Genomic DNA, 72,089 nt, shown 5'->3' with positions numbered 1-72,089 from the left:
TCCAATCGGCTTCTGGGATTTGACTTTCGAGTAAAATACGCAAGGATGGTATTTCTAGCTCGACTGTTTGTACAGCTTCCATACCGTAGGACAAATAGAAAGAGGTGGCCCCAGTGGGCGTCCTAACAGATGTACGGTATCCCCATAAAGCAAAAGGTATCTTGCTTGGCCAATCTCGACAGTTGTCAATCATTTTCTTGAGAATTGTGACAACGTTTTTGTTTGCCGCCTCTACCGCGCCATTAGTTTGTGGTCTATATGGCGAGGAGTGTTAATGTTTGATTTTGTACTTGGCTAGCAATTGCTCAGTCTCAGCTTGGAAATTTGATCCATTGTCACTGATGATCTCATGTGGGCAACCGTATCGACAGATGATGTTGGTTTGTATGAACTTTGCCACGTTCTTGGCTGTAAGACTGGTGTAGGAAGCCGCTTCTACCCACTTGGTGAAATAATCGATTGCTACTAGGATGAAACAGTGACCTCCTGTTCCGGCTGGAGTGATCTTGCCGATGATGTAAATTCCCCAAGCATAAAATGGCCAGGGAGATGTCATGGTGTAAAGCAATGAAGGAGGGACATGTTGCACATTCCCGAAGATTTGGCAATTGTGGCAATGTCTTACATATTTGATGCAATCGGATTCCATTGTGGTCCAATAATACCCCAAACGTGTGATTTTCTTTGCCATCATGGGTCCACTCATGTGAGGGCCCCATTCTCCATCAAGGACTTCTTCTATCACTTTTCGTGCCTGTGAATGATCAAGACAGCGTAGGATTACAACAAGAGGCGTTCTTTTGTATAATTCTCCTTGCATGAGGACGTATTGGGAAGCTAGTAAGCGTATAGCACGTTGTCCCCTTTTGTCCATACCTGGTGGATAGGTGCCATTGAGTTTGAAGTTTAGGATCGCTTGGAACCAAGGTTCCTCTGTGATTTCCTCTTCATCGGTTATTTGGTGCACATAAGCTGGCTCTGACCGTCGTTCGATGCATAAAGGCATTTCTACCATGCTATCCGGCATATTAATCAAAGATGCAAGTTTTGCAAGAGCATCTGCAAATTGATTCCCCTCTCGAGGTAGGTGTAGGTAGGTTACTTGATCGAAGAATTGGGCAATTTGGTCTATTCTGGCTTGATAAGGTGCTAAGCTTTCACTTCGGATTTTCCAAGATCCCGTAATTTGGTTGATGATCAAAGATGAATCCCCATGCACTCGAATATTCTTAATGCCTAAACCTACTGCTGCTTGTAATCCAATGAGACAAGCCTCGTATTCTGCAGCGTTATTTGTCACCTCGAAGTCGAGTTTGACAGAGATTGGTGTATGCTCGCCTTCAGGAGAAATGAGCAACACTCTTATTCCAAATCCACTTAAATTCGATGCTCCATCAAAATAAAGGTCCCATGAGTCTACATCGGTTTGGAGTATTTCCTCATCCGGAAACGACCAGGTGTCTATCGTTTGTGTATCATTAATGGGATTTTCTGCGAAGAATTCGACAACAGCGCGCCCCTTTATAACTTTCAGAGGTACATACTTGAGATCGAACTCTGAGAGCGTTAAAGTCCATCTTGCTAAGCGTCCATTGAGAACGGGTTTCTCGAATAGGTATTTGACAGGATCCATTTTGGAGTATATTTTGACAGAGTAGCTAAGCATGTAATGGCGTAGCTTCTTCGTTGCCCACACGAGAGCGAGGCATGTCTTCACGAGTGGTGTGTATTTGCACTCGTACTCCAAGAACTTCTTACTAAGGTAGTAGGATAGCTCTTTCTTCTTTTTTTACGGTTTGAGCTAGCATGGCGCCCATGGCCATTTCAGTTACCGTGAGATATAAACCAAGAGGTTGATCTCGTTGAGGTGGCATGACCACTGGTGGTTTGGCTAGTATTTCCTTGATTCGGTTGAAAGCCTTCTGACAGTCATCATCGCACATGGTGTGATCTGTTTTCTTTAACTTCTTGAAGATAGGTTCGCAGATCATGGTGAGTTTCGATATGAATTGACTTATGTATTGCACCTTGCCTAGGAATCCTCTAACTTCTTTCTCCGTTTGAGGTTGCGGCATTTCGATTAGAGCTTTGATCTTAGAAGGGTCTATTTCTATTCCTCGTTGGCTAACAACGTATCCCAGGAGTTTACCAGATGTTACTCCAAATGCGCATTTCTGAGGATTGAGCCTCATGTTGTACTTCTGTAGCCTTGAGAAGAATTTGCGAAGGGTCTCAATGTGCCCCTCTCTATCCTTGGACTTGACAATCATGTCATCTACGTATACCTCAACTTCTTTATGCATCATGTCATGTAAGAGCATAGTTGCGGTGCTTTGGTATGTAGCTCCGGCATTGATTAGCCCAAATGGCATAACCGTGTAGCAATAGGTTCCCCATTGAGTGACGAAGGCGGTCTTATGCATATCTTCTACGGCCATCTTGATCTGGTTATATCCTGCGTATCCATCCATGAAGGATAGTAATGCGTGATCTGCTGTATTGTCCACCAATATGTCGATATGTGGTAGAGGAAAGTCATACTTAGGACTCGCTTTGTTTAAGTCTCTAAAATCAACACAAACACGGATTCTCCCATCCTTTTTGGGTACGGGTACAATGTTAGCTACCCAGTCTGAGTACTCGGAAAATTTGATGAACCCGGCTTTGAACTGTTTATCGACTTCTTCTTTGATCTTGAGAGCCCATTCTGTCCTCATTCGACGAAGCTTCTGTTTCACGGGTTTGAAACCCGCTTTGATTGGGATTATATGCTCTGCGATGTCCCTGTCGATCCCTGGCACGTCTTTGTAGGACCAAGCAAAAACGTCTTTGAACTCGTGTAGGAGGTCTATAAAACGGGCCCTTTCGGTAGAGCTCAAGGTCGTCCCTATCCTAAGTTCTTGGGGTTCTAGTTCGGTTCCTACGTTGATGGGTTCAGTGTTTTCTATTACTGGTCCCCCTTCCCCCTCTTGTAGTATTTCTTTGGCTATGTAGGGAGGTATCTCGATCGAGTCTGGGTTTGGGTCATCCTCATTATCATCGTAAACAGAATTGCATTCACAGAATAACACGAAGAGTAAGCAGAACCTGATTTATTCATATTAAAGTTTGAGAAAAGTTGAAACAAAGAAGCCATCTGATCTGTAGTCAGTGGCGGTAAAGGGACAGTCGTTGGGACATTTCCTAAACTACTGTTACTATTTGATACTAAGCTAGGAGAAACAAGGGGAGTGGGAATGACGACAGGAGGAGACTCTCTAGGAACTTCTCTAGAGTCCGACTCTGACTCCGACTCTGACTCTGACTCAAATTCATTGTCTTCTGGTTCTCCTTTGAACATCTCTCCTTCTCCAGTGGTGAGCTTGAAGAGTCTTCCTTGATTGTTTGTCCACTTGATCGACTTTCTCCATCCTTTCTGCTGATTGGTGTTGGTTTCTGTGATTAACGCGATAGGTTTGAAGTGATCGTCTTGAAGTATCATGGTAATGATCTCATCCTGTGCGGCTCTAACAAATCGATCTTCTCCAAATAGTAGACTAACAGCTGGTTTGTCTAAGCAAGGTGCTTGACGAGTCTTGACGGTAGGAACCGTTTCTGGAAGAATGAAGTAGCAATCGTGAAAGATATCGATTCCGGCTAGCTTCCTTTCAAGATAGTGCCAAGGTTCGGGAAATTCGTGAAAGATATCTTGAATTCCTTCCCTAACGAAGTATCCATTTAGGGTAGGGAGGTAGGGTCGGATTTGGATTCCCACATTCTTACGGTTTTGAACTTGAGCGAGCATCTCAAGAACTTCCTCTTTAGTGGGTTTGTATCCTAGTCCAAGTGGTATTCTTTGTGAGTTGCCTTCTTTGTAAGGTGCAAAGGTATTTCTTCGGATAGGATTCAAAGGCATTCCTTGGAAGTATCCCTGGAATTTGAGTATGTGGTTGACCACCAAATTGGAGTAGGGATTGAAGTATAAAGGTGCCAACTCGCTTTCTATGACGTATATGCTATGGAAGCCCCCAAGTTCATGCACTGGATATGCGAGTACTTGGTTACTTGACTTCTTTTCTATTACTGCCTTGATGGGTGATGAGGTGATTGTCACCACTTTACCATCTAGTGGGATCTTGATCTTCTGGTGGAGGGTGGATGTTACCGCTTTGGAAGCGTGAATCCAAGGTCTTCCCAGAAGTATGTCAAAGGATGCTTCAATGTCTACTATTTGGAAGTTAACCTTTCGCTCAATCGGCCCTGTGGCTATGGTTAGGTGAACAAGTCCTACTACCTTTCGTCGTGTACCATCATATGTGCGAACACCTTGGTTGGTAGGGGTCCAATCCGACTCTTTCATGCCCAATTTGTATGCCGTTTTCAAGGGTATGACATTGACTGTGGAGCCATCATCTACCAAAGTCATTGGCACATTCTTCTTTAAGCAAATGACAGTGATATAAAGAGCGAAGTTGTGATTAGCGCCAAAGGGTGGCAAATCTTCATCCGAGAAAGTAATAGGATTACTTAGCTTTGGTGATTCTTAGAAGACCAAGTTGACTACGTCATCGGGTGTGGAGTTATGTGCCACATTTAGTTTGGCCAAGGCTTGCAGTAAAGCTTGGCGATGTGGGAATGACCTTGCCACTAGTTGCCAGACTGAAAGATCAGCCTTTGTCTTCTGTAGTTGCCTTAGTAAATGGTCGGTAGAGTCATCTTCATTATCATTTGGTGTGACCACATTGGTTGGACCATTCACTATGGGACCATTTTGAGAAGTGTTTTGGTATGGGCGTCCCGAACGAGTAAGGTGGTCTACATCTTGATCTTCACAATTTTGGACTATTTGCTCACTGATTTTGACTAAGTAGTGTTCGGTGAGATACTCATCTTCATCATCATCGGCCCATATTCCATTGACAGTATCAAGTTCCCTCATTCTTATGATTTCGGCCTCCAATTGGATAATTTGGTCGACTAGTTCATCAACCATGGCTACTACTTGCATCGTAGTGTTTTGAGAGAAGACTAGTGGTGCACGTTCTTTAGGTGTTGCGTTGGGATCACGTAGGGTTGCCACTGCACTCTCTAGTTCCATGACTTGCCTATTCACACTTTTTGCCCATGCAATGAAATCGGTGACGGTTAGAAAAATGGTAGAGTAGTTCCATTCATTCTCTATCGCATGAATTTCATCTTCGACTGGAGAAATGAGGTGTGAACAATCTATGGTAGATTCTTCACTTGTAATCACTAGAATTCCAAGAGGATTCTGGGTGCTGTTAGGCATACCTCCAGGTGGTATTGCTAGGCGACCGTCTTCAATCATGTCTTGAAGTACATTTTCAAGTTTGTAGCATTTCTCTGTATCATGTCCCTTACCTCTATGGCATTCGTAGTACGAATTCTCATCCCAGAACTTGGATTTCTTTTCTGGTTCGGGTGTAGGGCCTATGGGTTGAAGTTTACCCAGTTTCATCAACCTTTTTAGAGCATTGGAATATGTGTCCCCAATATTTGTGAATTTCCTTGGTGGGGTACTCTTCTTAGATGGCTCGAGATGGTTAACTTCAGCAGTTTTGCTAGTAGAGCCGTAAGAACGACTTGTTGAGCCTTGATATCCACGACCTACCGTTTTGGACAAGAGCCCTTTACGGATGTCATCTTCGATCCTTGTTCCTAGTATGGTTAAGTCTTTGAAGGTCTTAATGTTTTGGTACCTCAAATGACTTGCATAGATGGGCTGTAGGTTGTCCACGAATTTCTCCATGAGGGTAGCTTCATCTGGACGTTCAACAAGTTGAGTACTAGTCTTCCTCCACCTACTTAGGAAGTCGGTGAAACCTTCTTTGTCATTTTGGGTAAGAACCTCTAAAGTGCGCATGTTGACTTGGATTTCAGCATTATCCGCATATTGCTTGGTGAACTCAATTGCAGCATCGTCCCAAGTAGCAATTTTCTTGTGCTCTAGAGAATAGAACCATTGTCTTTGGATGGTGTCAAGAGATAAAGGAAAGATCCTTAATAACATCTCGGGTTTAATGCCCTTGATAGACATGTAATCCTTGAAAGCACGGATATGGTTAAAGGGTTTTCATGCCCCTTAAATTTAGGGATATCCGTCATGCTGAAGTTGGTTGGCAACTTGGAACTCACGGCTTCATATTTGCGATTATTTTCCCTATAAATGTCATCCCTTTTGAGATACATCAATTGTTCCTCCAAGTATTGGAGTCGTTTCTCAGCTGTACTCATACCTATGGGAGGGTTTTCGTCCCCGAAGTTATTCACAAATTCATCAGACACTTCACTTTCTCGAGCAGGCATCCTCGTTTCCACGGCATATATTCGGCCCTCGATTGTGTCAAGGCGATCATACACTTGGTCTTGAGTGACTTGGAGACGAGCTAGTGCGGCTAGGATTTGATCATTACCATTCTGGGGTTGGTTGTGGCTCACGTCGCTTGTTTCAGGCATCTTGGAAACTGGATAAGAGATCGATGACGAATCAAAACACGATCGACCATTCTAGCACACTTACTCGAAAAAAGAAATGTTTGGACTCGTGAAGTGGGAGTGTGCCACTTGTGTCAAGTGGGTCTTGAGAAAAAGACAAAGTTTGAAAATGTTGGTCCTAGTCAACTTTAGTGTAGTTATAGGAGTGGACTCGAAGTGAGATTTTGAAATGGGTTTTGAGGCCCGAATTTTGACTCGATAATTGGACAGAGTTTCGACTGGTTTTGCGCTAATATTAGGCCTATGTTTCGAAAATTTTTACATTTTAAAAGGGATTTTGATTTTACAAAAATCGTCATGGTTTTGTTTAGAAATGGTGATCACATATGGTACAAACATTATACAAGCATTATAACGGGATGTTGAGTGCATTTAGAAGGGTTTTTGTTTTAAAGGGTGGGTTGCTATACCGAACAATCAAACCCGAGGTCTGTGGAGAGGCTCGTAACAAACAAGAGTAAAGCCGATTCCTAGTCCATTTCCTTAAGTAGTGAAAGTCCTTGATACAAACAAGAGTAAGTACCATGGTATGGATGACGTCAATCGCTATCCATCCTTAGGCCCAAATAAGAATTAGGACCGTTTAGACGGGACGATTGGTCGAACGGGTTGGGTTGGGCCTAGGAAGGCCGAATGAAACGATCTAGGAAGACCGAGTTATGAAAACCGACAATTGTCTTGTACAAACTATTCCCTAACCTTGTTCAAGTTTTTCACCCTTTTGGCTACACGTAAGTGTATTATCCCCAGCGGAGTCGCCAAACTGTGGACGCGGGCCCATGGGGGCGAAAAGCGAAGCAAGCTTTTCCTCTTTGTTTGTTTTGCATTTGTGGAGTCGCCACCAATTTATTGTGGAAAATTGGAAACCGTTCGAATACCTCGTGTCATGTCAAGACACAAAGTAATGACATGAACACTAAGCACTCGTTACCCTTAACATTCTATGTATAGAATGACTCTCGTGGATGCCAATGAATACGGATGTTCACAGATATCTGGAGTAAGGGGTGAGGGTACGTATTAGGAAGCTCTTTTGATCGAACACCTAATCCCGCCCGCCTCGATAGCGGCCTCTACTAATGATTAGGGAAATTGTCTATACTCGATATGTTGACGGTTTATATGCATGCAATGCAACATCCAATAAATTGATCCTAGCATGTGAGAATTAACTAAGTCGGTTAACACGTAATTTAACATGCAATAATGTCGAATCGAGATTTAGATTAATTACATGTGCTAGCATACAAGCAATACGATAAAAGAAATACAATAAAAAAAACAATAAAGAAAATTACAATAATTACATCGGATTTAATTGATTTATGTCGAAAATACATTTAAAACGGACGGTTTTAAAAAAGAAAGAATAAATAAATAAATAAATAAATAAATAAATAAATAAATTATGGATGATAATACGGTTAATAGTTAATTAAATACATAATTAATAAACTAGGTCAAGGCAGAAACGGGAGTTCAGGGACAGAAATCAACCGAGAACAGGCGCAACAGAGCTGCGTCCCTTGGAAAGAGCGCGCGATCGCGCGCGCGCCTGTTCGGGTTGAGTTCTGGCTGTGATGCCGGAACCGCATCTCGTTAATGTTCATTGGTGAATTTAATGGTCGATTAATGGTATTTGACTGGGATGAAAGTGATTAACATATTATTTACATGTGAATGAGGTCATAAAAACGATAAAACATGAATGAAACTGATTAGAACGAATATTTACAAGATTTATAAGATTATTTACAAATTAACAAACTAATAAAATTAATTAGGTTAAACAAGTTATTAATGATGAATTAATGACAGTGACGGTAAATAATAGATACAAATATATCAAAGATGAATTCCAGAGATCCAATATGGGTAAATCGAATCTCTAAAACCAGAATTGATTTTAATGACGAAAACCCGCAAATATGAATTATAGGGGATTTAAGTCCGGATTTAAAAGATGAATTAATTATGAAGAATTATTAATAAATTACAGGTTAAAATTATCATATTCAAATTATCGAGTTAATGAAGAATTGAAAACGAAACAAAAAGAAACAAACGGACGAACAAAAGACGAAGGAAGACGAAAGGAAGCAGGAACTGCGGCAGCCTCACGAAGAGGCGCAGCAGGTGCTGCGTCCTTTCTCGACGGTTGTCTTTTGATAATCCGTAAAAAGGGTTTTTAAACAAGGTTTTACAAATCGGTTTTAAGAATACTTTCGACATAAATCTTACAATATTAATTACGATAATAAAGAACAATAAACAAAAGAACGATTTACACACTTAGACTTACATGTTTGACGAAACGAGATGAACTAAGTTAACGTTTAGTGATGCTCGACTCGAATGTACGACGAAAGTGCCCTCTAGGAGGAAAACGAATAAGATTGATTAATGTTGATTGATGTGGAGTTGGTAAAATTGGTAGGTCATGCAAAACGAGGCTGGTACTCAGAAAGATCTGAGCTTACGTGGTCGAAAGTTCAAGCACGTAGACTCCAAAAAGTAAGAACGTGGTCTAGAATGCAAAGGGAGAAGAGAAGGGCAGACACTCGTGTGAGAAATATGTGAGACTGAAGGTCTCTATTTATACTAATCACACGAAAGAACTAGGGTAAGCTCACTATGGGGTAAGCTCTCGGCCCAGGCTCCATCCCCTTGGGCATGAAGCCCGAAAAGTAGGAGTACACCCACGCCTGCAAAGTAAGACAATCGATGACGATCTTTCACGATTCGATTCAAAAGAAGAAGCAATGATTTTCATGATACAAAATGAAGGTTCATACCTCCAACAACAGTCCATGGCCGACAGTAGCAGGAGAAGTACTCTTCTCCAGCAGCTCAGGACGAACCATGGCCCTCATGTAGCGCGTGACGACCGCAAAGCCAGGAGTGACCCAGTCCCAATGACCTTGGTCACTCAGGTCAGAAAGGAAGGGATGAAGCTTCGTCGACAGCCTCTCCCCCCTTGTCTCCAAGGTAGAGTGAAGACAAGAACCACCAGAGCCACAGACGAGCCCTCTGCTCTGCAGTACAAGGAGGAGGAGCCACCTCCCTCCCATCCATCGTCACCAACGCCGGGGTCTTACCCGCAAAATAATCCCTGTCGTAAGAGCTCGGCACTAACCCGGGAACTGTAGCAGCACTTGCCACCAAGTTCCAGCAGATCAGCCTCCTGGCCTCGGCCGAGTCCACCCTCATGGCCGTCGACGGCCACACCACAGCCTCCTCTCCACACGGCAGACCAGAAATCATGCCGTAGTCCTCCAACGTGACCCCGACCTTACCAAAAGGCATATGAAAGGTCGAGGTCGTGTCCCAGTACCGATCAAGGAAGGCTCGAATCAGGAAAAGGTTAGCCCGAAGCTTTCTTTCCTTGATCTACCTCCACACTCCCACCAAGGCTCCGAAAGCTCCTAGCTCGATGATGGCCTGCTCCTCCTCCGACAGTCTCCCGTAGGCCTCTATCATCGTCGTGTAGCCATAAAAGGACCTCAAGTTCCCAGCCTCCTGTATCGATTCGACGCAAAGCTATCTTTAGCTCAAAGTGAAGGAGAAATGAAACGGCAAACAAATAAAGAAAGATGATGAGAGAATGACAAGCTCGAGACTTGCCAAACTCTTCACCGTCCTGTAAGACAGGTGACTCTCCGCTGCCCAGATGAGATGGTGACCATCCCATTTCTCAGCCCACTCAGGTGCCCTCGCTAGCTGGCGACCGCCTCGTCCGACGTTAGCCCGCCTCGGGGCCTCCTCCTCAGCAACCTGCTCAGCAAACGCCTCCTCTAACACCTCCTCAAAAGTCGGATAAGGGTCGAAGTCAGTGTCCACGTCCATGGGAGCTCTCCCCGACGTAGAAGCCATGTCACCTGCAAAATTAGAGCAAATTAGGTCGCGTCAAGTGACGACGAGCCTCGGTGAAAGTGAATTCCGAGCCTTTCAAGCTCCGAATATGGCCTTTTCCCGCCATCTTTGGCCATTTCTTTCGAAACCCGATCGCTCATGTGGTAAAATGGGTCAAGTCAAGTCTAAGTTCGAGCCTAGTAATGGGTTTGAGTCGAAATTTCGGCAGCATTTCGTTATAACGGTGATTATGCCGTAGAAAAGTGTCTTGAAAAAGCCATCACAAATCAAAAATCCGAGATGGTAGGAAGTTTAACCAACACACAAGGATCCCAAATACCAAGTTTCAACACAAATGGGCAATCCTAAGGCCATTTTCAAAACAATTTACAAAACAAGTGAGAAACCGTCTCAATTCTACTCAAATGCTCAATACTCAATGAAAATTCGAAAATAATACATGGTTGTGTTCCTTACACTACCTATTATCCATTTATAATATCAATTTCACAAGACAAATTCATTTGGTGGAAAAGCCCCAAATTTTCGAATAAATTGGGTTGAAAACCCTAATTTTTTCGATCCAGATTAAGCAAAATGCGGATGTTTAAGCAAGAATAAGACACATACCTCGATTATTCATGATTAATGCAAGATATTGATCAAGTTTTAACGGAAAATCGTTGGAATTTGGGAGAGTTTTAAGAGAATTTGTGTTTTGTTATAATGAATAAACACGGGTTCTGTCGAGTTTTTACTCAGACAGGGACGAACCCAGGAAAGGACGCAGCAGGTGCTGCGCCACTTTCAAGAGTCGCAGCTCTTGCTGCGCCTCTTCCTCGGCTTCCCTCCAATTCAATTTTCAAAAGTTCGTTACAAGTTCGTTATTCGTGGGCCCATCTTTGGTGCGCCTCTTCTCCAACACCATATATCGTATATTTGGTCCGTTTGATATTTATTCTTTGTCCGGACCCGTATTTTCGAGCAGACTGTGAATTATCGCAGTACTTTATCAAGACTTCGCTTGCAACGACGAGCGGGTTTTCTCTGACGGTGTTTCGACACGCCTCAATCATTCCCCCAGCGAGAGTTCATGACAGCCGATTGTACTTCTCAAGATATGGAGTTCATTTGAGACCGACGCAAGAAGATTCCTCCAGCAGTTTCTACCGACGTCCTGCTGCTTTCGATATTATATTATACTTTGTTCTCATGCCAACTATCTCGTAGGTTCCCAGACTACCCATGTTCCTACACTTAGCCTTCACCAATAGGATCACACTCCTTGAAATCGCCTTTTGCGGGTTCATACGCCCAAAACCATGTTTACCCTTAGGCTGCCTTCTCGCCGATGTTTTCCTTTAGGGTCCCACACCCTTAGCACAACCTTTACATATCCTTTAGGTCTTAACCTTAGCTCCTACGCACCTCTGGAAGCAGCTCGAGAAAGAAGTCACAGGTATGGTCTCTTCTTATGGCTCGCGAACTTCCTTACGTAGTCTAATGGACTTTAAACGACCCTCCCCGATAGTCGACAGACTGTAAAATGTTCCCGACGACAGGTCTTTGGCTCAGACCCCTTGAGCCGCCTCACGTCGCCATAGTCGTCAGGTTGTAATCTTCGATTGACCTGATGGCTATACTTTTACTTTTGCCTTGTCCAAGCCTCAGTCAAAGTGGGGGCTCTTTAGATACCTCATTTCTGCACCTCCCGCAAACCACCCGGTGATGATTGGGCCGCATGTTTGGTACACGGAACAATTTATGACAGTTCGTAAGTTTATCGTCAAGTGATAGCTCAAATACTTGTGTCTACCCCTTGGTCGTCATCTACGCGCCATTACGGTCGTTTTGACAGTAATTAGAGTTCATTTGGAGTCCTGGTCAAAAACCGTCTTCATTTTTTAATAAACCGTTTAAAATGCCGAGTCAGAATGTTCTGGAATATAATATTCCGGATATTTCTATTCCATAATTTTAATCTTTTCATCTTTTGGCAAAATATATCCCGAAATCATATTTTAAACAATAAGGAAGTTGAGATCTACCGCAATTCCATAACAGAAATGTGGAAAATCTTTCTTCCGCGGGAGGAAACCTCTTGGGAAAGGACGCAGCACCTGCTGCGCCTCTTCCAAGGGCCGCAGTGGTTCCTGCGCCTCTTCCCCAGCCCTTTTCTGCGTATTTTCAAATCTTTTCGAGATTTATTTCCAAATTTTTACCGTAATCCTAATTCCTCCGTCTGATTAGTATAAATAGGGACCTTCGTTCCTCATATTTCTCACGCGAGTATCCGCCCTTCTCTTCTCCCTTTGCATTCTAAGACCGCGCTCTTTGCATATTGACGTCTACGTGCTTGAACTTTCGACCACGTAAGCTCGGATCCTTCTGAGTACCAGTCTCGTTTTGCATGGCTGACCAATTTGACCAACTCCACTCAATTAATCAAAATAATTTAATTTAATTACTCTTAGGAGGGCACTTTCATCATACATTCGAGTCGAGCAATCACTAATCGTTAACTTAGTTAATCTCGTTTCGTCAATCATGTAAGTCTGAGGGTGTAAATCCCATGTTTTATTATTGTACTTTTTATTGTATAAATTATTGTAAGGTTTACGTCGAAAATATGTTTAAAACCGATTTATAAAACCTTTATCAAACCTATTTTCACGAACTAACAGAGGACAGACGTCGAGAAGAAACGCAGCAACTACTGTGCCTCTTCGAAGAGTCGCAGCATCTGCTGCGCCTCTTCCTGAGGCTGCCGCAGTTTCTGCCTTTCTTCTTCTTCCTTTGTTCTTTGTTGATTCGTCTCTTTTATTTCGTCTTTCCTTATGTTCTTCATATTTTCTTCACAATTATAATACATAATTCATAACTATTTATCACCCCTTTAATTTCCGACTTAAATCCCAAGTAATCAATATTTGCGGGTTTTCGTAATTAAAATCAAAACCGGATTTTAGAGATTCGATTTGTTCATATCAAGTCTCTGGAATTCGCCTTTTGTATATCTTTCATCTGTTTGTCCCCATCCTCATCAATAGTTTAACATAGCAAACCTAATTAATTTGTATTAATAAACCTAATTTGTGATTAGTCTATAATTCACTTTAATTCGTTCTAATTAATTTAAGTTCGTTCTTTATCGCTTTTATGACCAATTCACATGTAACTAATCCGTTAAATCACTTCTACTTGAGTCGAACATTAATAATCGATCATTAGATTCACCAACGAACATTAACAATATGCTGTTCCGGCTTCACAGCCAGAACTCACCTCAGGAACAGACGCAGTGACCACTGCACCTCTTCCAAGGGACGCAGCACTGCTGCGCCTGTTCCGGGGTGATTTCTGTCTTTGGACTTCCGTTTCTGCTTTGACCTAGTTTGTTAGCTTATGTATTAATCGACTATTAATCGTAATATCACCACTTCCGTTTTCTAACCTTAATTATTTTCCTTTTCTTTTCTAAAATTATCCGTTTTAAACGTATTTTCGACGTAAATCATTAAATCAATGTAATTATTGTAATTTTTTATTATTTTTATTTTATTTATTGTACTGTTTATTATCGTTTGTCTGCTTTCACATGTAATCAACCTTAAATCCTTACTTTGACCCAAATGTATGCTAAATTACATGTTCACCGACTTAGTTAATTCTCACATGTTAGGTTTAAAACGATGGATGTTGCATTGCATGCATATAATCGACAACATATCAAGTATAGATGATTTCCCTAATCATTAGTAGAGGCCGCTATCGAGGCGGGCGGGATTAGGTGTTCGATCAAAAGAGCTTCCTAATACGTACCCTCACCCCTTACTCCAGATCTCTGTGAACATCCGTGTTCATTGGCATCCGCGAGAGTCATTCTAGACATAGAATGCTAAGGGTAACGATTTCTTAGTTTCTATGTCATTACTTTGTGTCTTGACATGACGCGAAGTATTCGAACGGTTCCAATTTCCCATAAAAATTGGTGGCGACTCCACAAATGCAAACGCTTGTTCCCAAGCGCCCCTGTGGGCCCATGTCCACAACTACCCACAGGCTTTAACTTTATAACTTTTCGTAAAACAAAACATACTCATACCTTACAAATCCTATTTCCATGTTACTAATACAATAATATTACAAATCCACTTCGTCACCTAAACATATTCTTAATCACAAAATTCATATTCTTATGCAATTGACACTCCATCTTTTCCAATCATTCTTCCCATTTCAACCACATTCTTCATCCAATAAGTGCATATGATACAACAATAGACAAGTATATGAATTTATTATATAACTTTACGCAAACAAAATTATGCATAATCATATCACATCCCCTAATCACATGTTACTAGTATAGCCACATTGTAAATCATCCATCCTGCAACATCATTATTCATCATATATTGTCATATAGGAACTACTTCTTTTTTCTACCATATCATTCATCATTCTCCTATACTTTTCCAACAATTCCAAACAACATTGTAAACCAACTATCATGCAACATGTTTATTCACAACACTTTGTCATTTACCATATTCCCCATTCCACCACAATCATTTTCCAACATTTCTATACAACACATCATCCAACATACGCAATAGAACATTAGTAAACACATAGTGATCTCATGACACCCCATAGTGACCGGTTTAAAGTTGTAGGGCAAGTTCGCGACTTTAGGACGTCTCCCAAGTCTTTGCATTAGCTCCTACAACTCCTACCCGGATTCATTTTATTTTGACTCCCTAAGTTCATTGGGTTCATTAGTTACAGGTTCCAAAATCGCCGCTCTGATACCACTTTGTGACACCCCTATACTCCAAGTGCCTTACCAGGACCACTTAAGGCATGGGAATGCTACCATCTCGGTTACCCGGGATAATGTATATCAAATAGACAATAAAGAAACATACTTTAATAAATAAGTTTAAGTGATTACATAATAAAACCAACTGTAAAGAAAAGTACAACTGAAGTAACAAAAGTATAAAAATAACACAGCGGAAGACTACTATCGGACTCATGACAACTCCATCCCCAGCTAATCCCCCGCGCATCCATAATATACCTGCTAGACAACTGCTCACCACCCTCGAATGGATTACCACAGTTTTTAAAACATTTAAACGGAGTCAGTACTGATTACACAAAATAAACAGCTGCAATAAAATAATACCACAACCAATTCAATCAACCCAAACTCCATCACATCACCACACACCTGACTACACACTAAAGTGTGTAGCCCTGCCATATTACCCATCACAACAGGTAATCCTCGCTGCCAGTGGGGGGCCGCAGCCGTTCCCACCTAAGCCCCGCTCATCTCATCCGAGCGATAAACCCATGTTCATTAATGTGCACATCCCCTCTGTGGCAGGTTCCACAGAGGAAGAATCAAGGACGTGAAGCCACTCCCGCAAGTGACTCCACTCAGCCGAGGGAGCACCTCGAGAACCACAGACAAAAAATCACAGACAATCACAATATACAACACAATCACCAATTATCAATTCCAATACGATACAAACCAACAACAATTATCAACCATCAACAACATTATGTAATCAATACTGAGTAGGGAAACCCTACCTGGAAAGCAATCACCAAGATCGTCACAATCAGTTAAGCATAATCGTTCTTCAACGAAATCACCTCCTATAAACCCACAATCATACAATTACAATCTAACATCAACAATACTCCCCAAAACCCCCAAATTACCCAAATCACCTCCTATAAACACACAATCATACAATTACAATCTAACATCAACAATACTCCCCAAAACCCCCAAATTACCCGATTAGGGTTTCAACTAAAATCAATGAAACGATATAAAAACTATACTAGGATCTTACCCACAATGCGACGGTCTCAACGGCATAAAGAACTCAACGATCCGACGACTCTAGCCCTTAGGATTTGATAGAAATGTGAGAAAAGAGAGCTACATAACCTTGTTTTCTCTTTTGTGAAACTTATAATGAGGTAAGAGTGAAAAAGAAATGGCGAAATATTTTTTTATAACCTTCTCGCGTTGCTATCAAAACCTAGCAAATAACCCTTAAAAACACACTTACTTGATCGAGTAAGTGACTTACTCGATCGAGTAAGTGACTAACGCGATCGAGTAAGTGACTTACGCGATCGAGTGCCCCTTACTCGATCGAGTGTCACAAGTACTCGATCGAGTGTCACACGTACTCGATCGAGTACCCATCAGGTCAGCTACTGTTTTGCGTAAAAACATACTTACTCGACAGAGTAAGCCCCACTCGATAGAGTAACCATAGACATAGAAAACCGTAGTATTACAGTCTTCCCTCCTTAAAAAGAACTTGGTCCCCGAAGTTCAACCCATACTCAAAACAAACATACCAACTCGATTAAGACACAACAACGCAACTAAGAACTCAAAACAAAACCCCAACCTATAAAACATGGACTCTTAACACCAACTCCACCAACTATGCCTACCTCCACAACACGGCTCACGATATCATATCAACTACATTATAGTCTCTCTCGACACTAACTCCATACACTACCAACTACCATCCACAAACATTGCTAGCTCCGAAACACATTATTCACTAGAAAATCCAATATCAAGACACTCATAAACATCAAACGGAATGTTGCAGTTGTAATTAGATTAGGAGGTTTACATGTGAGAATTGTTTAATAGCAATATAGTTGTAATTGTTTAGTTCAGTGCACGCATCTAAATTAATTAATCCGGTTAAATTCAGATATCCATATATTCATATTAATATATTCATATTATTGATTTTAATAACCATAATATTCATAATAATAACAATAATGAGGATGATTAATTAATAATAAATTAATGATGATGATGATGATAATAATAATAATAATAATAATAATAATAATAATAATAATAATAATAATAATAATAATAATAATAATAATAATAATAATAATGATAATAATAATAATGATAATAATAATAATAATAATGATAATAATAATAATAATGATAATAATAATAATAATAAGAAGAAGAAGAAGAAGAAGAAGAAGAAGAAGAAGAAGAAGAAGAAGAAGAAGAAGAAGAATAAATAATAAAAGTAGTAATAATAATAATAATAATAATAATAATAATAATAATAATAATAATAATAATAAAATAATAAAAATAATATTAATAATAATGTTAATAAAAACTATTAAGTTTAAGATTTGCAAAATTGAAATTGGCTAAATTTAGTGGAGCCGAATCGAAATGAATCGATAATCGAATGGAGTGAGCTAAGCGAATCGAATCGAAATGAATCGAAATGAAATTTGAATGGAGCCGATGAAATGAATCGAATCGAATAGAATCGAAATTTGAATCAATAGAGTGAAGTGAACTAAATTGAATAAGTGAATCGAATCGAATCGAAGAATCGAATCGAATCGAATCAAGTGAAAGTGAAAATAAGCCAGAAAGAACAGGGCCTTAGTATTATATTTCATTTTAATTATAATTATTTTTTTGTTGCGTACACAAAGTTGTTTGGATGGGGAGATTTAGTAGCATAAGAATACAAACTTCTATTAGGAGTGTGTGTTTTTTTTTTTTTTAATATTAAGTAGTTTTTGAAATTTGGAGTCAATAAAATGCTCAAATGTCTTTCACAATAGTTGGACTCTCTATATAATCGTTCGAAAAAAGGTTCCTTTAATAATATAGATAGATATTGATTGATTATTCCTCTTCGGTGATTGGGACACTAAAGTTGTGGGTCATACATAAGGGTATTTTGGAAATATAACATCTATACAATATAATTAAAAGGCTAATGTGACATGGCAAATTAAATGTGACAAGTGATGCGTGTCCTAAATATGTTGTTTTACGCCCTATTTTACACGCATTTCAGAGCTCATTTAAGTAGTTATTGCTACTATTCTCCCCATTTTGTCTACTTTCGTATTTTTATGTAATATTGCAGATTTATGCGGAAAAGAGTAGAAATCGAGCCAAATCCGTCCCTAAGTACTCAGCATTGCATTTGACATGGAGTAGTGACTCGAGGAATGAGCTTGGTGCGCGTTTCAAGGCCTAAAGATAACAAAAGCATGGGTGCGTACGAGTTTAACAAGCAAAGAAGCACTTCACGATATTGCAGCCTGCTTCAGATGGCTATATCTCGAGTTCTAGACCTTATAATCGAGTGATTCTAATTGGAGGTGAAAGCTTATCCTCTTAGCTTTCCAACGGCGCGAGAATCGCTTTATTCCGATAAGTAACGAAGAAATGGCAGCTGTTTTAAGATTGGTGCGCGCTGCAGAATTCGTCAGAATGCAATTTCAGATAAAGACACCCTTGGTCGATCGACTGACCTACATGGTCGATCGACCAGAGCACGACATACAGCAGCTCCTGTACAGCGCAAGTTGGTCTATCGACTGATGATTATGGTCGATCGACTGAACGACGTGTCTGACGCAAAATAAAAGATCGAGGAAACGCAAGCCCATTGTGTTTAGGTTTTGATAATAAGTGTTACGTATATTTCCTATATAACGTAACCTAGAACTTCAGATTAATCATCGAGTTTTTACCTCGTTTTACATTGATTGATTTTATCAAATAATTAGGGTTTGGGAAACTATTTTCGCATTGGATTTTCGTTGTGCTTTGGTCATTCCGTTATCATTCATCTTCGCGGTATTTTTCCTCTGCTTATTTTCGTTTCATTACTTTATCGCTCATAGTATAGATTTGTTAGTTAGTTTCCCGAAGCCATATTTATCGCTTTATGCTAGCCTTTTGTTTCATTAATCTAAGCATGAATTCAGTAGTTAATTTCATTAATCTTATTGTCGTTATTGTTCTTAGTATGAGTAGCTAATTTAATTGTGCTAGGATGTAGGGGAATTATAGTATAGGCGGCGTAGAATAATATGGACTGAAATCGCATGTCAGTCGATCGATCGCCATACCTGGTCGATCGGCCCGACCACGTGAGGTTTGACCTTCGTTTTAATTGTTTTAACTCTTTATTCGACGAATCGAGTGCACACGACTAGTTGAATGTTTAGGATATGACTGACCCGTTAGATCGAGAGATAGGGACAGTTGTTAGATCACCAATTAAAATGACTAAACTATGCTGAGATCGAAAGATAGGTAAAGTTTAGATTATAAGTCACTTTTTAGGACGAAAGTTAGTATTAGTGATATTAGGGACTTATAGCGAGATCGAAAGATGCTATCTGTTAAGAGTGGACCGAGAGGACCTCTTGTTTTCCCGCCTCATGTGTTTGATTTAGACCTATTTAGTATGCTGCCGCCGAAGCTATAACGAACCGACCATCCTAGTACCCTTCTTTTATCTGTTTTATCCGTTTATTTAGTTTATTGTCTTTTATTACTCTTAGCTATAGACCAAATCAACTCAACCCCCACATTCGTTACCTTATACTAGAATTGGACAACTATTAATTATATTCGCCTCCTTGTGGTTCGACCCTGTTACCACTAGCCTAGGTTAGTTTTAATAGGAAATATAAATTTTATTTTTGGTACTCACAACGACGGGTATCAAATTTTGGCGCCGTTGCCGGGGAGGCAATTGTTCTAATTTTTAGTTGTTTTATTTTAGTCTGTTTTTCGCCTCAAGGGAAGACTGAGTACCTTGAGGTAGTTCTCATCTTCTTCTTTAGTATTGTTTATTTGCAGTACTTCAGGAGAGTCCACTCATGTTCCATCCATGGGAGCAGCAGGTGGAGATTTGTGGGAGATGTGGCGCTAAGGGGCATGATTCTTTTATGTGCCGAGCAGATATGGACCAAGTCATGCTTACTGGCACTATAAACAAGGTCATTATACGCCACCACATCCGTACTATCAGCAAGGCTTCCAAGAGCCTTCATATTCCTTTGCACCACCTCAGCAAGACTCTCTTCCTTCTGAAGAGAGTGCGGAATTGAAGTCTATGGTGGAGATGCTTAAACTCCAAATGCAAGAAATGGCTGAACAGAGAGAAACTTCTTTCAAAAGACTTGAGCTTCTCTTGGCTCAAGTAGCTGCCGAGCAAAATGATGATATGTATAACTCGGAGGATGATGATTTGGAGGACGATGAAGCATCAATTGAAAACTTCAATGCTGTGCCACATGAAGAATTCGACCAAGCAGATTTGTGTGGTCGAACGAATGACATTGCAGAAGGAAGCGCGGTCAATCAACTGGAACCAGTGGTCGATCGACCAGTTATGCTCGAGGAGGAAACTACTCGATCGAGTAGTGACGCTGTTCGATTGATACCTGCAGCCTTGGGAATTGTTAAATCGTCACCAACGCCTATTCCGGATGACGATGAGAAGGTAAATGAAGACCACTCCTATTCGATTAGAGGTAATTCCACTCCTTTAGTCGATTATGTATACCTTCTTACTCCTTCTGTTGAACCATTTGCTGCTGTAGAATTGATGCCTCCGCCCTAGTTTGGGAACAAATTGGAGGAACATCGCTTTGTTTCTCTTTCTACAGGTCTTGGCAAGTTCAAAGACCCCGGAGGTGAGTTGGGTGTTCCTAGCTTGAAGTCTGGCACTGCCCGGATATATGATCCAGGAGGAGGTCCTGAAGAGGATAGGCCGTCTAAGAAGAAGCTGTGCGTTGAGGTGAAAGATTGGGATCCGGATGCTGCGAAACGTTGTTGTTCTTCCATTGCCATGTTGTGGAGGCCGGGAGTAGATTTGTGATTCTTGAAGCCACTGCGTTTCATCGAAGCCTAGTAGTGGGACGTGATTTGTGCTTTTTGATGATCGAAAAGTGGGTCGAGTGGGACCGTCTAATCTAGCGCTACGGGAGGCAACCAGGAGTTTGAAACATTTCGTTTAATTTGGTTTTGGAACTTTTAGCTTTATTTGTTTTTGTGTGCTCTAATAATTAGCTACACTTTAGACTTTACTTTGGGTTTTGCGCAATTTTGGGCGCGTATTATTGTGCATTTGCAGGGTTTTAGAGCTCACTAGCTCAAGTTATTGAGCAAATACGAAGAAATAAGGAGTACAGCAGTATTTTCAGTCGATCGACTGGCTTCATTGGTCGATCGACTGAGTTGCACTTTCCAGGAGCTTATGTTCCTGTTCATCTGGTCGATCGACTGCCTGCTATGGTCGATCGACCGCCATGGATCTTCAGACTGTTCACGACCTCTCCCCTGCTGTGTTTGGTCGATTTGCGGACTTAAGGCAGTTTTCTACTCCACTTACCTTCCGTCCAATTATTTATTTCTTCTGTTTTCTCAATTATGCACATTTTTACCGCTTCAAAATTTTTTTTTTTCTCAGTCTTATGCGTGGTATTTTCTGTCTTTCAGGTACTTCTTGGTAGCACTGCTAGCTACTGAAACCTCCTAGCTCACGCTGGTTTGGGGAGGTTTCCTTTGCTGCGCTTAAAGTCTTGTGAGTTTCCAAGTCTTTACTTCATGTCTTCTTTCATTTTACGCAAATTCCCACTTCTCTTTTCTTTCATTACATGATTTTGCACAATGGGGACATTGTGCGATTTGGTTTGGGGAAGGGTTTTGCGTCGCATATCATTTGCTTGCATTCACGTTTACATTTTGTTTTGCATTGTTTATTTCTTTATATATTTACAAAAATCCAAAAAAATTGAAAAATTTCAAAAAAATGCACGTTTATTTTAGCATATAGGTTGAGTCGGAACGGTAGTATTTCAATGATGACATTGCATTTGCCCCTGTTTTATGCCTGAGCTTTGCTAATTGACATGTTATTAGTAGAATCGTATTTGCATATCTACGAGTTTTCGTTAAATATCTTTCTTGAGCTTGAGACTTGACTTAAAAATTTGGCAAGCTACATCATATTTCTGAGATTTAGAGCCTATAACCTGGTGTCATCCATGACCAGTTTATCTAGGATTGTGAGTAGTTACTCCTTATGAGACATGTCACATAAATGTGCATAAATATGAACTTGATCCGCTTAATACTGTATGCATTCGATGGCTCGTGGTTAGTTGACACATGTGGTAGAGGTCTCCCTTTTCTTATTTTACCCATAAGCTCCACACTGCCAAAAATATCCTTTTTGTCCTATTTACTACATCCTACATTTAGCTTTGCCTTGTCAAGCTAGTAGTTTAGTTTTTGGGATTGTTACTCGTTTTTGGTGGCATATGCTCTGTTGAGGTGATGTTTGTAAAATGAAAAAAGAGAGAAAGAAATGAAAAGAAAAAGAAAGAAAGAAACAAAAGAAGAAAAATATTTCGAAAAAGAAAAAGAAGAGAGTTTAGATCTTTGAGAAGCGATCGATCGATCGCCATTTCTAGTCGATCGACTGAAGGTCCGTGAAGAAAAGAAATCAATTCGCATAATTCAATCCTTTATCTTATGGCGATTTTTGCTCCCATGTTCCATTTATATCTTATGGGGAGTTGGTTGATTACTACTATTTTGGAGATTGTGAGTTTTGTGCTTGCTATAGCATCGTTTCTGTTGATTATGAGCAAGAAGTTGGATGTTGCCATTTGGTTCCGTTTTGGTACTAGCTTGATCACCTGTACCTCCACTTTACCAAAAAACGTTTTGCCTCTTCTTACCCATACCTCACATTTCCATATTCATACCTCGGCATGTGTCATGGTCATTTGTTGGTTGGAATGCATATGTACGGTCATAGAGATTGTTTTCATATTATATTGCAGGCATGTTCTTATAGGTCGCAGTTAGGTGAGAGTCTTTACAAAAATAAATTCTTTCTATCCTCTTATATATTCACCTGTGCTTATGTGTGATATGAGCGACCCGTGAGAGTCCAAATTGATAAGTCTCTATAGTTGATGGTTCAGCAGTTTTCAACGACTCCATAACTCGTTTGCATGATTCATTTGCTAATTGATTGTTGGTTAATGCATTAAAATGGTTTATGCTTTGCAGTTTGTAATTCGCTCTGAGATTGAACTCGTTCCATTAGGTCATTAGATCGAGTTTAGTTCTTGCTTGGGGACAAGCAAGGGTTTGGTTTGGGCAAGTTTGATGCATGTCCTAAATATGTTGTTTTACGCCCTATTTTACACGCATTTCAGAGCTCATTTAAGTAGTTATTGCTACTATTCTCCCCATTTTGTCTACTTTCGTATTTTTATGTAATATTGCAGATTTATGCGAAAATGAGTAGAAATCGAGCCAAATCCATCCCTAAGTACTCAGCATTGCATTTGACATGGAGTAGTGACTCGAGGAATGAGCTTGGTGCGCGTTTCAAGGCCTAAAGATAACAAAAGCATGGGTGCGTACGAGTTTAACAAGCAAAGAAGCACTTCACGATATTGCAGCCTGATTCAGATAGCTATATCTCGAGTTCTAGACCTGATAATCGAGTGATTCCAATTGAAAGTGAAAGCTTATCCTCTTAGCTTTCCAACGCCGCGAGAATCGCTTTATTCCGATAAGTAACGAAGAAATGGCAGCTGTTTTAAAATCGGTGCGCTGCGCGAGAATTCGTCGAATGCACTGTCATGACAGACCCTTGGTCGATCGATCGACCTACATGGTCGATCGACCAGAGCACGACATACAGCAGCTCCTGTACAGCGCAAGTTGGTCTATCGACTGATGATTATGGTCGATCGACTGAACGACGTGTCTGACGCAAAATAAAAGATCGAGGAAACGCAAGCCCATTGTGTTTAGGTTTTGATAATAAGTGTTACGTATATTTCCTATATAACGTAACCTAGAACTTCAGATTAATCATCGAGTTTTTACCTCGTTTTACATTCAGTTCAGTTTTATCAAATAATTAGGGTTTGGGAAACTATTTTCGCATTGGATTTTCGTTGTGCTTTCAGTCATTCCGTTATCATTCATCTTCGCGGTATTTTCCTCTGCTTATTTTCAGTTTCATTACTTTATCGCTCTAGTATAGATTTGTTAGTTAGTTTCCCGAAGCCATATATATCGCTTTATGCTAGCCTTTTGTTTCATTAATCTAAGCATGAATTCAGTAGTTAATTTCATTAATCTTATTGTCGTTATTGTTCTTAGTATGAGTAGCTAATTTAATTGTGCTATGATGTAGGGGAATTATAGTCTAGGCGGCGTAGAATAATATGGACTGAAATCGCATGTCAGTCGATCGACTGCCATACCTGGTCGATCGACTGACCACGTGAGGTTTGACCTTCGTTTTAATTGTTTTAACTCTTTATTCGACGAATCGAGTGCACACGACTAGTTGAATGTTTAGGATATGACTGACCCGTTAGATCGAGAGATAGGGACAGTTGTTAGATCACCAATTAAAATGACTAAACTATGCTGAGATCGAAAGATAGGTAAAGTTTAGATTATAAGTCACTTTTCAGGACGAAAGTTAGTATTAGTGATATTAGGGACTTATAGCGAGATCGAAAGATGCTATCTGTTAAGAGTGTACCGAGAGGACCTCTTGTTTTCCCGCCTCATGTGTTTGATTTAGACCTATTTAGTATGCTGCCGCCAAAGCTATAACGAACCGACCATCCTAGTACCCTTCTTTTATCTGTTTTATCCGTTTATTTAGTTTATTGTCTTTTATTACTCTTAGCTATAGACCAAATCAACTCAACCCCCACATTCGTTACCTTAGACTAGAATTGGACAACTATTAATTACATTCGCCTCCTTGTGGTTCGACCCTGTTTCCACTAGCCTAGGTTAGTTTTAATAGGAAATATAAATTTTATTTTTGGTACTCACAACGACGGGTATCAACAAGGCAAAATTAAATGTGACATGGCAAATTAAATGTGACATGGTAATATCATAATCCACATATTATCAATCTATACAATATAGTTTAAAAGACTATATGAAACATTAAATTTTATTCCATGAGCCATTTTAATAATTAATTTGTATTTTGTATTTGATTATATAATATTTGCTTAGTGACAAATTACAATACAATATTGACGTCTTGACGAATAATTCTTACTTAAACATTGAGTGATAATTAAGTTAGTGCCCCACCCAAAAAAAAGTAAAAGCCTATTTGGAGAGGTGTATATCAGTTATAAATAATTTTCTATAATTAAAAAAATACCACATGAACATTGAAACTTTGACTATTTCTAATATAACACTGTTTATTTTGAATGAGACCATTACAAGTAACTTAATTACCCTACAAAGTAATATTTACAAATTTTTGGGATCAACTTAAAAATAGTTTAAGTATTTGTGACTTAAAATTGAGAAAATATTGCGGTCATACAAAAGAACGATCCTCCAAAAAATATTATCTTTATGTATAATTTAGAACATAATCAACACAGATATTTATTATAATACTTATGTCATACTCCCTCCTATTCACAATAAACTTCCTCTTTCATTTTGACATAAAAATTAAGGAAACACACTGCCCCACCATATAAATAAATTTGGACCACACAGATACACTATCCCACCATACAATTAAATTTGGACCACACAAACACTTACCAACAAAGAAAATAGGGAAGTTATTGTGAATAGACGGAAAAAGAAATAGGGAAGCTAGTTTATATTGAATAGAAGGGAGTAATAATGAAAAAAAACTGATTCTCAAAAGTCATGAACTTTGATCCATATTTATGTCTATATTAAATTTGATAATAATGAAAAAGGATGTTCAAAAGTCATAAAACATATCCTTAATTTTTTATATATTTTTGATGGATGACAAAATTTGTGAGACAAAAAAAAAATCTAAAACATTAAATGTAAATAGCATAACAAACATTAAAATTTGGCCTTTTTAATTTCTAGATAAATTAAACAACAATTAAAAATCAAATAAATTTCATACTAAATTTTAAATTTCTACTTTATTGTTAGAATATTCTAAGCAACAGATAAATATCACATAATTATAATTTTACGCCGTTTATAAAATAATAAAGAATTTGTAAAGATTAAGGGCAAATAATAAAATACTTAACATTAAACATTGATCTTTTAATTTTTCAAACTAGAATAGGTTAAACGACAAAAAAAAATTTACATCACTCTAATTATAAACTGTTTATATGTGCAATTCCCTCTTAAATATTATTGTAATAAACTTGCTCAATTTCATTAATTGGATACATATATAAATCTATAAATATAATTTATAAATAAAAAAACAAGGCAAAATATCTACCATCTTTTAGTTTTCTAAGATAACTCCCTAAACAATTCTCATGTAATGTGGATTTTGTAAAAAAAAAAAAAATTAAAGCAAACCTTTTACATTTCATTTCTCCTTACTCTATATTTATGTTTATATTAAATTTGCTAATAATGAAAAAGAATGCTCAAAGGTCATAAAACTTTACTACATATTTATGTATATATTAAATTTGATAATAATAATAAAAAAAGACGCCAAAAGTCATAAAACGCATACTCATTTGGCTATAAATATTTGATGGAAGATAACATTTGTGAGCCAAAATAAGCCAATATCTTTTCCCCCATCGCCAAAAGAATTGTAAATATGTGTCAATAATTTTTGTTATCATTTTACCAGCATCAAGGTAAGTGTATTAAGGTTTTAAATTAATAATTTATTTATTTATTTTTAAGTTCCATTGGTTATGAAGTACTCTTCACAAATTTAACATTCTCATATATGATGTTTTGTTCCATTTAGGGGCTATCAAGATCTGTGCAGTTGTGCTATTGAAAGGTAAACACACTTACATCTTTATGATTCAATGCCCTCTTTTTTTCATTATTTACGGGAAAACTTAAATTAATAACGATAAGGTTAATATTACATAAATCAATTTCCACCATTTTGTTTGTTATTAATCACTCAGTGGTTTTTTGTTTTGTTTTTGTAGGTATATTTCATTGGAGAAAGAAGACTTATGAAAAAGAAAATACTAGAATTGCATAAATAAATACTCCCTCCATTCCACTCAATATTATATTATAAACTAACTACAAGACTGACAACACGAATTGAATATGAATGACTAATTGCTTTTAGGTTCATAGATTTTTTTTAGGATTTCAGAAACTTTCAAAAGTATGTTTTATTTGGGAATGTGTTGCTTTTTTATTCATCATTTTTCCTTTTAACTCATTTTATCATTTATGCAAAAATTTAAAATTTAGAATTTTTGATAAATTGATATAGATTATATACTAAGACTAACATTTATTAAACTTCATAACTATGTTACTATAAAAAAAATATAATTTATGAGAATTAAAATATTGATAAGATAAAAAAACCCTATAATCATATATGTTTTAAGCTCCTTACATTGTGAGATTTATCATTCTCAAAAAAAGAAAAAATAATTCAACATTAAGCATTAATTTTCCCTTTCATCTTCACTTACTAACTTTATTTATCCTAAATGACAAAGAGACGTTCAAACTTTCACATAGAAATTTTAGTACAAAACCAATACAATCTAATTAAAAGGCAACCTTAACCATTTAATTTTTTTTACATGGGTGCCATGAATTACTGAACTCATTGATGATTTGAAGGTATTTTTTTTTAAACCCACATGTTATTAGTATATTAATTAAAATAACAACTAAAGTACAATATATAGTTTAGTTGTCAAAGAAATAAGGCATTAACTAACTAAATTTTATGTATTTCATGACTACATTTTTTAAATGGATCAACTAATTGCTCGGACAAATATAAACAATACAATAAAAATAACAAAACTAAAACAGATAAACCCGTGAATATTAAATGCCCCAGTTATTTGCACTTTCTTAACATTTGTGCAACAAGTAAATGGTAAATAATTCAATGTAACGGAAGGAGCATAACCACAAGTAAAATAAACGGAAAATGCACGCGGTGCCCTTGAACTTTGATGTTTTGTCCGAAATATCCAATTTTTTTGATCCTTGAAACTTTAAGAGTCTATAACTCGTGTTTTCGATCTCAGAATGTGACGATTTTTTTTTTTCAAATTGATTATCTTTTTGAGAACTACGACATGAAAAAGAATTTGTCGAGTTTGGAATTCGGGACCAAGAGATATAGTCATTCAAAGTTTGTTCGGTAAAAAAACTTTGACGTACAAAAACTCCTAGCCACGGGATCCAAATACGACAATTTTTTTTTTTTTCAAATCGTAGTACTCGGAAAGATAATCGATTTGAAAATAAAATTATCACTTTCTAAACTCGTAGACACGAGTTATAGCCTCTTAAAGTTTTCCGGAACAAAAAATTGGATATTTCAGATAAAATTCGAAATTTCAAGAGCATCGGTGCATTTTCCCTAAAATAAATATAAGGACTTGCTTTTGTCTTTTTTTTTTCCAATTTACACTCATCTTTCCGTAGATCCGTCTTACAGAGAGTTGCTCGGAACAACTCATTTTCCTTAAATTAACCACTTTGGATGAATTTTTGTTTTTCCAAAATAGGCCTACTATAGATAGACATAGACTTGTACATTGCGAGCCAAGAATACGAAAAGCATTTGGGGTGTAAATAAACACCAAGATAACAAGACAAAGTAGCAGAATAGTAACATATAAACATGATTGGAGGCTTGGAAGCCAATGGCCCTTGAAACAAACATGACCACAAAGTTGCTTATATCAAGCCAAAGCAATGGACCAAGACTTTACGTCTCTTCACTCTTAATAAGTTGTGTGTACACCTATTATTTTGTTCATCAACTCATAAAATTCCAATCTACATTCTATAGTCTGTCTATACTAAGATGGAGCAAGGATTACCAAAAATCAATGTCCTAATGGTAGCATTTGCCGCACAAGGTCACATTAATCCTATGCTTAGACTAGCCAAACAACTACAATCCAAAGCCAATATCCAAGTCACCCTTGCCACTACCGAAGTTTTCTACCACCGCCTTCTCGTGCAAAACCACAGCACCACCACCAACAACACCCTCTCAATATCCGGTGTTGACTTTGAATGTTTCCCTGATGGTTTCAGCCTAGACTACGACCGTAAGAGCAACTTAGACACGTACATGGACACCCTAGCCAAAGTTGGACCAATTAATTTGTACAACCTTATTATATCCTTGTCTACTAACCAAACTGCGAAAAAATTCTCGTATATTATTACTAGTCCATTTGTACCTTGGGCCTCCGATGTTGCGCGGCACGGTTAGGAATCCCTTGTGCCATGCTATGGATTCAACCATGCACCCTCTTTGCAATCTACCATAGTTACTACAACAATATCAATGATTTCCCCACCCAGGAATGCCCTGACGTTAGCGTCAAATTACCGTGTTTGCCACTACTAGAGGCTTGTGATCTCCCGTCAATTGTGCTTCCTTCAAATCCTATGATGAGCATAAATGAAACATTGTCTCAAGCAATGAAAATTGTTGATAATATAAGGTGGGTTTTGGCCAACTCTTTCTATGAGCTTGAGAAAGAAGTCATTGACTATATGTCTAAATATGTCGTTATCAAGGCGGTCGGTCCATTAGTCCCACCAACAATTCTCCTAGGTGAAGAGCATGGTCATAGCAATGATGATCGAGTAGGGATTAATATGTGGAAGCCAGAGGATAAATGCATAGAATGGCTTAACCAAAATAAAGCTAATTCCGTAATTTACGTTTCGTTTGGTAGTTTAATTGTGCTATCAAGAGAACAAATGGAAATTATTGGGAAGGCTTTGATTAATTGTAAGAGGCCATTTCTTTGGGTTGTTAAGGAATATCCAGGTGAGGAAGCAGAGGAATTTCATAAGGGGTTTTTGGAAGAGACTAAAGAGCAAGGCATGGTTGTAAAATGGTGTCCACAAGATAAGGTATTGTCCCGTAAATCTTTGGGTTGTTTTCTAACACATTGTGGTTGGAATTCTATGTTGGAAACTATTAGTGTTGGTGTTCCTGTTATTGCTTATCCGTTTTGGACTGACCAACCCACCAATGCTAAGCTTATGTCTGAGGTTTTTGGTGTTGGGCTTAGATTATGGCCCAATAAGGATGGGTTGGTTGGGGTTGAGGAAATTATGAAGTGTTTTGAAGAGGTCATGGATGGTCCTAGAGCGGCGGAGATTCGAGCTAAGACGGTGAAATGGAAGAGTGCGGCTAGGGAAGCGGTGGCGCTCGGTGGCTCGTCCGATCGGAGTATCCAATCGTTTGTGGACGATATTATTGTGATTTCATCGCAGGTAGAATACATTGTGGAAACAGAGTGAAGGTTTCGTAGTATAAATATATATTTGATATAGGCGTGTGGGAAAATTGGGTACTAGACGTAGCCAAATGATCCCGATCAGTCTCATAGGTTGTCATTGATATAGGCCTATGGGAAAACTGGTGGCCCTAACCGGGTCGTGGTCAGGTTTAGTGGCGAGTATTGGGTAATAAATATCAGTCTGTCTCATTATAGACGACAACTATCCGTCTATAGCCCTCTCACAAAATTAAAGTGGGAGGGCAAATTGGGGTATGAGAATTTGTGAATAAATATAGACGCTAATATATATGATGGTGTTAAAAACTAGTCTCTACAAATTATTCTAGAAGACCGTCTTATGAGTAAGTCTAAAGAACAAAATCGTGAATATTTTTATTTTTGGGCCGAGTCCACATCTATTGCCTCAGCGTGCCACGCTAGACCGCCTTTGGACTTACCATCGACCCTTTTGTTGGCCTTTATTAAGGCACAACTCACCTCGTTGGATTGCTGATCGTCTTTTCTCCTGTAAGGCCCTATCTAATCCTCGTGAGACCTATGTCGGCTTACGCGTGCATATTAGTACCCCGCCACTCCCCCCCCCCCCCCCCAGCTTAAGAGTTCCATACCATATAGTGTAAGGCACCTTCAAGTCTTGGGCCTAATGTTTTTTCTTGTGCCTACACTAAAGTCAACCTTGAGCTCTAATACCACTTGTTGTGCGAAACCGTCGATATTTTTTGTTAAGGGTGTCCATATTCTATAATAGTACGATATTGTCCTCTTTGGGTTAAGCCCTCAGGGATTTACGCTTGGATCTTTCCCAAAAAGCGTAGTAGTATTTGTGTTCGTGACACTAATAAAAATGTTATTTCATCTTTACACCACCGATGTGGGACATGGGTTTGCACCCTAACAAAAATAATAAGAAATTAAAACTATAGTCTCATAGATAGCCCTTATACATCAACGCAAAACCTTGAAAGAGACGTTTATCATTAAGTAGAGATGGCAATTCGGGCCAGAACAGGGCAGGCGATACGACTCCGGCACAACATGACAAGGCCCGGGTGAACAGTACCACCGGCACGGGCACAACACGAGCATGTTAGAGTCGGGCCGCGGTTACGATTTGTGAAAATTCCCGTGGCCAGGCACATGCACGGCCCAAGCATAGACGAACAGGCACGAACCAGGTACGGGGGGCCTGGCACAGCACGACCCGGTTTTTGGCCCATAAATTTGTTACAGTTATAATGTTGTCGTTGCAATGTGACTGTTGTAGTGTTGACGCGTTGTTGCTGCCTTTAGAATATAGCCGTTACTTATGTAACGCCCCGTAAATTTCGGACCGTTAATATATTTCGAAAATAATTAATTAATCATGTAAAATTTGACATTAATGTATTTAAAGTAAAAATAATTCAAAGAAATATAATTTTATTATATTTTGAAGAAAAGTATTTATTTTGATAGTTTTGAAATGTTTAAAAATAGTTTAAACCGTGTAAAACTTTTTATTTCGAAATAAGGGCGTATCGGGGGGAAAATAACAATTCTTTTGAACGTTGGGTAAACGAAATTGGAAATGGGTAGTATAAATATTCAATTTTCTTGTAATCTCGTGTTTAAAAACTTTGGTCTTGACGGAATTTGCGTTTGACTTACGGGTTTAATTATTATTGAAACAAGTCAAACCCGACTCGTAAAAATCCCGACTAAAAATCCCGCTCTCCCTCCTTTCTTTCTCCCTTACCCGGCTCCCCTCCCCCTTCTTTTCTTTTTTCTGGTTTTTAGTCCATCCTTCATCTTCTTCATGGTTCTAAAAAGATCAAAACACCATTTTTGTTCCTTTTCAAGCTAAAATTTTGAAAATACTTATATGATTTGCAATGGTTTTAACATTGGTGAATGTTAAATCTCGTTGTTGGAGACGTCCCAATAATGGGTTTTCTCATTTATTGGTGTAGAAATATTTTTATATCTTGATATGAATATGGATGTTCTTGTCTGATCAACAAGAGTATCACTGTTTCATTGAAAAGATACCTATATTTTCTAATAACTATATTTTCTCCTTCTAAGTTTCGAGGGCGAAACTTTTTAAAAGGAGGGGTGATTGTAACGCCCCGTAAATTTCGGACCGTTAATATATTTCGAAAATAATTAATTAATCAAGTAAAATTTGATATTAATGTATTTAAAGTAAAAATAATTCAAAGAAATATAATTTTATTATATTTTGAAGAAAAGTATTTATTTTGATAGTTTTGAAATGTTTAAAAATAGTTTAAACCGTGTAAAACTTTTTATTTCGAAATAAGGGCGTATCGGGGGGAAAATAACAATTCTTTTGAACGTTGGGTAAACGAAATTGGAAATGGGTAGTATAAATATTCAATTTTCTTGTAATCTCGTGTTTAAAAACTTTGGTCTTGACGGAATTTGCGTTTGACTTACGGATTTAATTATTATTGAAACAAGTCAAACCCGACTTGTAAAAATCCCGACTAAAAATCCCGCTCTCCCTCCTTTCTTTCTCCCTTACCCGGCTCCCCTCCCCCTTCTTTTCTTTTTTCTGGTTTTTAGTCCATCCTTCATCTTCTTCATGGTTCTAAAAAGATCAAAACACCATTTTTGTTCCTTTTCAAGCTAAAATCGCCCTAATTTCTTCGTTTCTTATCGGTTTTTCACGAAATTTACCTTTCCGGAATCCCCTCGTCGCGATCTACAACTTGGCATAATTTAATTTCAGTTTTCTTGAAGTTGTTTTAAGACCAATTTTCGGAAATTTCGGTTTTATATGCTTATTATTGTGTTTTAATTGTTTATTTAGGTGAAGGATTGGAAGACGAGTTTGGGGACTCGTATATTATTGAAGATAGCGGATAGTTGCTAGTTAGGGTTTGGGTTTGAGGTGCTAATTGCTCTTTTTTCTAGCTTAAGGTAACATATTTCGAGTTACTCGACGGATTATCGTCACAATCTTGTTGTTTTTGTATGTTTTGTAATTTTTGTTGGTGTAGTAATTTTCACATGTTTAGAATGGTTGCATGCATGTCAATTGTTAGCTTAAATTATGCCTTTTGTTAGTTTAAATTAACAAAGTTGAATTGGGAACGATTAATTAATGTTCAGACGGTCTTTTACTAAATAAAAATGGAAAAAAATGGTGGTGTAGGGGGACGGGCAAAGGCAGCAAGAGCAGGCCGTGGCAAGCCCACGGCTAGCCCACGGTTGGCCCGGGTCGGTCCGTTGCTTGTTTCGCGGTTTTCCATGCAAAATTTGTCATTTAAGGTTTATTAATGACATAGATAGTATGAGTACACTTTAGGAATTGAATCATATAAGTAATAAAAATTATGTTAATGGTAAAACTATGCTTATATTAATAGTTATCACATGTTAGGATAGTTTACAAAATGAATTTATAAGTAATAGGCTCAAAATGAATTTTATAGTGATAAATTGTAATGCTTTGTTGATTGTGCCGAAAACTAAGCCTTAGTCCCTTTAACTGATGCGATGTCAGTTAATTGAGTGATTGGTCAGCCGCAATTTGACCCGTGCACCGCCGCAGGTGGGGTTGCGGGTAAAAATTCGGTTGAATGAATTAGATAATCGGCCTTTTTCTTGTTTTAGGCCATTTATTATATCCCTATTTCACATGTGTAGTTAGTTGAATTTAAATAACTTCTTATTTAGTTAGTTGAATTTAAATAGCTTCTTATTTTGTAGTAATGGCCCTAGATTCCCTTAAAGCCTTTAATATTGTTAAAATTGCTAGAATTGAAAGTTAGTATTGAATTCTTATTGAGGACACTGTTGGATTTGTATGCTGAGTAGACAATTATATAGCCTTTCACATGATAGAATATTAGAATTTATGTTGGTAAGTAGGACTTTTTGCCCTCTTATGGTTAAGTGGGTGTCTTACTTGACTTGTGTGGTGAGTCTTGTGTGGTGTGGGCTAAAGTGTTCAAGCTGGGACTAGCTGGGACTAGGTCCTAGGTGAGTACTTCGGCCTTCATCATAGATAGGTCTTTATAGTCTTTGACGAGTATATGTTCACCGCTTGATAGCCTTTGTGTTCACGACTAGTGGATGTTTATCCAAGTTGGGGCATGACCTCGATTACTTATTTTGATAGTAAGTGGTCACTTAAGTACTAGCCAACCCTTCGGTGGTGTCCTTAGGGTACTCACTTCACTTTGTTTTAAAAAAAGTTGTGGGTCTTGGGTGCGGTGGTGTGTATCCGCATGTCTAGGTCTCTGTGATTTTAGGCTAGGGTTGTGTTGTCTCTTGGCCATGTTTTATTAATATTAACCGCTGAGCCAAGATACCGGTTCGATTACCTTCCCTACCTCGTGGTATAGACTCGAGTTACAAAGTGACTATTGACGGTGCTAAGAACTTATGCCTGTCTTTGATATATTGCCCTTTCTTGTATGGTGATTTTATGAAGTGTAATAGGTGAGATGTAAGCGGATTTGATTGATAAAGTTTGGATTACTATTTGAATTATATGATTCACATGATAGTTTAGGTTGGTCAGTTTAGGGGTCATATGTTAGAATAATTGATAATTGAATTATTTATCATCTTGTTTACATGTTTTACTACATGTTACATTAATTTTGGCGATTCGTGGCTGGGAGGACTCGAAGTTACTCCCCACTGAATTGTGCCTTTCGTGTTTGTATAAAATGCGATTGACAGGTTGTCGATGCTTTGTTGGGGTCACAGACGAGCTAGTGAGCATAAGGAACCTTGGACCTAGTTTGGTTATTCTTTTAGTAAACCTTTTCTATTTTGGTTTTGTATATAATTTGAAGGGACATATGTCTCCCTTTTCCATTTTGGTTTGTATCCTTATATTTCCGCGTCTTTAGTTATGTATGTAAATTAGTTATCAGCTTTTGCAGGGTATTTGACACTCTTCTTGAGTTGGTTTGGTTGTGAATGGTTTAGGAAGAAAATTTTTTGAAATTGCAGGTTTTTGACTAGTTGAACCATTTACAAACATATCCTACCAGTTTTTCTGTAGAATTTATGTAATTTTTTTAAGGCTAGATTTAAGGGTGTCACAACTTAGACTTTGTTTTATTTATTTATTTATTTTCTCCCCCAACTCTATAAATACCAATCGATTCTCACCATTTTTCTCACAAATCATTCTTCCACTCATCTTATAATCTTATATTATTACTCAATTAGTCATACTCAAGTTTTTTTTTGGTAAAGGGTAAGTATATATATATCAAAAGAATCAAAATGTTTATGAGTATACAAGCAAAGCTATTATCTTCTATCTATCAAAACATTAATGTATCGGATCAATCCATAGCTGATCATAACTACTGAGGACTCGTCTGTTTCTTTGTAACCATCTGTCTTTGACCTCCTTCCACACCTGATTCACCAACATACTTGGAACTTGCACCTGCTGATGTATTTTAGCACGATTTCTGACATGCCATATTCTATAAATCAGACCTACGAAACAAGCACCAGTGACCACTCTTTGTAAGCCGCTTCTGGACCTACTCGAGGAGAACCATTTCACCATATTTTCTACATGAAACTAGATGTGAAGTTTCTGTTGCATCAACTGCATACATCTTTTCCTATACTCACATTTATAGAAGAGATGCTCATGACTTTCTGCTTCAGATCCACAGATAAAACACACGGTAGACTGAACAATACCCATTTTATGCAGTCTGTCAAGGGTAAGAAGTTTGCCCTGCTGAGAAGCCCAAAAGATAAAAGAAGTTCTTGACACATTCAAAGCATTCCAACACAAATGCCTCCAAGGTACCTGAGGGGAATTATCTCTTAGCCAGTTGTATCCATCTGCTACAGAATAGCCAGAAGATTTGGCTATCCACTGGTTGTTAGAGTAACATGTCTTAAAGATTTCCTTCACTTGAACAATTTTTCTCTTGGACCAATTACAATCAGGAGGAGAAGTATACTCTTTCTAATCACACCCTTTCATATACACGTGAATAATCCACTTAACCCACAAATGATCGTTTTTTGAGGCTAGCCAACTACTGTACTTTCCAAGAAGAGCTTTGTTCCACACCTTAGCATTCTTAAGGCCCAATCCCCCTTCAAGTTTAGGTTTACAGCATGTATCCTATTTTATATTAGGAGCTTTTAAGTAGGAATCACTTCCTCCCCACAAAAAGTTCCTACAAATGGATTCCACCTTATTCATAATGCCATAAGGTATTAAAAATATCGAAGCCCAATAGGAATGTAAAGAAGAAAGCACTGTCTTAACTAGCACAAGTCTTCCAGCATAAGACAACTGTCTTGCTCCCAAGCTTCTAATTCTATGGACAATCCTCTCAATCAGCTTATGTCCCTCAAATTTAGAGAGTTTCTTTGAAGAGATTGGGACACCTAGATATTTAAAGGGTAGAGTACCAATTCTAAAGCCAGAAACTTTGACAATGTCCTCCATAATTTCCTTACTGACTCCATTAAAATAAATATCAGTCTTATCATTGTTCAAAGCAAGCCCAGAAGTAGCAGAAAAAGTAGAGAACCCTCTCAAGAGTCACATGATAGACACTGCATTACCCTTGTAAAACAGTAAAAGATCATCTGCAAATAGCAGATGATTAAGTCTGATTTGTCCACACATTGGATGGAACCTAAACCCTTCTTGCTGGCCAACAGTAACAAGAATCCTCGAAAGATATTCCATGCACAGAGTAAAAATCAAGGGGGACATTGGATCCCCTTGCCTCAACCCCCTCTTGCCTTGGAAAAAACCAAAAGTGTTCCCATTGACATTAAGAGAATATGTAGGATATGTAACACATGTCATGACAAGGTGAATGAATTGAGAAGGGAACTTCAAGGCTTGTAACATTTGACGAACAAGCTTCCATTCCACAGTATCATAGGCTTTTCTAAGATCAATTTTGATAAGAGTTCTAGGAGAAGTAACTTTCCTATTATACATCCTTACCAGGTCTTGACAAATCAGGACATTTTCCACTATATTCCGGCCTTTAATAAAACCTCCTTGACTACTATGCACAATGTCAGGTAGTACCTCACTCAATCTAGAACAAATAATTTTAGTAATGCACTTATACAAAACATTACAACAGGCAATGCGTCTGTATTCAAGTACACTCCCAGGTTGTTTAACTTTTGGAATAAGAGTGAGGATAGTAGAGTTTACCTGTCTCAGCAGCTTACCAGTATCAAAGAAATCAAGGACAGCTTCTGTAATATCCTTCCCAATTATGTCCCATGAATCTCTATAAAATTGACTAGAGAACCCATCTGGTCCAAGGGATTTTGTGGAAGGGATGCTAAAAATACACTCCTTGACTTCCTGAGGAGAAACTGGTTTCAGCAGAATACCCGTGTGCTGATCATTTATTAAACTCCCAGTTCTGAGAGTAGGCACATGAACATCCAAAGTGTCTTTGTTATCACCCAGTAACTCCATATAATAATCAAGAAAGGCATTCTCTATGCTTTGAGGGTCAGTATGTTGCAGACCATTTTTATCCTTAATTTGGAGAATTTTATTATGCATTTGTTTTGTCTTAATTTGAGTATGAAAATACTTAGTATTCTCATCACCTTCACACAACCATCCAATCTTTGCCTTCTGACTGAGGAAACTATAATGAGCTTTGCTCAGGTTTCTATACTCCACTGCAGCAGCAGATTCCTCCTCCAACACAGCAAGATTAGTAGGATCCTTGTGCATCAGAGTTTGCAGGTCAGAGAGTCTTATCTTAGCCACTTCCACTGCATTTTCCACATCAGCAAATCTAGTTCTGTTGAGCTTCTTCAGAGGTTGTTTCAGGTTTTTTTTGCTTAGTTACCACCTGGAACATCCAAGAGCCAGTCACTTTCTGCATCCAAGTATGCTTGATAATGTCCAGAAAATGAGGATCTTCTCCCCACATATTAAAATATCTGAAGTGAGGTCTCAGTTGTCTTTCCAGTCTTCTAGAACATATGCAAGGACAATGGTCAAATATGCCTTCAGGTAAAAAATATGCATGGCATTCAGGATAGAGATTCATCCACTCAGCATTAATCATAAATCTATCCAACCTAGAGAACACTCTAGAAGAAGGTTCATGCTTATTATTCCAGGTAAAATAAGAGCCTTGAGCTTTGACATCAATCAGCTCACAATAATCAACACACTCCCTAAAATCCACAATATCACTCCAAAGAACAGGTCTTCCAATTCTCTCATGGAGGGCCAAGAGATTATTAAAATCCCCACAAACACACCAAGGACCCCTCCAGGAATTTTTAATATTTTTAAGATCAGCCCATAAATTCAACCTTTCCTTATCATCATTAGACCCATACACAATAGAGAAGAGAAATACATCAGAGGAAGCAAGCTCAATGACTTTTGCAGTTATATGTTGATCAGACATAGTCAGAACTTGCACATCAAACACCTGATCAACCCAAACAAGCCATACTCTACCCCCAGGATAATATTGATTGTTATTCACACCTCTCCAATGCAGACCAAACACAGACAAAACACCAGTACAGTCCTGCTCTTTAACTTTAGTCTCAACTAACCCATATAAACCTACTTTATTCTGAAAAAGGAATCTCTTTATTTCAGCTTGCTTGGTACTCTTATTCATACCCCTCACATTCCAGCTACCTATGTTATCCATTTAAATTATCTCCTGGTGGATTCTTCGGTCCCCCATTCATGTGCTTTCTAGGATTAAAGAGCACTTCAGCATATGTAGGTGAACCAGGCTCACCCACAGAAGGAAGGGACTGGTATTCCTGTCTTACCAAACTTGAGACTACTGTGACAAGGGATAAAATAGGTGAACCTATCCTGGAAGTCCTAGGTGTGACAACAGGTACAGGATCAGCTACTGGTTTGGCCACAATAGGTTGAGCCCTCTGCACAGTCACAGAATTAACTACTGGTTTGGGCACAGTAGCTTGAGCCCTCTGCACAGGCCTCCATTCCTGTCTCAGTTGAGGCTTAGGTTTAGGATCAATTTTCTTTTTGCAAGCCCCGGTGATATGACCAATGACCTTACACAAAGCACACAAATCTGGTTTCCAGTCATATTCAACAATCACACATATATCTTTACCTTTCTCATCCTTGAAATATATTTTCTCAGGAAAAGATTGTCCCACATCCACTTCCACCATAATTCTGGCATAGCCTAGCCTAGTTTTTTCCATAGTCGGCTCATCACATCTCATGAATTTTCTAATCAAAGATGAAATTTTCTCCAGACTAGAGGAACCCCAGAATTTCAGAGGAAGTCCACACAACCTACTCCAGATAGGAACCTTTTTTACCTTCTCCTTAGCCAAACTACAATCCTCAGACCATGCTTTGACAATTAGAGGCTTATTATCATACATTGGAAATCCTTGTTGAAGCACCAAGTTTTTGCACTCGAGGGTAGGGAAATGAACTAAGAATGCTCCATTAGAAAGAAACGATATTTTGTCATATTTGTATTTCCCCCATATACGATTAACAAACCCAGAAAGAAGTTCCCATGGAAGGTTTCCCCCTAACACATAGCAGACTACTGCAGTGGACCAATAGTCAATTTCAGGTTGAACATCTTCAGGAGTTAATTGTAAAACACTTGACTCAATAGCACGAGGAGATAAAGACGAGGCACGAGACTTACCAGAGACCTTCGTCCACCCTTCATCCTTAGCAGCGACGTATTCTTCCTCCTCAGATTCAGTTTGCGCATCTTCCACTATAGTCGCAAGATTAAGAACAGGAATACCAACAATTTCCCCCAAAGTCTTCGTAGCTCGCGAATCTTCAGATTGAGGGCCATCCAAATTCTCAAAAGTCGAAGATTCTGGTATATCCATATCTAAATTTAGGTCAGGACAATTGCTAAACGATAATATGATTTTTGCTCTAGGTTTACGGATTTTATTATGAGATTTTTTAGGTATTTTCTTCCTTGCCATTTGCTAGGAAGAACCCTAAAAAAGTAGAGAGAAGGAAGAGTTTTCTCTCTCATCCCAAATAAAACCCTAGAACCCTAAAAAATTACCAAAAACAAAAGTCATACTCAAGTTATTAAACAAAAAGTACTAGAAATATAACAATTATAAAACAATTATTTTTAAAAAATAAAAAATAAAAAACATAAATTTAAGTTTTATGCGCCGGCCCAAGTGCAAGCCACAATTAGTCTATGGGCCAAGGATGGCCCGAGCACGAAAATTGGCGTGCCAGGAGCGTGCCGCGACGGAGGTTGGGGTGAGTGGGCCAGGCACGACACGACCAGCCCAATATCCGTGCCTGGGCCGGGACATTTTTGGAAGAAGGCACGATGGGCTGGCCCAGCATGGCCCAATGCCAACTCTATCATTAAGTTACTAAGAGACAATTTTCTGTACTCATTTATGTGTATTTTGTGACTCTTTTATTGTTGATCGTGCGTCAAAAGTGTCTCTTTAATTCGTACTCATTTTCGTTAGTAGCATACCCATTTCATAATTAGCATACTCATTTTACCTTTTAGGGCTTGCTTTGATTGAAGGTAAAAGGAGGGAAATGAATAGAGGAGTGATATGTAAGGATCATTTTTCATGTTTGGTTTTAAAGTAATTATTCATCTCCCGAATCCATTACCCTCGCGAAGGGGTAGTACATTACAACCCCCCCCCCCCAAGAATTTCAGAGGAAGTCCACACAACCTACTCCAGATAGGAACCTTTTTTACCTTCTCCTTAGCCAAACTACAATCCTCAGACCATGCTTTGACAATTAGAGGCTTATTATCATACATTGGAAATCCTTGTTGAAGCAGCAAGTTTTTGCACTCGAGGGTAGGGAAATGAACTAAGAATGCTCCATTAGGAAGAAACGATATTTTGTCATAGTTGTATTTCCCCCACATACGATTAACAAACCCAGAAAGAAGTTCCCATGGAGGGTTTCCCCCTAACACATAGCAGACTACTGCAGTGGACCAATAGTCAATTTCAGGTTGAACATCTTCAGGAGTTAATTGTAAAACACTTGACTCAGTAGCACTAGGAGATAAAGACGAGGCACGAGACTTACCAGAGACCTTCGTCCACCCTTCATCCTCAGCAGCGACGTCTTCTTCCTCCTCAGATTCAGTTTGCGCATCTTCCACTATAGTCGCAAGATTAAGAACACAAATACCAACAATTTCCCCAAAGTCTTCATAGCTCGCGAATCTTCAGATTGAGGGCCATCCAAATTCTCAGAAGTCGAAGATTCTGGTATATCCATATCTAAATTTAGGCCAGGACAATTGCTAAACGATAATCTGATTTTTGCTCTAGGTTTACGGATTTTATTATGAGATTTTTTAGGTATTTTCTTCCTTGCCATTTGCTAGGAAGAACCCTAAAAAAGTAGAGAGAAGGAAGAGTTTTCTCTCTCATCCCAAATAAAACCCTAGAACCCTAAAAAATTACCAAAAACAAAAGTCATACTCAAGTTATTAAACAAAAAGTATTAGAAATATAACAATTATAAAACAATTATTTTTAAAAAATAAAAAATAAAAAACATAAATTTAAGTTTTATGCGCCGGCCCAAGTGCAAGCCACAATTAGCCCATGGGCCAAGGACGGCCCGAGCACGAAAATTGGTTTGCCAGGAGCGTGCCGCGACGGAGGTTGGGGTGAGTGGGCCAGGCACAACACGACCAGCCCAATATCCGTGCCTGGGCCGAGACATTTTTCGAAGAAGGCACGATGGGCTGGCCCAGCATGGCCCAATGCCAACTCTATCATTAAGTTATTAAGAGACAATTTTCTGTACTCATTTATGTGTATTTTGTGACTCTTTTATTGTTGATCGTGCGTCAAAAGTGTCTCTTTAATTCGTACTCATTTTCGTTAGTAGCATACCCATTTCATAATTACCATACTCATTTTGTTGGAGCTGTGTCCTCCAGTTAGTGCGGATAACGTCATTGCACATACACTTGTACGGACAAGTGGGAGCTTGTTGGGGCTGGTGTCCTTTACAGTTAGTGCAAGGACTGATAAATCTCTAAAAGGATCAAAGGGTATACTTTTGTATTATAATCAGTTGGTCCACGTTTATCAATAACGGTTGGCTTGCTAGATAAGTTTGACGTTATTGTCATACAGATGGCGGTGATCAACTGGTCCCTAAAAGTCACACCTATAGGATACGTTTGAGAGATGTGACGGTATGAAAATACAGTCATGTTGATGCCAAAGTTGACTAAGCAGTTAGTCCGAGTTATTGACTAATAATTAGTCAAAACGTGATGTTGAGATATTTTATTTAATACGGATTAAATAAAATTGGCTAAGGCGAATTAAACAGTTAATTCGTAAATTAAATATAAACGATTATATTTAATTAATGTATATTGAATTAATTATACAATATTGTCTTTGTCGGACATGTATTAATATATCGGCTAATCCTTGTTACTAGACGATATATTAATAACCGATAACCGATGACGATTTATAATAAAACTGTGTCATATACATTTAGCATTTTACGAACCGGACCACGAGGTAAAATTAAGAGAAAGTGGAAGCCCACTTCCCCATGTAAGCTCTTGGCCGGCCAAGCAATAAGAAAAAAAAGAGAGGCTCTCTCTTTTTTGTAACCTAAGTATTTCATTTGCAAGAAAACTAGGGTTTTGAGAACAATTTTCTCTAAAACCTAGATCTCACATCTAAAGAAACTCACAACAAATTCTCTCAATATTGCAAGGCAATTAGAGAATACATTTCTAGCACAAGGGCATAGTCTCAGACGGTCTTGGGTGTATCGATTAGGAGGAAATCTACTTTGATTTCTGTTCTTAGGCCACATCTCAAAGGACCCGAGGTTAATTCTTTCACCTTTATCGTTTCTATTGCATTTTCGTTTTATGACAATAATCACATATAAAATTTGCGTTATAGTCCTATATTTTAAGGGTATTATACGGATATTACCCCACAAGTGGTATCAGAGCGAGGCCACGTAATTTTTCCTATGTGATTTTCATCAAACGATTTTGAAACGGTGTTTTTTTTTTGCTTGAAAAACCGTTCGGCCATACTGTTTTTACACGGCCTGTTTTGTTTTTTTTTTTTAGCCTTGGAAACCGTGCCATGTATACACGGTTGTTGTTGTTTTGTTGCATTGAAAACCGTGGGCAGCAGCTATTTTTTTTTGTCTCGGCATAATTTTTTTTGGTTGCTGCGTTTTTCTTGTAAACCGTGCTATACGTTTTATGTATGATCAGACGATCTTTTGTTTTCAATCGTTCTTTGCATATTGTAATTTTAATCGATAATTATTGCAATATGTTAAAGATGTATCAATTGTAGTTTCAATTCTATACGGATTATATTAAATTGCAATTGGGTTTTAACAAATCGTTTTGTTTTGTTAATTGTTGCTCACATTTTTGAGCCGAGGAAATTTTTTTTTTTGTTCTTTTGCTGCTCTCGGCAATCAGCAGCATTTATAAAAAAAAAAAAAAAAAAAAATTTGGTACTGTTCACGTTCAGCCGTGAAGAAAAAAAAAATTGTTTTATTTTTTTTTTCGGCCAAAAATGTGTACAATACGGATTTTGTGCATTCGCTTGATAGTGAAGCGGTTCACTCACGTACCATTTAGTTATTTTAAAGCGATTTAAAGTAACGGATTATCACGGATTAAAATTAAGTTGATTAAAGCGGTTTTGTCACATAATTTTAATCATTAGAGGTGGTTTGGATAAATTTTACATAATTACGGAATTATGTCTCGAATGAATTTGTTTTAGTTGATGCATTTTTTTTATTTTATCATTATTGTTGAATGCCTTGAATGCTTTTAATTACGTATTTATTTAATTTTACAAACGGTTGTAACTTAGTGTGGCCTTAGTAGAACGGGTTACCGTAATGATGGAACACGGTCTTGGTTGTATTTTGAGATCTCGTATCTCCATTTTGATTTTTTCCTTGCAATTACAGTTTTTATTTAGAATGTAAATAGGTTTATTTTTGTAAATTTTAATTGTAATTTTGAGAAGACCAAAGATGGAGATCGGATGCTCACTCCCATTTGCATGGACAAAGATGGAACATCAAGACAAGCTTTCTCGGGTCCAACGGTGGATTCCAAAGTTTTATTATGTTCTTTTTACTAGGATAGGCCACACTAGGAATTTTTATTTACGTATTGCATTCTTTTATTTATTTTATCGTAACGATAGATTGCATCATTTTCCGCCTAAAAACCAAACCACCTAATAATTGCATGAAAACTGACTCATATAGAGGTCACGCGTTAGTTTTCTATGACATTCTTATGTCACACGATCAAGTTTAAGCCATCACCTAAGTTAATTCATTCACGCAATGCTAGTTATTCGTTCACTTAAAATGAATTAAAACTAAGTTGATGGGATCTTCCTCGTATAAACAAAAATTGAGAACAGTCTTTATAGGTCAAACTCCAATGAATCCCTTCTTCGTCGGTAGGCATAATATGACCCCTTCTACGTCGGGTAAGTTGGAACTGATTGACTTATTTTATCTCAACACCATGGTCACTCGTACGATCCTGTGATTATGGTGGACTATAGATAGGATTTACGGAAATCTATCGACCAAGAGTTCTTACGGAAGAACTAGCTAAACAGTTGGCTTATCAATTTACGGAAATTGAGTCTTGGGATCACTTGTATTATTCTTGAGGGAGATCAATTATGCAAGTGCAATGAGTCTACACGATTCAAAATGAATTTTAAATAGACTTAAATCACCTCGATGAGTTGCTTATTTCGTTTTTGTTTTTCTTTCTTTTTCAGCGTAGATCACGTTTTTAAGCGCTAATAACATAATGGCTGGCATCCTCGATGACCCAATGCCAAGTGCCACATTGGACCGTGAGTCCCGCCGGATCTTCATGAATCGATGAATCGGTCTACTAGGCGAAGAATGATGGATCAAACTTCGCGGAATGGGAGGCGGCATTACGGAATGCCGCCACCGCCGACGGAAGCTCAAGTATTTGACTGAGCCCCTCCCGCCAGCCCCAGGCCCCACGGCTCGAGTTAACGAGGTCTCCACGTATAGCGACTTCGTCATGGAAGCGGGTGCGATTAAAAACGTACTCATTTTTGCAATGGAATCCAATTTGCAGAAACGCTTCATAGCCCAAGGTGCAAACAAGATTTTCACCACGCTCACTAAGGAATTCTCGAAAGCACCGAGAATCGTGACCTATGAGCATACCACTCGCTTCTTTGATGCGAGACTCCAGAAGGGCCAACCGGTTAGCCCACACATTCTCAGCATGATTGAGAATGTCGAGAGACTGGAGGCGCTTGATTGTAAAATCAGCGAGAACATTGTGATTGATCGCATGCTTAGTTCACTCCACGATGGTTTTGCGCTCTTTAGAGCGAATTACTATATGAATGATTTGAAGAAAAGTCCCCATGAACTGCACTCCCTTCTCGTACAGACCGAGAAGGACATGAAGTTCAGTGGGAGCTTGAAACAGGATGTTCTCGTTGTGTCAAACAAGGGCAAGGGTAAGGGCAAAGCTCAAGCAGACCTAGCTGTAGGTAAACCGAAGTTTAAGAAGTCGGGATCAGGTAAGAGTGGGCCTGGTGAGGCAAGTAACTCATCAGGCGCGACAAAGAGCAAAACCGAAAACATGGAATGCCATCATTGCCACAAGACTGGGCAATGGAGGCGTACATGTCCTGTTTACCATGAGGACATAAAAGCAGGTCGCGTTAAACCTGTTGGTATGTCTTCTTCCTCTTCTACTTCTATTCATATGATTGAGATTAACCACGCAAGTTACGGAACTTGGGTACTAGATACTGGTTGTGGTTCTCATCTGTGTAATCATGTGCAGGGGCTCCGAAACATCGAACCCCTCGTAAAGGGTGAGGTGGACTGCGTGTCGGGAATGGAGCACGAGTGGCCGCCGTCTCAAGGGGAACATATGTGATCCAGCTTCCTAGCGGATTTGAGTTATTTTTATATAACTGCTATTATGTACCCAGTCTTTCTAAAAACATTATTTCAGTTTCTGCACTTGACAAACTTGGTTTTTCATTTGTAATAGAGAATAATTCTTGCATTTTCTCATTACACGATATGATTTATGACAAGGCAGTCTCCATGAACGGAATTTATGTTTTAGTTCAGACCTCCGAAATATTACACGTAATGAATAAGAAGTTAAAGGTCGGTGACAAAGATCAAACATACCTATGGCACTGCCGTATGGGACACATTAATGAGAAACGCGTTAAACAGCTCATAAAGAATGGAGCTATCTCGGCCTTTGATTTTCAATCATTTGGCACGTGTGAATCATGTCTCATCGGTAAGATGACTCGAATTTCCTTCAAAGGTGTTGGAATGCGCGCTGCTGACCTATTAGGACTCATACATACGGATGTGTGTGGACCTATGTCAATCACCGCACGAGAAGGCTATAGGTATTTCATCACTTTCACGGACGATTTAAGTAGATATGGCTATGTCTACTTAATGAAGCACAAAAGTGAATCCTTTGAGAAATTCAAGGAATACCGAGAATAGGGTACGTAACCCTCGGGAAGAAAGATTAAAACATTGCGCTCAGATCGTGGTGGCGAGTATCTTTCTCACGAGTTTGATCAACACCTTAAAGACTGTGGGATTGCCTTACAGTTAACTCCACCTGGAACACCTCAGTTGAATGGTGTGTCCGAACGGAGAAATCGAACACTACTTGATATGGTTCGCTCCATGATGAGTCACACCATGTTACCTGACTCATTGTGGGGTTATGCTCTTTTGTCAGCTGCTCTAATACTTAACCGAAATCCGTCTAAAGCTGTTGACAAGACTCCATATGAACTATGGAAGGGAACGGTCCCTAACTTGTCCTTTATACGGGTTTGGGGTTGCGAGGCTTATGTCAAGTGGAGACACGAGGATAAGCTCGGCCCGCGATCGGTCAAGACATACTTTATAGGTTATCCTAAAGGAACACTTGGTCATTACTTTTATTCGCCAACCGAACAACGTGTATTTGTTGCGGCTAGTGCGACATTCTTAGAGAAGGAATTTCTCGAGAATGCAAAGAGTGATAGAACCTTCGAGCTGTCGGAGGTTCCAGAACCAAATACCGAGCAACCATTGGAGGAACCAATTCCTTCAATCCCGGCTGCGGTGAATATTCTTGAGGGACCTAGGAGGTCGGGAAGAGTCTCTATTCCTCCGGACAGATACATTGGTATGGTCGAGGAACATGACATAGATGACATTCTACTCTTAACGAGTAGTGAACCCGCAACCTATAAAGGTGCCATGACTAGTTCCGACTCAAAGCTATGGCTTGAGGCCATGAAATCCGAGATGGACTCCATTTATGGACTTAAGCAAGCTTCTAGGAGTTGGAATCATCGTTTCGACCAAGTGATAAAAGACAATGGATTTACTCGATCAGTAGAGGAACCATGTCTATATATCAAGTCAAGTGGGAGAAAGATTGTCTTCCTAATATTGTATGTTGATGACATACTCCTGATTGGAAATGACATACCTCTCTTAACTTCGGTAAAAGTATGGTTGAAGAACCATTTCCAGATGAAAGATCTGGGTGAGGCACAAAGAATTTTGGGCATCCGTATCTATCGAGATAGATCACGTCGGATGTTATCTCTCAGTCAGGAGTCTTACATAGACAAGATTCTAGAGAGATTCAGCATGACTAACTCCAAGAAGGGGGTTTCTTCCTATGGCTCCAGAGGTGCATTTGAGCAAGTCTCAGGCACCAGAGACACCGGAAGAGAAAGAGCGCATGACACGGATTCCTTATGCTTCGGCTATAGGATCAATCATGTATGTCATGATATGCACACGTCCAGACGTGGTATATGCATTGAGTATGACAAGTCGATTCCAACAGCATCCAGGTGTATCACATTGGATGGCTGTCAAGAACATTCTTAAGTGCCTACGGAGGACTAAAGATTGGGCATTGACTTATGGATCAAGATGACTCGAAATCTCAGTCTGGATTCGTTTTTACTCTTAATGGCGCTACAGTCAGCTGGAAGAGTTCCAAAAAGGTGTTACAGCAGATTCTACGACTGAGTCCGAGTACAATGTCGCGTCTAGACATGTACAACGGAAAGCTCATCTAATCCGAGATTACGTGGAGCAAAAGGAAGTAGTGATAGAAAAGATTGCTGCACATGATAATATAGCAGATCCTCTCACTAAACCATTACGACAAGATAAGCATGAAGGGCATGTTAATTCCATGGGAATTAAACGTGTTCCTGAGTTGTAGTACTCTTTTATGGATTAGATTCATTTTCTTGTGTACTCTATACGACATCATCGTTTTGATATTTATATATTTTGTTTTTCATGTGGAATTGTATGACAATTTTGAACACCACAAAGTGAACTAAACAAACATTATATTTTTAGTCCTTAATTGCCCACGTGACCTGATAACTCAAGGTAATTATTTTGTGACGTTGGTTGATGGTGGGTTCAACGAGCCATAAGTCAACAGGTTGACTGACCAATCACAGAGGCGATTTATACGGATATCTCGTAGGACACAATTGTGACATCGACGTGGAGTCCTAAATGTTTTATAACATTCGGTGCCAGGTCGTGGATAGGACCTCCATGGTGATCCTAAGAGTCGATTATTTTGACTATCGTTGTCTCTTGAGATTAAGGCAATTTTGGGTGACTTTGGTTTCTTTCTCACGGTCATCCGTAACAGGGGGCCAAGTAGATTTTTTTTCGAGTCATTTCATCGTGCTTAGTTCGGAAGGAGTTGAGTTGAAGGAAATATTCGGCCTTTATCGTACTCGATATTTCTCGGGGCCACTCGAGGAGTCAGAATCGAAATGCATGGCCATGCTCGAATACGAATTCGTTTTATCGGTTGAGTTACTCTCTAGTCGGGGAAACCACTCTTGATACAGATCGATTGTAAAATACGACCTTTGCGGATCCGGATCGGCAAATTGTTTTACATTGAGTGGGAGAAATTTTAAATGAATATGAGAATCGGTTATCGCACATACACTTGTACGGACAAGTGGGAGTTTGTTGAGCTGTGTCCTCCCGGTTAGTGCGGATAACGTCATTGCACATACACTTGTACGGACAAGTGGGAGCTTGTTGGGGCTGGTGTCCTTACGATTAGTGCAAGGACCGATAAATCTCTAAAAGGATCAAAGGGTATACTTTTGTATTATAATCGGTTGGTCCACGTTTATCAATAACGGTTGGCTTGCTAGATAAGTTTGACGTTATTGTCATACGGATGGCGGTGATCAACTGGTCCCTAAAAGTCACACCTATAGGATACGTTTGAGAGATGTGACGGTATGAAAATACGTCATGTTGATGCCAAAGTTGACTAGCGATTAGTCCGAGTTATTGACTAATAATTAGTCAAAACGCGATGTTGAGATATTTTATTTAATACGGATTAAATAAAATTGGCTAAGCGAATTAAATGATTAATTCGTAAATTAAATATAAACGATTATATTTAATTAATGTATATTGAATTAATTATACAATATTGTCTTTGTCGGACATGTATTAATATATCGGCTAATCCTTGTTACTAGACGATATATTAATAACCGATAACCGATGACGATTTATAATAAAACCGTGTCATATACATTTAGCATTTTACGAACCGGGCCACGAGGTAAAATTAAGAGGAAGTGGAAGCCCACTTCCCCATGTAAGCTCTCGGTCGGCCAAGCAATAAGAAAAAAAAGAGAGGCTCTCTCTTTTTTGTAACCTAAGCATTTCATTTGCAAGAAAACTAGGGTTTTGAGAACAATTTTCACTAAAACCTAGATCTCACATCTAAAGAAACTCACAACAAATTCTCTCAATATTGCAAGGCAATTAGAGAATACATTTCTAGCACAAGGGCATAGTCTCAGACGGTCTTGGGTGTATCGATTAGGAGGAAATCTACTTTGATTTCTGTTCTTAAGCCACATCTCAAAGGACCCGAGGTTAATTCTTTCACCTTTATCGTTTCTATTGCATTTTCGTTTTATGACAATAATCACATATAAAATTTGCGTTATAGTCCTATATTTTAAGGGTATTATACGGATATTACCCCACACATTTTACCCTTTAGGGCTTGCTTTGATTGAAGGTAAAAGGAGGGAAATGAATAGGGGAGTGATATGTAAGGATCATTTTTCATGTTTGGTATTAAAGTAATTATTCATCTCCCGAATCTATTACCCTCGCGAAGGGGTAGTACATCGCGCCCCCGCGGGTAATGAGTATGAGAGTAAAACATCTCTTCAGTAATCATTAATCTTATATGTCAAACCTATCATTAAGGAACTCATTAACCAAGTAATTAATTTCCTTAATAATTATCACCCGATAAAACTTACCCTCTGATTATTCTATGAATTCCAGACAAGTCCTAACCGTAATTTACACCTATTTTATTACCTCGGCTACTATTTTTAATTTAAATTGTAAATGATTCACATTCAATTTATTCAGAGACTCATTAGAAAGTTACTCATATATATTTTTTTTTGTAGTACAGAAATAATTACTCATATATGAAATGCGTGGACCATATAGGAATATAAATTGGTTGTGCACAAATTCTTATTTAAGATGGGTCCCGCCTGAAATAAGACCGACAAAATATTGCCATTTTTTAAGAGAATGTAACCATTTAATCCACAAAATGTTATCGCTAGAGGTGTTATTTTTTAACCTGAAAATGATGTGAAAAATAATGATAACATGTTATCAGAAAATAATACTCCCTCTAATTTCATTTATTGTTCCTCTTTCCCTTTCCATCCATTTTCCTTATTATTCCCTCTTTCCTTTTTTGGACAACTTTTTGTGGTCCAAAATCAATTTAATGTGGGGTCATGTATATTATATGGTCCAGATTGATTCCTTTATTTCTTATGCCAAAAAAAAGGGAATAATAAATGAAATTGGAGGAAGTAACATTTTATTATAAAATGACAATATATTACTAGTCTTATTTCAAACAGAATACAATCGTCTAAAGCCAGACACGCTGTTTGTTGTGACAGCATCTCTCAAAATAATTAGTCGTAAATCAACACTACCATGGAAATATGACCATCTTTGTTGTCCCAATTAAAGGACGTAACTTTACAAGCTTTTTCTTTTCACAAAATCTCATTTGTGACGGCACGTATCCGTCACTTTGGAGTGACGGATACCATTTTCTCTTATAAATGACCCAAATAGAGGAGAGAGGGAAGCACATGGAGGTGCCCCACCTTATCCCCCTATTCGTTTTGTGAGTGACATTACCCGTCACTTGCTCCGACCCGTCTTCAGCAAGACTAATTGTTTTCTTTTTCATATGCTTTATACGTTTATACTTTATACTCAGTAGTACTCCGTACATTATTGCACTGTACTGTCGTTATGACACCTTGACTTGAGGTAAAAGAATGAATTATTGTAGTTGCGACTTGCGAACAAGGATTAAAATCTTTCCCCCACTACTTATTGTTTCGCAATCCGCCATAAATAATGATCATCTATTTAAAGTATGATTTTACATAAATTTAACACTAGCTTCAATCTTCATACATGGAGTTCACGCTCAGACAAAGGAAAAAAAATGACCACATGATGGTCTATGCTCAGTTTGGCCTCTAAGTTGAATTTGATCACATGACTACTTGAATTGCCTGACTCAAGTTGAATGAATTTAAATATACAATTTAACTCTATGAGCAGTTTAAATAGATTTTAAGAAAAGAAAAAAAAATGTTTCTCTTTTCATTATCGTGAGGTAAAGTTACTCCCTCCCTCTAGATAATTGGTTTACCTGACCTATTCTAATTTAAACGTGTGTCATTCATTTGTTTACATTTTTATATTGAGATTGTTTTTATTTTTATGAGTAATTAATCACTCAAAGGTGTTTTACTATAATATCAATTATCAAGTGACAATGTTGCTTATATTAAAAAGCCAAAGCAATGGACCATGACATCCTCTATTGAACAAAATTTCCCTATTATTATTCATCAACTAATAAAATTCAAATCTAAATTTCTACTAAGATGGAGCATGGAGCACCAAAAATCAATGTCCTAATGGTGTCATTTGCCACCCAAGGCCACATGAATCCTATGCTTAGACTAGCCAAACAACTACAATCCAAAGCTAATATTCAAGTCACTCTTGCCACCACCGAAATTTTCTACCACCATCTTCTCAAGCAAAACAACCACAACGTCACCACGACCACCTCTAACAACACCCTCTCGATATCTGGTATTGACTTTGAATCTTTCCCTGATGGTTTCGACCTAGATTACGACCGTAAGAGCAACCTCAACACGTACTTGGACACCCTAGCCAAAGTTGGTCCAACTAATTTGTACAACCTTATTATATCCCTATCTACTAACCAAATTTCACCGAAAAAATTCTCATGTATTATTACTAGCCCATTTGTACCTTGGGCGACTAATGTTGCGGTTCGGTTAAGAATTCCCTGCGCCATGCTATGGATTCAACCATGTACCCTCTTTGCAATTTACCATAGCTACTACAACAATCTCAATTATTTCCCTACAAAAGAGAACCCTCATATTAGTGTCAAATTACCGTGTTTACCGCTACTAGAGGCTAGTGATCTTCCCTCAATTGTGCTCCCTGAAAATCCTATTACAGGCATGAATGAATCATTGTCTCAAGCCGTCAAAAATGTTGATAATATAAGGTGGGTTTTGGCTAACTCTTTTTATGAGCTTGAGAAAGAAGTTGTTGAATATTTGTCAAAATTTGTCGATATCAAGGCGGTCGGTCCGTTGGTCCCACCAACAGTTCTCTTAGGTGAAGAACATTGTCATGGCAATGATGATCATGTAGGGATTAACTTGTGGAAACCTGAGGATAAATGCATCGATTGGCTTAAACAAAATAAGGATAATTCCGTTATTTACGTGTCGTTTGGGAGCGTAATTATGCTATCAAGAGAACAATTGGAGATTATTGGAAAGGCTTTGATTAATTGTAAGAGGCCATTCCTTTGGGTTGTTAAAGAGAAGAATTATTCAGTGAGTGAGGGTGCAAGGGAATTTCTTGAGTGGTTTTTGGATGAGACTAAAGAACAAGGAATGGTTGTAAAATGGTGCTCACAAGATAAGGTACTGTCCCATAAATCTTTGGGTTGTTTTCTAACACATTGTGGTTGGAATTCTATGTTGGAAACTATTAGTGTTGGAGTTCCTGTTATTGCTTATCCTTTTTGGACCGACCAACCCACTAATGCTAAGCTTATGTGTGATTTGTTTGGTGTTGGGCTTAGATTGTGGCCTAATAAGGATGGGTTGGTTGGGGTTGAGGAAATTATGAAGTGTATTGAGGTGGTCATGGATGGGCCTAGGGCGGTGGAGTTTCGAGCAAAGGCCGCGGAATGGAAAAACAACGCTAGAGAGGTGGTTGTCCACGGTGGCTCGTCGGATCGAAATATTCAAGATTTTGTGGACGATATTATTCAAACCTCGTCTGCTGTAAAATACAATGTGGATACAGAGTAGAAGGGATCATATAAATTATAATGGGTGTTATTCGGTGTCTACACATTAATTCGAATCGTCGACAATATTTAATGAACTTCCAATTTTGCCTCTTTCATAATTATTCATCTAACTTCTCTCTAACTCCTTTTACATGCGATTAACTTTGAAAGATTAAAAAAATGGTTTTCATCATGATGACAACGTAATCAAACAAATAGAAACGTCCAACTAACGTTTAAACTAATTTATTTAAACTTTTAGTTGCCGTTTTGAACGAATCTCATCGATGAACATTCAAGATAAACATATGAAAGGAGCATACACTAAGGATTCCAATGATACACAAGTGTCAACACACCATAAACGAGTATTTATTTTTTGGTGCAAACGAGAGGCGAACCCTGAGTAATTAATTATTCGCTATAGCAACTCCAAAAATGTCCTCATGTGGGATAGGACGAAGCTCTGAAGGAGGGCAATCTAAAAGTGTAATAGTAGTGCTAGAACTGATTCCACGATTAGCAAGCCAATCGCTAGCTGTATTTGCCTCCCTATAAGAATGTTCAAGCTTAACTGTCGAGCTGTCTTTTTTAGCAAGTCCTTGTATCTTTTGACGACAAAGGTCACAACTTAAACCGAGCATTAGAAAAAAGGTTTAGAACATAAACTCCATCCCAAAACAACAAGTTTGGAACCGTCTACAATAAAGGTCAAATTTAAGTGGTCATAACTTGAATTCTAGACATGAAAATGAAATAATTCCAGTTGGGGGTGATAGAATCATCTTGCGATTCTAACGATAAGTCACATGCCCAAACAGACAAAAAACGAGGGATATAGCCGTTTTACGAAAATGTGACGGTGTAGGAAGAGTTCGAAGGTGTATGGGCCGCTGATAAGTAGTAATTTAGCGTCATTTTACTCATAGTTTTATCTCATAAAGTGAAGCGAGTCAAAAGCGAGTCAAGACGGAATTAAGACGGGTTGGTATAATTCAAGTTAGAGGAAGTCCACAAAGCCCAAAGGTCAAAGTTGACCTTCTTCACTCACTCAACTCCCCTGCTCTTTCACCTTCATCGTCTTCGTCCGTCATGTTCATCACCTCATCACCCGCCATTGCTCCATCTGCATAAACCACCATTCTGCCATTCACGGCACCATCACATTCAATTCCTCCGCTAAACCAGAAGCTCTATTCCGTCCTCCTTAACTCGGTTCATCTCCACCAAACACCAGCAGCAACTCCACTCCATCTCAACCGTGATCAGCCTCGCATCATCACAACAACCAGCGACATCACAGCTCGACACCTGCTCCTCCGTCTTCAACTCGACATCACCTCCCAGTTCACCATTCACCCCTTCATTCACCATACCCCGACATCACATCACCTACCTCCAACAGCAACCATTATCAACCACTATCACCTGCAGTAATCCCCCTCCGCCGTCATTTCATAAGCACTAGCCATGGAGCCTCATCGCCACGAATCACCATTTTCGCTACCTGCAATGTCAAAATCAAGCAACAACAACAACTCGCGTCTTTGCCGGCTTGCCGGCAGCCCACCCAACCCACCGGCAGGCACACCCACCATATCCCCTCATTTTTGTGAAGATCTCGCTGCCAGCCTGGTCACCGGCAGCCGCCCTACCGGCACGCAGGTCCTACTTCTACAACTCGCATCGAAAATCGGCTCTCTACCGGTTGCCCGGCAGCCGACATACCGGCATACAGCACACCCCCATCCTATTTCTGCTCTCTTATTCAATTACCTCGCTGTCGGTAACCTAGCAGGCGGCCGGTTGCCCGGCAGAGGACCCTTTACTGCGTTTTGTCCTTCCGTCGTTTTCCCTCTTTCCTTTTAATTAGAGGTGTTTAAATGCGGGCTTGGGCTGGACATGGGCCGATGTCGCCTATAATTTTTGGCCCACGAAAAAGCAGGTTAGCGGGTTCGGGACGGGTTAGTGGGCTGGCCTTTGTATTTTTCTTAAAATGCCTTGTCCGTACCCGCTTTTTTAGCGGGCGAGATGGGCCGGGTTCAATGGACGGGATGACCCATGAACAGCTCTACTTTTAATGTTTTGTTTTATATAATTAACCCCCTCCCCCATTTTTGTTTGTCCTATGCCTTCTTTTGTGAGGATTATTATTATTACTAGGTAGTATCCGGTGCTTCGCGCGACCTGTTTGAAAATTTTGTTATTAGAAGAAAAATAATATAATTCATACTCCCTCCTATTCATTTTAACTATCCCCCTTTCCTTTTTCATCTATTCATATAACTCTCCCCCTTTCCTTATTTAGTAAAGTTTTATACTTATTTTAATCACCTTACCCCCACAACAATACCCAACAATATTCATACTTTATCTTATTTTAATCACCTTACCCCACAACAATACTTATTTTAATCATCACAATACTTTACAATAAAATAACTCTCCTCTTAATTTGCGTGCCTTTTTGAAAGGGGAGAGTTAAAATGAATAGGAGGGAGTATATGACATTTAATATCTTTACTTTTAAATAAAAATAAATTAACTTTCTCAACTCTTATTTTCTTAGATTTAACTTCAATGTTTTAAAATAAAATACATACAGTTTTAATTATAACTAAGAAGTGGTAGGTAGCTATTCACGATAAATGTTATTATATAAATAATTTTGTGACTTATCAAATATCATATTAATTAAAATAAATGTATTCAAATAATGCAACAATCAACATTATGTTTTTAAGTTAGATCATTTCACGACACGTTACGCTCCGAATCAATTAATATTTGTTCAAGACGATGTGAATATAATTTGATGTATTTTTCAATTTTTAATGTATAACGTGTGATGTTTATGTAACATATAGGGTCAAAGCTCAACTTATTTGAATGCCTTGGTTGTGTATGTCTTGCATATGCTATGTGTCAAACAACATATTTATAAGAAATTTGTTCCTTTTGTTTTTTTTTTAAAACAACTATATATAAAATATGGTTAATTGATAAACAATACCAATATAATGACCCTTTTTTCATAATCAGTATCAACATAATCAATAATTAGAAATCAGTACCATTTTTCTACAATAGGTATCAAATCGCCTTAAAACATCATCTTAATCGACTTGAAAAGGTCCAAAAAACCATCATTCAAGTACAAATCTTCACTCGTTATCACATTATTTAAAACCTCAAATGTATTTTCATTAAGTGTTTCATAATTTTTTCAAATATCTCACTCGTTATCACATTATCACTTGTCCAATATAATTTTTTCATTATCACATCATAAAAACTTATCTCTTACTCCCTCCATTATTTTATATATGACGTTTTCGTTTTACAAGGTAAGCCTTTGACTTTCAATTATACAAAAATATACTCTAGAAAAAATTATGAAAATTATATCATTAGATTCGTCATAAAATTTGCTTTCAAAAGAGTATACATTTCATATTATTAACTTATATATTTTGAGAGATATTGAAGAGAGAAGTGAGTGTTTCGAAATGTGAGAATGACATATATAAAATAATGGAGGGAGTAGTAGTTATCTTTAAGTTTTGTTTTTAATAAATACAATGACTCTTCCACATATATTTTTATTGATGAATTTAGGCCCTGTTTGATAAAACTAACTGAAAAGGTAGCTGAAAACTGAAAAACTAATTGAAACCTGATAAGGTAGCTGAAAATTAGGAACTGATAAGGTAGTTGTTTATATAAAAAAGCGTTTGACAAACTAACTGAAAAGATAACTGATTTTGATGAAATGACGTAAACGGATATGATAATTATTTAATAATATAAATTTAAGGGGTAAAATGAAAAATTAAATCAAATCAGGTACCTGAAATCTCAAATGTACTTTAGGTAACATTTTATTTCAGGTAGCTTATTTGGTTAAATAAGCTACTTGCCAAACGCTTACAAAAAAAACAAGGTACCTGAAATTTTGGTCAAATAAATTACTTTGATCAAATCAGCTACATGAAATGCCTTGCCAAACGGAGCCTTAATGGTCTTATGTATTATAACTTTCTCAAAACCAAGTGGTGTTAGTCCAGTGGTAGCCGGGTTAAACCTTGAAGCTTGCAGAAATGCAGGAGTTGAGAGGTCTCGGGTTCGACTACCAGCTGGGGCGATGATCACTTGACCACTGCAGCCCCCGAAGGGGGTGACTTACATGGTCCATGTGGTGGTGCGAGAATGCATGGGCCCGGGGGGGATTCAACCCCCTCGTCATCAAAAAAAAAAAAAAAAAAAAAAAAAAAAAAACTTTCTCAAAATGTTTTTCTTTAAATAAATGTAACGCATTGTGAGACACTCACTTTAATCATCTATATATATCAAATTATTTCGATAAATATAATAAAAAGAATACTCAATTTAAAGCACTTTTCATAATAAAGGTAATGATTTACATTTTACAATTTTTATCAAATTTTTTTTATATAAATTTAAAATAAATCACCGTAATTATTATTTATAATTTTATAATATATTAATTAAACTCTAATTAATGTTTTGCTAAGATTTACGTAACATTTATTATGTTTATATTTAATGTCCAGCTGTAATTAATAGTTATATTTAATGCTGGGTTGACACGTGGCGCATCCACAGCGTTTCAACCCAGTTTTATATATATATATATATATATATATATATATATATAATTAGGTTCAAGTGAGTCCTCTACTCTTACATGAGTCCCTAAGTCCTATTTCTAACCCTTAGATCATAGAAAATGGATGACTAAGATTAAACAAAAAAAAAGGAGAGATATAAAAACAAGCAAACCCTAATTCATCCTCACACACTCCTTCATTCTCTCTGCCTCCCTCATCTCTCTAACTCCCTCATCTCTCTAACTCCTTCCTCTCTAACTCCCTCGTCCACCACCGGCTGCTACCTGCACCGCCTTCACCACAGACCACAATACGCCACAACCATCACCGCTCCTGTCACGCCCCAATGCCACGCCTCCTACACGCCAATCCTGCCGCCTCCACCGCCACAACTACCGTCGCCTCAGATCTAAAATTTGACCACCACAACTCTCCCTTCTCCCTCATGACTTTCTGATTTTTATATTTTCTTAATTTTTTTTCCTGATTTAAACTTGTAGTGCGTGGTGGTGTTTAGGCGGTGGTGCGTGGTGGTGTTTGGCAAAGGCGAGGGTTGTTGTTGGTGTTTGTAAAAGGCGAGGGTGGTGAGAGATTTTTTGTCGTGGTGGTTGTTGAAGGTTGTGGCGGGTCGTGGTCTTTTCTGCCGCCTCCTTCCCCACTCTCCTTTCCCTTTTTTTCTTTTTCTTTCCGTTTTTGTGGGTGTTTGTTAGCGATGTCATGGTGGGTGTGTTGGTGAGTCCACTAAGTCCTAATCCTCTCCTCTTTCTCCTTTTTTTTTTCAGATCTAGTGTCGGTGGTGCTGTGGTGAATGTTGGTGGCGGCTGGGTGGGGTCGTGGGTGTGGGTGTCGTGGTAGACAGTGCTCGGATGGTCGTAGTGTGGTGGTTCTGGATGTGGCTGTTGTTTTTGTGTGTGGAGTGGTGGTCGTTGGACTATGGTGGTGGTTCGGGTGGGTGTTGGTGGTGGGTTGATTGTTGGCGGTGGTGGTTATTGCCTATATATATAAAAGGACTCGTATTAAAGTTTCGACTCACAAGAATTAAAGTTTTACTCGTTTACCATTAAAGTTTCACTCGTAATTCACCAAAGTTTCATTCGTAACTTTGAGAAATAACAAATTTTTACATCATTATATAAATACACACTTTTATATTGAAAATGGTCTGAAAACCATTAAAGTTTCACTCATCATCATTAAAGTTTCACACCTTTAACATTAACGTTTCATTCATAAATCACTGAAAATTAAATAAATATTAATTAAAGTTTAACTCGTCAAATGGCCTAAAAAAATTAAAGTTTCATTCGTCATCATTAAAGTTCCACTCATTTAACATTAAAGTTTCATTCATAAATCAATGAAATTAAATAAATTTTAGTCACAATTACGTCATTACATAAATTCAAATTTTTTTAATTAAAATGGCCTAAAAAAAATTAAAGTTTCACTTTTAAGCATTAAAGTTGAATTTGTATACTATTAAAGTTACATTCAAAAATCAGTTAAATTAAACTAATATTAATCACAATCACATTATTTCATAAATTTAAATTTTTATATTAAAAATGACCTAAAAAAAATTAAAGTTTCACTTTTAAGCATTAAAGTTTCACTCGTAAAACATTAAAGTTATATTTAAAAATACATAAATTTAATTCTTTATTTACAAAATGACTTTAAAAAACTAAAGTTTCAACCGTAAAGAATTAAATTTGCTCTCACAGATTAAAGTTTCACTTTTTAAACATTAAAGTTTCATTTTAAACATTAAAGTTTCATTTCAAAAATTGATTAGAAGACTCAACTCTCAACCATCAATCTTAGAAGATCTAATGGCTTAGATTAGGACTTATGGACTCAAATATATAGGTTGACTCATTTGAACTTGCCTATATATATATATATATATATATATATATATAGGATCATGTAAGTCCTACTCTTTTAGTTGAATTCTTGAGTCCTAATTTAAGCCTTTAGATCATAGATAATAGATGGTTGAGATTAAAAGGGAAAAACACACAAATAACATTCCCTATGCAAACATTAATTCCTCCCTCTCTCATGACTCCATTTCCCTATACATTATTAATTCTCTCATCTATAATTCTCTTCTCCATTCTCATCAAATCATAATTTTCTTTTTCATCTCTCATAAAATCAGATTTTTTGTTGTGTTTACAATTCCCGCGTAAAATAAAAGCGGTTTTATAAAAAGCTCCGTAAATCTTCATCCGGACTCCGATTAAGGTGAAACAAAAGCCTAAATTTATTATTTTTTCGAGCTCGTTACAATGGTGATATTTTTTTATACTATTGAGTTTTCGAAATATTTGTTACTGCTCAGTTATGCTCGAAATCTAAAGGTAGGTTTGTTTTTTTTATTTCTTGTTAATTGTTTGTTGAGATTTATTGGAATCATTTGTTTGGTATTTGAAATAATTTTATAGTATAATTTTGTGTTTTTTTATGATGGATGAGTTCTTATAAGTAAAAAAAAAATTTCTTGGAAAACTTATGCTTCCTTTGTTAATTTAAATTCAAACCCATGATTAGTGAATAATACATTGAGTGATTGTCACATGTGTTTTTTACAAACCTTTTTTGTGATTTTTTATTTTCAATAAATTAGATGTTTTTCGTTTGAACTATAGGTTCGGAACTACGGTCAACCAAGCCCAAATCGTTGTTGATGACTCTTTGGCGATATAGATTGGCGATGAAGATGTGAGATTTGGATGGATGGATGAAGACATGTTATTATGAATTCGGATATTATTTTTAATTTTTTAAATTTTATAATAAGTTTATGTAGCATTAGTCTTTTACGAGTGTAACTTTAGTTTTTTACGGGTGTAACTTTAGTCTTTGATAGTGTGAATTTGAATATATTAATTTAAATTTGTGTAATTTTAAGACAATATTCTGTAACTTTAGTGTTTTACGAGTGTAACTATAGTCATGGATGGTGTAACTTTTGTCCTTTAGTGTAATTTAATTAATGAGTTAAGATTGTTTTTCGAGTGTAACTTTTTTGGCGATATAGATTGGCGAGAAGATGTGAGATTTGGATGGATCGATGAAGACACATTATTATGAATTCGGATATTATTTTTAATTTTTTTAATTTTAGAATAAGTTTATGTAACTTTAATCTTTTACGAGTGTAGCTTTAGTTTTTTACGAGTGTAATTTTAGCCTTTTACGGGTGTAACTTTAGTCTTTGATGGTGTGAATTTCAATATATTAATTTAAATTTGTGTAATTTTAAGACATGATTATGTAACTTTACTGTTTTACGAGGGTAACTTTAGTCACTGATGGTGTAACTTTTGTCCTTTAGTGTAATTTAATTAATGAGTTAAGATTATTTTACGAGTGTAATTTTAGTCTTTTACGTGCGTAACTTTAATACCTAATAGTGTAATTTTTTACTAGAAATTAATTTTGACGCATATTATTTTGAATTTTTGTAATTTTAACAAAAGTTTATGTAATTTTAGTGATTTACGAGTGTAACTTTAGTCTTTTACTAGTGTAAATTTAGTCTTATATTGGTGTAATTTTAGTCTTTTGCGGGTGTAACTTTAATCTTTTATGAGTGTAATTTTAGTGTGATTTAATTAATGAGTAAATTAATTATTTAGTTTCAAGTAAAAATGGTGTAAATTCAATTAATATATAGTATTTTATGAGTGTAACTTTAACCTTAATAGTGTAATTTTATGGTGTAAGTTTCGATTAAATAATGTAACTCTAATTAGTTTCAAGTAGAAATGTTGTAGCTTCAACCGGGTATGTAACTTCAAACAAATATGGTGCAATTTCTGAATAATTAGCAGTACTTAAAATTTCGAAAACTCAATAGCATATGAAAATATTCCTATTGCGACGGGCTCGAAAAAATAATAAATTTCGACTTTTGTTTCGCCTTAATCGGAGTCCGAATGAAGATTTAAGGAGTCTTTTACGAACCCGCTATTATTTTACGCGGGTATGAAATTTCGTTTTTAAAACCAATATTGATATGTGAAATATAAATTAAATTATAGTATATTAATTAAATAAATTAGTTGATGAAAAAGAGAAGGTAATTGATTAGGGGAATTGGGAATTGAAATTATGAGAGAGAACACATTAATTATTTGGTAGGTAAGTGTATTTTTGCTTTTAATCCCAACCATTAATCTTAAGAGATCTAATGGTCTAGATGAGGACTTATGGACTCAACCAAATATAAGGACTCACCTGAACCTATATATATATATATATATATATATAGGGTTATTCTACGCGGTAACCCCGTGTTTTTTTGAATTTTAGCTGGTAACCTTTCATTTTTCAACCACCCATATGGTAACCCTGAATTTATCAAAAAACATTCTCCGTAACCCTCAACTTTTAACGCTTTAAAAAACTCTGTTAGTTTGCACGTTTATTGGGGCTTGGGTTTGTTTTTTAGACTTCAAATGCATAAACAACCGAGTAACTATGGTCTTCTCAACTCAATTAAATAAATAAACTCCAAATTTTCCTAACAAATAATTATATTCTAGATGTAGCAAGACTTAAGAGTATAATTCATAATCTTTTTATTATCATTATTATTATTACTATCATCATTTTTATTGCTTAACAAATAATATTAAAGTAGTAAATATATCGAAACACATCTCATCTTTGTTTTTGTTATAAAAATAATAATAACATAATATCAATATTAACAATTATAATTCAATCTAATTTATAATAAAAACAAAAGTAAGACGTGTTTCGATATATTTACTACTTTAGTATTCTTTGTTGAGCAATAAAAATGATGATAATAATAACAATGATAATAAAAGATTATGAATTATACTCTTATCACACCTATAATATAATTATTTGTTTGGAAAACTCGGGATGTATTTATTTAATTGAGTTGAGAAGACCATAGTTACTTGTCCATTTAAGCATTTGAAGTGTAAAAGACAAGCCCAAGTCCCAATAAACATTCAAACTAACGGAGTTTTTTAACCGAATAAAAGTTGAGGGTCACGGAGAACCTTTTTTAATAAGTTCAGGGTTACCATGTGGGTGGTTGAAAAACGAAGGGTTACCAGCTAGAATTCAAACAAACACAGGGTTACCACGTAGAATAACCTATATATTATATAAAAATATATATATATATATATATATATATATATATATATATATATAGCAAAGTTCTTCTAAGTCCACCTTTTTTTTTGAGTCCATAAGTCCCTCCCACAACCCTTGGATCATGCATGGTGGAAGGTTGAGATTGAAAGCAAAAAACACACTTAACACTAATTAATTCACTTCTCTCTCTAGTTTTAATAATACATTCACTAATTCATTATCATACATAATTAACACCATATTTTGTCTTATACTTCAAATTTATGAAAAATTTGCTAACATTTTTCCTGTTTCGTTTTTTTTCGTTTTTTTTTTCGAGACAATTTTCGACAGTTTCGTTTTTTTCTTTTTTTTTTTCGAGACAAGTTTTCGACATTTTAGGATTTTACGAGTGTAATTCTAACGGCAAAAAGTGTAATTTTAAGAAATATTTTCGAGAATTTAGCGTTTTACAAGTTTAACTTCAATTTTTTCTGAGTGATTTTAACGAATAATATTTTGAATTTTTGTCATTTTATCACAAGTTATTGTAATTTAGCATTTTACGAGTGTTATGTTAATGACAAAAAGTGTTATTTTAGTCCAGGTAAGTGTAATTTCAGTCCAATGAGATTGTTATTTTTAGTCAATGAGAATGTAATTTTAGTCCAGAAAAGTGTAATTTTAGTCCATAAAAGTGTAATTTCAGTCCCTGATAATGTAATTTTAGTCCATTGAGAGTGTAACATTAGTCCAATGAGAATATGAGAATATGACCAAGTCCATTGAGAGTGTAACATTAGTCCAATAGAAGTAAGTGTAATTCTAGCAGAAAAAGTGTAATTTTAGCCGAAAAAAGTGTTATTCTAGCAGAAAAAAGTGTTATTCTAGCAGAAAAAAGTGTAATTTTAACAAAAATAAGTGTAATTTTAGCAGAGAAAAGTGTAATTTTAACAGAAAAAAGTGTAATTTTAACAACAACAAAAAAATGTAATTTTAGCAGAAAAAGTGTAATTTTAGCCGAAAAAAGTGTTATTCTAGCGGAAAAAAGTATAATTTTAACAGAAAAAAGTGTAATTTTAATGAAGAAAAGTGTAATTTTAATAGGAAAAAGTGTAATTCTAACAACAATAAAAAAAAAATGTAATTTTAATTCTAACAACAATAAAAAAAATGTAATTTTAACATAAAAAAGTGCAATTTTAATGGAGAAAAGTGTAATTTTAACAAAAAAAGGTTTAATTTTAATGGAGAAAAGTGTAATTTTAACGGAAGAAAGTGTAATTTTAACAGAAAAAAGTGTAATTTTAATAGAAAAAAGTGTAATTTTAATAAAGAGTAATTGTAATTCTAGTAGAGAAAAGTGTAATTCTAAGATGAAAAAAGTGTAATTCTAACAGAAAAAAGAGTAATTATAGCAGGAAAAAGAGTAATTCTAAGAGAAAAAAAATGCACATTTAAGATGAAAATCAACAAATAACCTTAGATCTATTTATTAGATCTAAGACTAAAATAAAACAATCTAATATAACAACAATTGAAGAAAAAATCTAGATCTAAAATTTAAAAAATAATGAGAAGCCAACAATCACAACTAAAGTTAAAAAAAAAAAAAAAAAAAAAAAAAAAAAAAAAAAAAAAAAAAAAGCAAACACAAAACAAGTAAAGAAAAATAAAGAGAAGTTTTGAATTAAAAAAAAAAAAAAAAATTAAAACAAGTACAACATCACGCAGCAACATACAATCATACACCCACCTTTCAAACAAAAGAAAAAAAAACACCAAACCTAACTACAAATTTCAATAACACCGCCACTACCATAATAATTTTAGAAGAAAAAAAGGAAATTAAAAAAGAAAAAAAAAACAGATCTAGACACGACAGTGGTGGTGCGGCGTGAAGGAGGGAGATGAGGCGTGAAGGCGACGGTGGTGGTGAGGCGTGAAGGAGGAGCATGGTGGACGGTGGTTAGGCAAGGGAGGAGGCAGGGGAGGAGAGGAGGTAGTAGTTGTGTGCACGGTGGTGGCTGTGCGGGAGGGAGATGAGCCGAGGAGGTGATTGGTGTTGGCGAGGGGTGAGGAGGTGCGAGGTGGAAGGTGGCAGAGAAAAAGAAAGGAGAAGGTGGTGGTTGGTGGTCGGCTGGTAGGCGGTATGGCACAGTGGCAGCGGGGTGGTCCGGTGGTGGTCCGGTGGGTTGGGTTGGAGAGAAAAGGGGGGGAAATTTTTTGATTTTTTGGCTTTTGAATTTGTTTGGTTTTTTAGAGAGGAGAGGTTTTTGAGAGATAAAAAATGAGTGAAATTATGAGATATGAGAGAGAAGTGGTGTTTGGAAAAGTATATATATTAAATTAGTAGTTAATTAGGAAGAGTTAGTGATTAATTAGTATAGGTAGTGAGAGAGTGGGTTTAATGAGCTTTAATCCCCTCCTTTTTGCTTCCAATCTCAACCCTCCATCTTCCTCATCCAATGGCTATAAGGAGGACTTATGGACTCAAATGTAAGAGGTGGACTTAGATGATCTTATTGTAACACCCCCATACTCCGAGTGCCTTACCAGGACCACTCAGGTATGAAGACATCACCATCTCGGTTGCCCGAGGTATGATAATCAAATAGACAAAACAGAAACAACATTTATTATAAGTAGTTTAATGAATGAGTACAATCCTCGAAACCAAACTGAAAGTACAATACATTATTCCAAAACTAACTGTTCTCAACTGAAATGTAAATAAATACTAAACTACAGCGGAAGACTCTATCGTCATGTCGTGGCCGTCCCAGCTATACCAGTATCATCTCTATACCTGTTCAATATCTGCTCACCATCCCCGAATGGATCACCGCAGGTTTGACTAGAAACCCACGATAAGACACACTTACACCCTTAGGACCTCTAAGGGACACTCTCTTTTGATGACAGTCTATCTTAGCCTTATACTTTCCTAACCAATCCATCCCAACTATCATCTCAAAACCATTAAAAGGAAACTCTAGCAAGTCTACAGGGAAATCGACTTGCCCAACTATCAAAGATACATCTCTAAACAACCTCCCACACGATACAGACTCACCTGAAGGTATGAAAACTTGCTCCCTAACAGACTCATATACTCTCAAACCCAACTGTTTTACATGACTCGAAGACACAAACGATTGAGAAGCCCCTGAATCAAACAAAACAAACGTAGGAATACCATTAACAAGGAATGTACCGGTGATAACGTGCGCATCCTCCTCAGCTGCCTTCTTGTCCATCATGAACAACTTGCCACTGGTCTTCTGCCCACCTCCCTGGACAAGACTAGCGATGCGATCGGCTTAGCACCCGACCCTTGATTGTTGTTGTTGTTCATCGGTGTCTTCTGATAAGAATTACCGCCGTTGCGGTTGCCTCCACTCTGATAGCTCTGACCTCTCCGGTTTGGCCATGATCCAGCTGGTCTGTTGCTCGCAAAGCTCTGTGCAGGTCTCTGAAAAGATCCCGGTGCGCTCGTGCACTCATGTCTCTTGTGGCCTACGCCACCACAACCAAAGCAGTCACTCCCCAACTATTACTCACACTCCCACGACCTCGCCCAAAGGAAGTTCCAAAGACTAAACCCGAGAACTGGAAGAAAATCCCTTAGATTGATTGTGGTTGCCTTTCTTGAAATTAGATTGGCCACCACCCTCGCTCTCCGACTTCCTCTTCTCTCCACCCGGCCTCTCCTGAGCCATCTCCACTAGCCTCTCAGCTCTCCCAGCCCTCTCATATGCTTCCTTCACATCAGTAAGGACTCCCACGGGTAACTTATCCATAATCTTCGTGGTTAGCCCTCTCTCAAACCTCAAAGCCAGATTCTCCTCACTCAAACCCATGTCCTCAAAGCATATCCGGATTTCTCATTGAACCGCCTGTAGTACTCAGCCCACGACATCTCGGCCCGTCATCTTAAACTTGTCGAACTCCTCCCTCAACTTACTCCTCACATGTTCGTACGAACTCTTTCCTCACATGACCCCTACGAAACTCCTCCCAAGGTATAGCGGGTAACCCCGGTTGGTATATATCTCCTTGGCACTCACTTTTACGGAATCCCACCACTTGCCATTTTGCCTCCCTCGGATAGAATGCAGCTCGATCCACTCTCATCTCATCGGGACAGCGAACTAAATCCAGTATGTTCTCCATCTCCCTCAGCCAACTATCAAGGTGGTTAGGCTCCTCAACTCCCTTGTACTCCTTCGGGTTAAACCTCACGATATAGAGGCTGACTTTAGCATGGTCAACCTCCTTCTCCTTACTCTTATCCTTGTCCTCATTCACTCTCTTCGGGGTCTCGAAGAGCGTCCTGGGTGCTCTAACATCTTGACGATGTCATCCGTGGTCATAAGCTCAGCTCTCGCGTACAAAGCATTTCTCTTGGGCGGCATCTTGAAGCTATATAAGAAAGGGATAAACATAAACACGCGTACTAAACCTCAAAACACGAAAACGCGCTGCATAGGACCTACTCGATCGAGTATCCAAACCCACTCGATCGAGTAACTGGCTACTCGATCGAGTGCCCCCATGTACTCGATCGAGCACCCAAACTCCAGAACCAAACAGACCTTCTGATCTCTAACCCACTCGATCGAGTATCTAGGCTACTCGATCGAGTGATTTCTACTCGATCGAGTACCCCTAGTTACTCGATCGAGTGCCCCAAAACTCGATTCTCGGACTCAAAATCGCAAAAACCTACCCGATCGAGTCGGCCTCACTCGATCAAGTACCCCAATACGTAAGAGATACCCGCATGTTACGTCACATACTAACATGCTAAATTTATAAATCATATTATATCATCATAAACATGTTACGCATCCTTCTACTAACTACGAAATCATTTCATTACGCTATTAAAAGCCACATCGTAAATCATTCAACTTGTTATCACTCATTAACATGTTCAACATATAATCATTCTCTTTCACATGCTCAACCTCCTACTTCAACACCAAACAATCAACACACTTCATCACTTTGTTGCACAAGTTAAACAATCACACAGACGACTCAACACACACGTTCCCATGTGACCGGTTCAAAGTTGTAGGGCGACCCCCGCGACTTTAGGACGTCTCCCAAGCCTTTGCACTAGCTCCTACAACTTTTACCCCGGGTTCATTTTAATTGACTCCCTATGTTCATTAAGTTCATTGGTTACAGGTTTCAGGATCGTCGCTCTGATACCATTTGTAACACCCCCATACTCCGAGTGCCTTACCAGGACCACTCAGGTATGAAGACATCACCATCTCGGTTGCCCGAGGTATGATAATCAAATAGACAAAACAAAAACAACATTTATTATAAGTAGTTTAATGAATAAGTACAATCCTCGAAACCAAACTGAAAGTACAATACATTATTCCAAAACTAATGTTCTCAATCGAAATGTAAATAAATGCTAAACTACGGCGGAAGACTCTATCGTCATGTCGGGCCCCAACTATACCAAGTATCATCTCTATACTGTTCAATATCCGCTCACCATCCCCGAATGGATCACCGCAGTTTTACAAAACAACACCGGGGTCAGTACTAATCACACAATCAAAATAGATAACAACAATAAGACAAAAGACAAATTTGAACTGTCACACACACACATACACCACCAACTCCCATCATCTCAATATCGATCGTCCTTTGGACCGGACCACCGCCATGGGGACTGCAGCCTGTTCCCACCTAAGCCCCGCTCATCGTACGAGCGATAACCCCGTCCATTAATGTGCACATCCCCTTTCGTGGCGGGTTCCACGAAGGGCGAAACTAGGGCGTGAGATCACTCCCGCAAGTGACCCCACTCAGTCGAGAACGCATCTCGAGAACCATCACAAACACAACCGCAATCACAATCACAATTACAATTACAATCATCATATCAATCAACTAACTACAAAGACATCACCAATATCCCGTTATGGGACTAATACCGAGTAGGAAATCCTACCTGGAAAGCACAACACGCAGAGACGGTATCTACAAATTTGTCTCAAAACGCCTCTTCTATGAACTCTCCTCCTACCATACAACACATAGATACTACTATTCAATTACTATTCATAAAAACCCCCAATTCCTAAATTAGGGTTTCACTAATCTTAACAAAACATTATATAAATTACATTAAAAGCTTACCCTCGACGCAAGGAATCCAACGACACAAACTACGATGCAAACCGACCGTCTGAACTCCGGGAATTGTCAAGAACGCGATTAGGAAGAAGACAAGTTGCTTTCTCTCTTAAACAGGTTTTAGGTTTTGTAAAAAGTGATTTAGAACAAAGACGAATTGGTTTAAATACCTTAATCGCGTAATTAACAAAACCCGAGAAAACTCCCCGTAAAACCGGACACTCGATCGAGTACCCAAGGTACTCGATCGAGTACCCCCCTACTCGATCGAGTGCCCCAGCTACTCGATCGAGTGCCCAACAGTCGAAACTATTTTATTCTCGCAACATACCCTTACTCGACAGAGTAAGGGCTACTCGATAGAGTACCCCCAAGACCATAAATACGGAGTATTACACTTATTACTATATATATATATATATATATATATATATATATATATATATATATATATATATATATATATATATATATATATATATATATATAGGCGGGATCTCGTGAGTTGGGTTCTTACGGTGAGTTGTGAGTTGGGAAAATCTCAGCCACTAGATCAAAGAAAATCAAGGGCTGAGATAAAATTAAAAATCAAACACGACCCCACGGACAAATTAAAAACAAACAATACTCCCTGTCAAAACCCATTGAAAAATCATCTTCAACCCCCCCTCTCTCTCTCCATAAATTACCATCATCGAATTCTACACTTCAATATCTTATCAACAGCATTCTTTTTTATTAAATATAAAATCCAATCAATATGAATTCCAAATATAACAAATTTGATTTAGACTTAGGCATCAGATCAAACAAGCGTTCATCGAAATCTCCAAATCATTCATTCAAATTGTTGATATGAATTCCAAATCATATAAACTGCATTCTCGTTTATTAAATAATTGTTGATATGAATTCCAATTGTAAAAAATTCGATTTCGAGTTAGGCGTCGGATCAAATAATCATTCATTCAAATCTCTAAATCAACCCAAAAAAAATCGGGAAATTGAAAACTGTCTTCATCCCAGTAATTGAAGGCAGCGGCGAAAGAGGCAGTGGAGATGGACGACGGAGATGGTGAGATGGAGGGTGGAGGATGGAGAATCGAACTGAGTTAAGGAAGGTGTATCGGTGAGTCAGATCGAAGGCGAGTCGTCGAGTCCGTTGAGGTCGTCGTCGCCAAAGCCTTCGACGTGTTGGGGGGTTGCGGTGGAGAGACTGAGGAGAGGACATTAGCAGGTTGCTCGTCGTAACTAGCTGCGCGTCGGAGATCGAATTTGGGTTGCTCGTACCAGCTTACATCTCCGACTCAGTCGATCGTCTGCTTTATGCTTGTGTTTTCGCCATTTTTGTAGATCGTCTTTCTATTGCTGATGCCGCTTGTTTACTTAAGCGAAGAGGATTAGAGGAGGCCGCCGTGATGTATGCGTGACAGAGTTGTAGCACGATGGTCGGATTGATTGAGGACTGGTGAATAAAGCCATGGATTGCACCCGATGGTGCTGTTGTTTGGATTATTGGATATGTTCTTTCTTTAACTGAAGAGGTAGACAATTATTCTTGTAGCTTCTAAAGTTGTTTAAGATTATTAATTGATGTGGGCTATTAAAATGTTGACTAAATTTAATAATAATGAGAGTTGTTGGCCATGTTGATGTTGCTGTACATGGATTGCAGATTTGGCAATGGAGTTGGTGAAGCTTCCCGTTAATATGTGATTTATTAATGAATGAATCATCTAGGTCGCAAACCATTAATTTATTTTTTTATCACGTGTTATTATGCTGTTATTCTGCTGGTATTGTTATTCTCGTGTAAAAAAAAAGTAAAGAAAATCAAAGTAGTAAAAAAAATCAAACTGACACCGGAATAACATCACAATAACACCAGAATAACAGCATAATAACACGTGATAAAAAAAGAGTAAAAAAAATCAAAGTCGTAAAAAAAAATCAAAGTGACACCGGAATAACATCACAATAACACCATAATAACAGCACAATAACACGCGGTAAAAAAAAGAGTAAA

General features: G+C 37.8%; 2 protein-coding genes and 1 pseudogene across 2 annotated transcripts; 2 read left to right on the top strand and 1 right to left on the bottom strand.

Moving 5' to 3' along the window:
- The first annotated feature begins 28,932 nt into the window (after positions 1-28,932).
- LOC141611585 (UDP-glycosyltransferase 84B2-like) lies at positions 28,933-35,758 on the top strand (annotated as a pseudogene).
- A 351-nt stretch (positions 35,759-36,109) lies between these two features.
- LOC141613332 (uncharacterized) lies at positions 36,110-37,000 on the bottom strand. The gene is made up of 2 exons (XM_074432066.1): positions 36,743-37,000; positions 36,110-36,508 (listed from the first exon to the last, which is right to left on the bottom strand). Exons 1-2 carry the CDS (start codon positions 36,998-37,000, stop codon positions 36,110-36,112), a joined length of 657 nt encoding a protein of 218 aa, XP_074288167.1.
- Positions 37,001-52,545: 15,545 nt separating this feature from the next.
- LOC141611584 (UDP-glycosyltransferase 84B2-like) lies at positions 52,546-54,226 on the top strand. The gene has a single exon (XM_074430163.1). It carries the CDS (start codon positions 52,666-52,668, stop codon positions 54,148-54,150), a length of 1,485 nt encoding a protein of 494 aa, XP_074286264.1. The 5' UTR covers positions 52,546-52,665; the 3' UTR covers positions 54,151-54,226.
- Positions 54,227-72,089: the final 17,863 nt, after the last annotated feature.

The sequence above is a fragment of the Silene latifolia genome, chromosome 11, assembly GCF_048544455.1.
Source record: "Silene latifolia isolate original U9 population chromosome 11, ASM4854445v1, whole genome shotgun sequence".
Lineage (NCBI taxonomy): Eukaryota > Viridiplantae > Streptophyta > Magnoliopsida > Caryophyllales > Caryophyllaceae > Silene > Silene latifolia.
Note: the sequence above shows the minus strand (reverse complement) of the source record. Positions and strands in the feature narration are given on the sequence as shown.

What these genes read in the sequence shown, in the direction of transcription:
- LOC141613332 (XM_074432066.1), bottom strand. Translation starts at nt 37,000, where the DNA reads ATGGAGGACATTGTCAAAGTTTCTGGCTTTAGAATTGGTACTCTACCC. An exon ending in CTTATGGCATTATGAATAAG is followed by an intron (nt 36,509 to 36,742) that starts GTGGAATCCATT and finishes GGGTGTGATTAG; the next exon opens with AAAGAGTATACTTCTCCTCC.
- LOC141611584 (XM_074430163.1), top strand. Translation starts at nt 52,666, where the DNA reads ATGGAGCATGGAGCACCAAAAATCAATGTCCTAATGGTGTCATTTGCC.